The sequence below is a fragment of the Brachyistius frenatus genome, unplaced genomic scaffold, assembly GCF_029030835.1.
Source record: "Brachyistius frenatus isolate BFR_SWC_R1_liver_20210118 unplaced genomic scaffold, ASM2903083v1 Contig_63, whole genome shotgun sequence".
NCBI lineage: Eukaryota > Metazoa > Chordata > Actinopteri > Embiotocidae > Brachyistius > Brachyistius frenatus.
In genome coordinates this window covers 1,920,461-1,980,934 of record NW_027210662.1, presented here as the reverse complement: position 1 = coordinate 1,980,934, position 60,474 = coordinate 1,920,461, and the positions used below count along the sequence as shown (strand labels likewise).

The 60,474-nt window shown below is 40.5% G+C and overlaps 2 protein-coding genes across 5 annotated transcripts; one reads left to right on the top strand and one right to left on the bottom strand.

Moving 5' to 3' along the window:
- Positions 1–12,385: 12,385 nt before the first annotated feature.
- Positions 12,386–25,806, top strand: LOC138625556 (calphotin). 2 transcript variants are annotated; one of them, XM_069706555.1, is made up of 13 exons: positions 12,386–12,485; positions 12,580–12,635; positions 14,955–15,569; positions 20,293–20,340; positions 22,313–22,357; positions 22,563–22,934; positions 23,173–23,205; positions 23,366–23,416; positions 23,601–23,696; positions 24,110–24,217; positions 24,359–24,475; positions 24,684–24,784; positions 24,915–25,806. In XM_069706555.1, the coding sequence occupies exons 2-12, from the start codon at positions 12,591–12,593 to the stop codon at positions 24,744–24,746; spliced, it is 1,593 nt and encodes a 530-aa protein (XP_069562656.1). In that variant the 5' UTR covers positions 12,386–12,485; positions 12,580–12,590; the 3' UTR covers positions 24,747–24,784; positions 24,915–25,806. The 2 variants fall into 2 exon arrangements, with proteins under 2 accessions (XP_069562656.1, XP_069562655.1); XM_069706554.1 differs by lacking the exon at positions 12,386–12,485 and having other exon boundaries at positions 12,559–12,635.
- Positions 25,807–27,103: 1,297 nt separating this feature from the next.
- Positions 27,104–55,439, bottom strand: gak (cyclin G associated kinase). 3 transcript variants are annotated; one of them, XM_069706552.1, is made up of 30 exons: positions 55,059–55,439; positions 50,827–50,888; positions 50,219–50,278; positions 48,691–48,805; positions 48,150–48,292; positions 47,792–47,917; positions 46,850–46,939; positions 46,499–46,634; positions 45,601–45,713; positions 43,600–43,678; positions 41,322–41,439; positions 37,360–37,409; positions 36,887–37,035; positions 36,653–36,775; positions 35,570–35,703; positions 35,158–35,352; positions 34,926–35,043; positions 34,096–34,175; positions 33,703–33,896; positions 33,447–33,608; positions 33,176–33,342; positions 32,107–32,368; positions 31,828–32,022; positions 31,458–31,595; positions 31,268–31,366; positions 30,889–31,164; positions 30,474–30,622; positions 29,981–30,157; positions 27,946–29,670; positions 27,104–27,889 (listed from the first exon to the last, which is right to left on the bottom strand). In XM_069706552.1, the coding sequence occupies exons 1-29, from the start codon at positions 55,198–55,200 to the stop codon at positions 29,569–29,571; spliced, it is 3,954 nt and encodes a 1,317-aa protein (XP_069562653.1). In that variant the 5' UTR covers positions 55,201–55,439; the 3' UTR covers positions 27,104–27,889; positions 27,946–29,568. The 3 variants fall into 3 exon arrangements, with proteins under 3 accessions (XP_069562653.1, XP_069562652.1, XP_069562654.1); XM_069706551.1 differs by having other exon boundaries at positions 27,960–29,670; XM_069706553.1 differs by having other exon boundaries at positions 27,960–29,670; positions 31,280–31,366.
- Positions 55,440–60,474: the final 5,035 nt, after the last annotated feature.

The window sequence follows — 60,474 nt, the reverse complement described above, 5'->3', positions numbered from 1 at the left end:
AAGGGGAAAATCCTCTCCTCTTATACACATGCTATCACTTACAGAGAGCAGGGGGGGTGTCTGAACCGCATTGGAGTAAAACCCCAGAATATCTTTCTTCCTGTGCTCCTTGTTGAATTTGCCACAGTTCCTGATTCCTGACATTAAACTCTGTGAAAGAGTTGAGCAATGCAGGTCTCAACAACACAAATCGTGTTATTTAAAGGAGTGTTGTTGTTTTTTTTTTTGCAAGAAATACAACACAGATATCAGTCCAGGGCTGCACTTGGCAACTTCCACAGCAGAAACTAATAACCCATAAATGGGAAACTCTTGCTGTGGTTTGATGAAAACACACACTCCCTGCTCTGTTTTTGTTTTTGTTTCTCCAGGCCTTTTCTCCCTTGCACTTTCTCAAATGTATACAGATAGTTGTGTTTCTATCACTTCAGAGGACATTACACTGACTCCATTTTCTGGAGTCTTGACCTAACCCTGACTATAACTACTGCTTGCCTAACACTTACCTTAAACTTAATCTAAACTTTAATTTAAGTTTTCGCCCTAAAATTTACATTTTCCCATCATGACTTTTTCTATTTGTCTCCACAACGTGAGCAAAACACTAGCACCAGCACAGAGGCTTTTGCATGTGGTGGTGGTGAGGCTACAAGAATAGTCACAGGAATGTGGAAAGTGCAGGGTATTGTTTTATAGTGCAAATGAAACACTGGAGGGCAGTGCAAGTGTTTAAATAGATGCTCATGTCCAGTGTGTTTTTCATTATCTCACCTTTTACCAAGCCATCTTAAATTGAGCTTTTTTGCTTTTTCAGACAATCATTAAATCCATGGTCAACAACAAAAGACCAGTGTGTGGCTGTGTTCTGGAAAATGTTTTAGAATTTAGAAAATAAGATCAAGCTTCCCTAATGGAGGCAAAGTAGGTCGGACTGAAAAAAAAAAAAAAAAAAAAAAGATTTTTCATCATGCAGAATCAATATGTAATGACTTTACATGGCAATTTATGAAGAAGTCTTCATGTCCAAGTACTAACACCACACTGTGAAAACACTCCAATACAAATACACAAGATGCTTATGCAATTTTTTAAATTTCTTTTATTAATATTATCAGTGATGTGCTTATTACTAATTATTAAAACTACTTTTTGTGTAGTTTAGTTTAATCTACTGTAGTGCTTCATGTTCTATCACATCATGTGTGTATATTGTTTCTGTTCTGTAAGAACCACACATCTCCAAAAAATCAACAAGCTCAGAAAAAACAGGTGGACTTTAAATAGTTTATTTAGCTTAAGAAGTAGCAGACTTTTCTCCACCCATAACGGAACATATAAGCAATCCTTTTATCAGAAAAAGGGAAATTCAAAATAAATCGCGATTTAGTGGAGTAGTATGAAGTTACAAGTAGTACAAATAACTTAAATCTGTACTTAAGTACAGCACTTGACTGAATGTAGTTACATTTCACCACTGGAGGAATGTACTTAGGAGAACTTTCGAGGTTTCTGTGTGGCACCTTTCACCCCAGAAAGAATTCAGACCAACAACCTCTAAAATCAAAAACTGCTGTTGTTCGTGTTACTTAATGTCCTGTCTCACAATTCTCCATTCACCCTCCTCATATCAGCCTCTGTTACTTCACTTCTTCTACTCAGTCCTAATCTTTTCCTGTCTTCCTTTGACATTCTCTCTTTAGTTACACACATTATGCTTTTCTAAAATGCTCACCCTCTCAGTGCCCCTCCCTCCTGGCATCCATTATCCTCCTCCCCCTCTGTCTTCCCCTCTGTCCCCCTTTCGGACCCCCTTCTGAGTGCAGCAGCACCAAACCGCCTGTAATGATCTGACCTGTGAGTTTCTTCCCTCCAACACTATTTCACTCGGCTCACCAGACTTTGAACTAACTCGATGTAGGGCTTGGTAACATGCCCTGCCTTAATGGATCCTTTGGTTGATTTCTTAGTGGGAAATCTTCAGTCAAAGGGCAGCTGGGATGTAAAAACTGAACAATTCATACAAAGACAGCTCACTATTATCATTTCTGTGCTGTTTTGTTCTTGTCACAAGCATATGTGTGAGAGTGAGAAGCTGCAGGTGGTGGGGGTGGACACAGACAGACCCCAGTTTGTCTGACTGGGCGGTGTGCTGTCTGATACTGTGGTCAGTGGTACTGGAGCTCCTCAGGGAACTGTTCTGTCTCCCTTCCTGTTCACCTTATACACCACTGACTTCCAGAACAACTCGGAGTCCTGCCATCTGCAGAAGTTCTCTGATGACTCTGCAGTGGTGGGATGTATAAGGGATGGACGGGAGGAGGAGTACAGGGCAGTAGTGGAGGACTTTGTGGAGTGGGTGGGAAGGAATCACCTCCTCCTGAACGTGGCCAAGACCAGAGAGATGGTGGTCGACTTCAGGAGGAAGGCGACGGCTCCACAACCGCTGAGAGTTCTGAGAGAGGAGGTGGACATGGTGGAGGAGTACAAGTACCTGGGTGTCTCCATGACAACAGACTGAACTGGAAGACCAACATCAATGCTGTCTACAAGAAGGTGATGAGTCGACTCTTTTTCTTGAGGAAACTTCGATCCTTCAATGTGTGCAGCAAGATGTTGGAGATGTTCTACCAGTCTGTTGTGGCCAGTGCTTTGTACTTCGCTGGGGTCTGTTGGGGGAGCAGCATTGGAGCCGGTGACACCAACAGACTTAACAAACTGGTTAAGAAGGCCGGCTCCATCATCGGCTGCAAACTGGACAGCCTGGAAAAGGTGGTGGAGAGGAGGACGCTGAACAAACTATTATCCATATTGAATAATCCTGACCAGCCTCTCCACCACCTGCTGCAGGGACAGAGGAGCACTTTCTCCAATAGACTCCTCCAGCTCCGTGGTCACAAGGACAGATACAGGAGATCATTCCTGCCCACTGCAATAAGACTGTACAATAACTCACCTCTGGTCAAATCAATCTCACAACAGTAACAGTAGTTAGTTTTAATTGAATTTAATATTATTCTATTTTATTGTATATATTGTGCATTTTTATATTTAATATTTCACTGTTGTTTTATTGCTTTTCCTGTACCTTTAATGCATCTGTAGCGAAAAAAAATATCCCCTTGTGGGATTAATAAAGTATCTATCTATCTATCTATCTATCTATCTATCTATCTATCTATCTATCTATCTATCTATCTATCTATCTATCTATCTATCTATCTATCTATCTATCTATCTATCTATCTATCTATCTATCTATCTATCTATCTATCTATCTATCTATCTATCTATCTATCTATCTATCTATCTATCTATCTATCTATCTATGTATGTATGTATGTATGTATGTATGTATGTATGTATGTAAAGTTTATGAAGAACAATTTTGGTAAATATGAACACATGTATACGATATACATTTTTCTTCCTAACATTTAGTTATTTAATGTATACTGTACCTCAAGTATGCAGGGCACACTCTGACTTTCAATCCAGATTGTACATCTATGTGCTGCCCAATTTAGGAACTTTATTTTTCTCCCCTTCTTCAACAGAGACTGATTGTTGGATTAAAAATGTGAGATTCTGATTCTTTCATGCGTTGCATACACAGTTTAGACAACTCTCTAAAATGTGTGGGTAGAAACAGTTCATTCAAAGGCTGAAGTTTCTGTCCTGAAAACTGTATTTTTTGTAATGTGTCATTTGTGTCATATCTAAAGAGTATCTTTTTTTTTTCTTCTTTTTTTTCAAACTAATAATAATCTAAAATTTGGCTTTAAAACCGATTCTCTATTCACGAGTACTTTCTGAATTTTGATGCACTCCCATAGTAATGGATTATTCACCATTACATAACTCGGGAATACCTAGCTGTCCTAGCCATCCCTTTTTACACTTTCTTTTTCTTCCATTAAATATACATAAAAAAAACATGTTAATGGTAAGAATCTGGATTACACTTTAAGGCTTCATTCTGCTGGTTTGAGTAATGCTTGGTCTCTGTGATTTTGTGTTAATGATCCACATGTGGGCTGTTACGAGGTCACTCTCAACCGAACTACATAGAAACCTACTCATGTTTGCGAAGACAACATCATATGAGAAACGGACCAGTTAAACTCAAACACAGAGTTAAAAAAAAAAAATTTAAATAGTAAATCATTTAAGTTTTCTGTTTCTCAGTCTTCACTGTGTTTGCATACTGCTGGTCTGAAAGAGACATGTGGGATCCTGGAATAGATTCAGAGGAGAAAACCCCCTCAAGGCAGCACAGACTCAGAGCAGAGCAAATAATACAAGAAGGAATGGATGAGATGTGGATACGTCTGTGCATGTGAGAATGTCGGTCAGAGAAAAGAATGTGAGAGCAAGAAAGCTGCGAACAGTACGCGGAGCAAAAATGTCTGTGTGTGTGTTGAATGATGGCGGTGCAATGTTGATCCATCGGCCTCCTTCCTTCCATTCTCTTTAATTTACTTTCCCTTTTGCTGCTTTGTGATATGAATACACACTGGAGAGTCCCTGGCGTGACTCTGTCTTTGTCTGTGCTGCTATCTTTGTCTGGCCCGTGTTACCAGAGGGCTCTGATGCTTTATTAACGCACTCTACACAGTCTGTGAACGCTTGGTTTGTCAATCACAGGGAAAATCACTCACACACGCAAACGTTAAATATGTTGATCATGCTGAAACTCTTGTTTGTTTTTTGGATCTATTTCCTGAAAGCAAACATAACCATCGACTGTGCAGGTATTTTGACCTCACTTTTACCTGTCCTCTACAAAGTAGGTGTTTCATTGTTTTTGTGTCTTTTATCTGGCCACCAACAACAGAAGACTTTTTTTTTTCCTGTAAACCAGAGGGCACAGTTTAAGAAACAAAAGCCTGTGAAATTGATGTGCTGGCGGTCGTTTGGAGTTTTACAAGCTGGTTGAAATGATCAAAATTCCTAAGCAAGTATTGAACAAAACCATGCTGATTAAAGTTGTGTTACTAATCAATAAAGAGGCAGTGGATTTAGTGGTGAGGTTGGAAATTGTGACCACACTCACCCTCATCTTCTGAGCTCTTCAGAACCAGTTAGGTTTGTTCCTTCTGGGCTACCGTAAAAACATGGCGGCGCAACATGGAGCACTTAATAGAAGAAGACTGGCTTCCCATATAGATATGAAGGACTCTGGGTGCCTTTGAATGGTCCAATTTGCTTAGGAAGGTCCCTAAGTGAGTGATGTGACCCGGAAGTAAATAAGTGGCAGCCATATTAAGGGCCGTTCGAATTCTGAAAATGCTTAGGAAAGGAGCTCCAATACTTCCTTTCCTATCTCCTTTAACATAGGATACACCGGGACCATCCATAGGACCATCCTATGTAAAAGGATAGAAGATAACGCCGTCCCACAATTCTTTGTGGCCACAACATTTAATGCGACACATCACTTGTCCGTTCAGGAGTGCTGATATGAGCAGTTGTACATTTGACGCTTAAAATTTGATGCTCAGCTAATTAGAATTTATGTCGATAAATATGAGGACCGGAGGGTGAGCATGAGCAACCACCTGGAAAAAACAACATGTTACAGAGGATCACTTTGTGATCACAGGATGAAAATACTGAATGTCAGGATTTTCACACATTTCAGCACTGGTTGGTTCATAAAATGTACTGAGAGTTAAAAATGATCAGTTTTCTGCCTTTAGTTGTGGAAGGTTCACACAGATCGTCCTGAAATCACAGAACACCTTTCATGTATAGTTCAGCCTCTTTCATGTTGCTCTCTCACCACTTATTGTTCTAAAATTTCAAATTTTTACAAACAGAAATGTCCATAAGAACACAACTTTATTAAATTTAATTTGTTGTGTCCAGCTGTTTGTAGAAGTCTTTCCTCTGCGTTTATCAAACAGGCCGACCTACAACTTCAAAGCTGCAGCAGCGGGATCCATATCAGCGAGTTCAGACCCAGAGTTGTGCGCGTTTATGCATGAGGCACAACAGCGGTAATTTTATGAATGAATCTGCCTGACACAGAGAGCAGATGGATCTAACAGGAGGCTTAATGACAATATGAAGCAACTGTTTTCACGTCAGACAAATGAGTTGTCTCACAGACTCAGTTTATCAGCTGCAGGTCAATTATTGATCCACAGCGTCCGTCCTCACAGTGAGGCTGAGTATTAATGACAGCTGCCAGAATATTTTTATTTGACTGTTTGTAAAAGTCTGATCTGTTTACTGAAGTCTGACATATTTTCCTGTCATGTCAGTGATTTATTACAGAGAGATTCCTATTTCAGTCTCACAGCAGGATGTCTGCAGTGTATTATTGTGCACATAGATGCACTCCCATAACTAACTAAATTAAATATTTTTAATTAATCTTTTAATTAAAACTAACTCAATTGAATTCGTTTTTAATTAAATTAAAACTAACTAAATTAAAAAATGTCCCCTCGGGGATTAATAAAGTAACTACCTAACCTAACCTAACCTAACCTAACCTAACCTAACCTAACCTAACCTAACCTAACCTAACCTAACCTAACCTAATGTGACCAGTCTGATCAATAACGTAGATTAACCAGGAAAATGTGGAAATAAATAGCCCAGCCACAATAAAGACATGTTATTGTAGCCTACTTTGAGTTGCTGTACCAATTTCATATGAACAGATATGTCATTGTTTAGGGAGTCATAGATGAACTGGTCTAATAAAATGATTATGAGCTGCACACACAACAGATCTGCGCTGATTAAGTTTATTCATTTATTTGGAGCCTGTTATTGTGCTTTGTGCCTTTATGAGTGAAGATGTTCATGTTTATACAGCCTGCATGAAACAACACAGTGATACACATGGGACAAAGTGTCTAAGATGGTTTCTGTAATTAATTGTCTAGAAATTGTAGTTTCAGTGGCATGGTCACGTCATTAACATCTGCCGTCGCATAATTACGTAGCCTAGTGTAAGAGGAGTCGGATTCTCTGAACACTTCGGTTCTCCTTTCCTAAATCCTTGTGAATTCTCCTTCTCACCTTTCATTGACCTCATGGGGTTTTAGGAAAGGACTTAGGAGGTAAATGTTGGGACTATTTGAACACACCTGCATTCTAGGCTAACAAAAACAGGATTCTTAGTTCCAGGTGATTATACATGCCAATAAATCCTCCACAATGAACCTTTAATCAAACAGCACAACAAAGCATGCAATACACCCACCAGTCCGTCATAAAATACATGCCTGTGTCAAGTTATGCTTCGGCTTGGCGTAAAAAGTAGGTCCCTTTAGGTTTAGACACCAAAAACCACGTGATTAGGTTCAGGAAAAGATCATTGATTGGGTGAAATAGGACACGGTGTCAATTTGCTTGGTTAGAATTAGTAATTTTATGTAATAAATGTTATGTTCCATCCAACCATCTGTGACCTCCTCCCTACCTGGACTTTGTTGCTCTTCGTACTTTATCACATGACCTCGCTGGTCAAGCATGCTTCTCCTTTTCACAGCCAAGCGAGGCAAAACGTGACACTGGCACAGTATTCTCTAGTAGACTGACGAATGTACTACATGCTTTGGTGTGATACTAGGCTGTCATTGCAGCTACTGCTGATATCTGACCAACTCTAACCGACAACTGATTTTTTTTTTTTTTTTTTTAAATGAACAAACTGAGATAAAAAATATTTTACATTTAAGTGATGATTTTTTAAAAGGAAACCATGCTAGATGCAAAACTTTACATTACAGACTTTACACCAGAGAAAGAACTGCATTTGTTGTTTTGTTTTTTTGTTGTAGTTTTTTTAATGACCAATATTGTGTCTGGTTTGATCTGACATTTTCCCTCATATGAAAACAGTGTAGTACCTTCAGATTATTCAGTGTGTGTATATGATGTTGTACATACATCAGTTGTGTCAGTGTGTATGTGGGTGGGCTGCTGTTGGTGGGATTCAGGAATGTAAGGGTTCACAACAAAACAAGAGCTGTCCAGAGGGAGTGAGAGGGGTCAGAGGTCAAGGGATATCATTTTTACACCACAAGGAGCAGGGTCAGAGATTTCAAGGGCCCTCCTCATGAAGTCCCATTATTAAGTTTGCCAAGTGACAATCAGTTTTACAAAATGGTGAAATTTTGCTTCAAAAATCAACATCTTAAGAGATTTTAAATTTGTATGTAGCTGGCAAAGGAAAAACATTTAGATGGATGTCAGTATGTCTACATGTGTATCTTTATTAATGTGTCTGAAATGTGACCAACAATTCTCTGGAGGGAAATAGTGAAAGCCCCAAGCCTAAAAATAGGCCCTGTTTCTTTGTCTGTGTGTGTTTGCACTGATAGGACAGGGGCGGGGACCATGGAGCCAACCCCATGTTAGTTGACAGACAACATTCCAGTGTGTGCCTGATGTGTGTTTGTGTGTCAGTGACGACCCATTTCAGCACAGGTAAACACCATGAGTCTATTTTAAAGGTGGTGGTTCTCTCTGAAGTGTTTCAGCCCTCTGTGCAGCTGACAGTCTGCCTTACACTGTATCTTAAGGAGGGTCATCTTCCTCTTTTGCTGCAGTTGTAATGTTCCAGTTGTGTATGAAACAACTCTTTGAGGTCATCAGCTGGTTTTAATGATTTATGTCTAAGTGTATCTTCCACACTTGCAAGTCCAGGACCTGACTGTCCACCCTGTTAATTTGCAAGACTGTGTCAGGCATTGTTAAAATATTAGCACTAGGAACTAACTTTTATATGCACATCTATAGATATGCGGGTGTCCCTTTTTTTTTTTTTTTACAAACTGACCGCAAACCAATGGGCTGCAGGCCCAGATACTTGTTTTACAAGTACAAGATACTTGTTTTTTCTCCATTGAACAATGTTTAATTTGATTCAACAAACACAAACAGGTCAGTTTTATTTTTTCCTCAGGTGATAGTGCTTTACTTTGTATTTGTGATGTTCCTTTCCCATTCTTAAACTTTAAACCTAAAGCCTGCAGTGAGCCCCAGAGATGAGTACACTACTCTTCTGCTATGTTTGTTTGAATCACCTGCACTGAATGACCTGAAAAACTGTCTGAACCGACTCTGCTTTTTATGTTCTTTTTTTTTTTTTTTTTGTGGCACACATGTTAACACACTCTCAGGGTTTTAGACATATTGACAAAAGGATATATCAAGATTTGGTTTAACTCTTTAAATAGTCTGGCAAATTATTTAAGCTCTGGCTTGAAATATTTTGAAAGCATACTAAATAAACTATTAAAAATATCCTTGCTGTGAAAATGTGCTGAAATCGTCTTGAATTTGTTCAACCAGCTATGTCAAGATCCTTATTCACAACACATGCTAAATAGGGTAAAAATCTTTATCTTGTTCCTTCCACTCATTTCAATATCAAACCCCTGTTTCATTGATAAATGCGTTTAAATCAGTAGAAATAGATGCATTCAAGGGATCTCATATTGATGAGCCATAGACAGCTAAAAGGAACAAAACTGAAGACTTGATCTTTGGAGTCCTACATCTCTTTAGAACCAAAGTACAACACTTTTTACCTTCATCAAGTAATCCTGAGTAAACGTGTTGTCTTCTCTGCTGTCAGTTGATCTACTTGGAAAAAGGCAATATGAGATTATTACCAAATGGAAAACATACACTTGACATTTGGAAGGAACAGAAATTACAAATCAGGTCATCAAAAGGAGTTACAGTGTTACACTCCTGACACCTTAAACATCTACATCACCGTGAACTAGTTCCTGTTTTATGTTAGAAAATTACTTTTGGATGCAATTATTCCTCAGCAGCAGTTTCAACAAGAATGTGTGGAAATTCTGCACATGTCTGCAAAAGTCAAATGGTAAATCAAGTAGACGGAGATATTTAGAATATGTGGCATCTGACTCGGTCATACAATCTATTTTTCTGTAACTAAAACCTCCTCAAACACAGACACACATTTGACCAGACAAATAAATGTGCAATTTCTCACACAGAAAAACATATGTCTTACTTATAGATTAATGCCTACTGCATTATGAATGTTGCTGGATTATGCAGTGTATATATAATATCAAGATCCATTATCAAATCATTGAAACATCTTAACAAAAATATATTTCCATTAAACTTGATAGAAACCTCCATGACCCAAGAGTATGAATCCTGTTTTCATCAAGTGGCACCAACAGGCCAATATTTCCATTAGTCCAATATTTTACAACATTTATTGTGTTGGTTTTCTCTTACATTGACTGAAACTGAAAGATAGCACTTTAGCTTTACATTATATTATGTATGTAAAAAAAAAAAAAAGTATAAGAAATGAAAATCTGTTCCTGTACATTTCATCTTCATTCCTCTTTGGGTGAACATGTGCTTTTCCTGTTGCAATATTTCTTCGTTACTTCTGCTCAATGATCTCTCTGCCTCTGTTTCTTGTCCCTGTTCTTTGGATGTCATTGTAACTCTGTCAATCTCCCTTTCAGAATTCCTGAGGTGAAACCTTCCTCCTCCTCCTCCTCATCACCACCTCATCTGTCTGGTTTTCCAGGGAGCCTCAACTAAAGTTTCCATCAGTCATCTCCACTCACCCCAACTGGTCTATCAGATGACTGCCCACCTCTGAGCCTGGTTCCATTGAAGGTTTTCTTCCTGTTACAAGGAATGTTTTCCTTCTACAGCAGCTGGAAATGTTAAAAAGGTTAAATGCTGTTAAAAGGGAGTTTTTCTTTCTGCTGCTGGAGGTTTTCTTCCTGTTAAAAGGGAGTTTTTCTCCTTCCAGCTGTGGCTAATGTGGGAATTGATGAATTGATGGGTTCCTGTGTTAAGTGCCCTGAGATGTCTGTGTCGGGATTTGGCGCTACATACAAAATTTAGAACCCACTCACTCCGCTCCACCACCTCCAGCCACTCGGCGCAGAGAGCTCCTGTCCTATCGCCTACATCTATCTGGGGCATCACTCCATGAAGTGGTCTCTCGTACTCAGAATCTAATTGCCAAAAATGTATTACTTAAACTGTCATTACTTGAATAAATTGTTTTTAACTTCTACTTGTCCACAGATCTAACGTAAATGACTGATCAATTCCCATTAGCCTTTTAGCATGAAAAGTTTTCTTAACTGAAAATTTGTACAAAAATGGTCAAATAAAAAAAACACCATGTTGGTTGGCAGTGTTAAATTTACATAAACACATTTTTAACCAATCATTTGATGTAGAGATATGTCTGCTGAAAAAAAATATGAAATAGAAGAAAAACGTATTTAAAATCCAAGTTCAAAGCACAAGATTGACACCTGCTTTAAATTAGATCAAGACAGATCTGACTTTCTTTGTTGTCTTTTCTCACATCAGTTTAAACAGCTATAGACTTTTGTTTTCTTGTAATATACAACCACAATAAAAACATTAATCCTAAAAGCTGACTCAAAAAAGCTGTAGGCTGCTTCTTGAACAACATATCTAAATTCCCATTGAGCTCTTTGTGTTGACTGTAATGCACCCCGAGTTACACTTAATCATTCACCATTATTTCAAGTTTTCTGTCTGGCGACTTGGTTGGTGGTTACAGCGACTACACAACAGAAACAAATATGAGTAATTCATTTCCAGTAGCAGCTGTATGTGACTCAAATAGAAAGATCAACAGTTCAACATGGGCAGCAGGTGACATGCAGAAGCACTGCATCCATGTAATCCATAGGCACTCATAGACTGTTGAGTAAATGAAAACTGAACTCACGCTTTCCCTTCAGTGCATAACATATGTTACATATGGAAACATGTTTATGGAAATTCAGCCTTTCCTTTACACAACTGGGATAATAAACAGCAGAATTAATCATGTATTTCTTCTTTTCATTATGCATGCAGCTGTACCCTGGAGTTGTGGACAATGAGTGCTCACAAGTGAGGCAATGGAGGGGGGCGGTGGGTGGGCATACACACATGTACAAGCTTTTTCTTTATTCTCTGTGTGAAACAAATACAATGAAATCTTTTCTTTGGCTTCATGAATTTAATGACTTCATAAAAAAGTTGACAGATGTGCACACTGTTTTCTCTGCAAGAGTGGCATGTGCGTTGTCTTCATACAAACATACAGTGTCTCAAACATGCAGTTTTAAGTGTTACAAAATCTACTCCTCAAAAATATCAAAGAAGAAAAAAGTGGAGAAGAAAATGTAGAGAAGCACCAGCGCATATGCAGCGTGGTCGTCATGTGCGTCGAAAAGTGTTCCTAACAAATCCAGGAAAGGGGGTGTGGCACTCTGCAAAAACCCACGGACCTCTCTCTTTGCTTTGATGGAGTGGTTACATAACGTAACCCACCATCCAGTCAGTAGGTAGCCCAACTCCGATACCGCCATCTGACTGAGCTGTCGTGCACGTGCACGTGTGTTAGGTGGGGTGTCTCTCGCTCCCTTGCCTCTCCACGCCCCCGTCTTTCATCCCAGTGCTCCTATAGGTCCGATGCAAAGGTAACAGAAAGACCAGAGGCTTTATAAACATCCACTTCGTTCGCTCTGCCTCGCTGCTTTTTCATTTTCTCCGGTCTTTTCTTGTTTCCACCAGCACGCACCAAAATGCCCAGCAAGAGGAAGAAGAACAGGCGTCGCATGAGGAGGGTGGTAAGTGGTGGCAGGCGTACTTTTTTGCACTTGGTGTTTATTCTCATCATGATCATATCCAAAGTGCCAGTTAGTGCTCGTGATTCTTTTAACCCAGTGCTCTATTCACCCCCCTTTTCCCAAAAGAATAATCATAATTTTTTGTTCAATTAACCTCTACATAAAATACAAATACCGCTAATTATACTGATGCAAAATTGATGTTTGTATCTGTGATGAAACGTGAACTTAAATCAGCTGAGGGGTGTGAGAAAGATGTTTTTACTGGCACCTCGGTTTACGTTGATTTCACTTCAGTACTTATTTGACTGCACACACTTTGTCCTTGCTCAGTTGGGAGGAGTGTGCCACGCTCCGTGCGTAAAATCTCGCAAAGATAGAAAGCGGCACCAGAAATGCACCTAAACAGACAGTGTCAAAATTACACTGGCAAATTTTAGTATCACGACACTCCAGATGCTTCTTGCTCCCCTTAAAGGTGAACAAAAAAGACATAAAGAAATTCTTTACTTCCTCAGCGCGCCATGCGCGTTCTCGGCGCGCTCGGTCTACAATGGTTGGACGGCGATTCCATTTTTGCACATTTCCGTCATTTGTTGTGTTTAAAAGTGTAAAAGGCCACTTTCTAAAGTATATAAAATTTATTTTAGATTTGTGCCCAGAATTATAATACAAAGTACAGCACAATACGGCACATAATGCATCGTGTCTTCCCTCATAATACACTTCTACTGTCATAATTCAATATGCTGACGAAGCATGATAATTGACATGTCTGACTCCAGCCCCCTCCCCATTCCTCTTAGATAACGAGAAGAAATTTGTCTTTTGAACATTCAGTGCCCTACTGAGAAGGAGAGGGTGTGGCAGAGATGGGAGGGGGTGGGGGGGTGATGAGTGAGAAAGTAACACAGGAGCTCCAGTTCCCTAAAGGGCAAAGGTTACTCCATCCCCCAACGCTGCTCATTCTTTTCCAGTAACAATGATTCAAACGACTCTTTATTTTACATTTTCACTTTTAAAAACAGATCACTTGCTTCACCACTCGAAACTCAGCCCTCCAGCTCAGACAACACTTCTCGGTATGGGCTTCTTGTGGCATCCAGCCCACCACCCCCATCCTTAAGCCTCTGGCAGGCTGGCCAGTCTGTGGCTCTCAACACCACACAACTGTATTTGGTAATGCGTTGACTGGAGGAATGTCTTGCATTAGTTTTGCCAGATTGGAGTCTGCACAATTGCTCTCATTCTCTCAGCCGGTGACCGGCAGATAAAAATGGCCCCTGAGGTCATTTTCAGCTCCGTGTTATCGCCGGTCCCCTCTGAGATATCAGAGCCCAGGAAGGAACCGCTGGGCACTTGAAGACATCGAGCTCAGTGCTCCTCTTTGGCCACACACGCTTTTGTATGTGTGTGTTTCTCTACTTCCTACAGCCTGAAGAACACATTCAATAACTTTGATTCATCATGGGTTTACAGGCATAGATAAAGGAGGGGTTGTTTTGATGATGGCTAGCTGGACAGGCATTGACGTACGCACTTACACACACACGCTCTGTTGGCTTACAGCACCGGTCCAACGCTGCAAATGCCAAACTGCCTGTCGGCCTAACAAAAGCATTTTCGGGGAGTGATTGTAACCTGATTATAACCTGATTATGATGTGATTAGGCCCACTGTCTGGCCTGCGGGGCGCCCATCAGTGCTGCTGACTCGCATGGTTTCCATTCCCGCTTCACCAGACCTGTCACGACCGCTCTGATTCAAGTAATTAGCTCCCATTATCTAACTTGCTTTGCTGGGCCCACTCCCAGTTGCCCCCTCCCTGCAGCGGTCGGCTCTCCTAAAACCTCCATTAAAAGCCCGAGGGGGTTTTGTCAAGAGCTGAAAAACACGTTAGACCTGGCTGGGATGGCATGCCTGGTATTCCTGCGGACACAAGTGTGCTACAATGAACCACAGATGGGCAACAACATCAGTATCCAAACACAATAAGGGCCTCAGTGTTCAGACCACTAAAACTTTATTTGCGTACCTGCTTTTTGTATTTGAACTTCATCCTTTTAGCAGTTTATTTTATATTTTCAGCACCTCTTTGAAGCCACTGCAAACTAATTGTCACTTTGGTTTGTAAGCACCCACATAATATTCATGTGGAGAGATTAAGTTTCACACCTCTTTTAGCTAAATTACTAATTGTACCAATTAACATGCAAAAATAAATCAATGCATCAATAGAAACTTCACTATTTCCTCCCACTCTAATGACAAGACATGCATCATTAACCCAGATGTTTGTGGGTCTTTCCCTCCTTGCAGCAGGCCCAGAGGAGAGCGCTTGAAGAGCAACATGCAGCCAACCCGCCGGTCAAAGCCAGCCCCGGGATCGCAGTGAGTGCGCCCCCTACAGCAACCCCAAAGAAAGCGGCTAAAGCTCCAGCACCAGCACGAGCGCCAGCCAAGGTCCCACAGGCCGTTCCTGTCGCTGTCCCCATTGTGGAGACGCCCAAAGTAGAACCAAAACCAATTGTGAAAGAACCTGTCGCAGAGCCCATCCCAGTTGAGGTAAAGGCACCAGAACCTGAGCCTGTGATTTTGGAACAGACTCTAGCAGAGGTTGAAGTTGAAGTCCCAGCACCTGTCGCTGAGGAAGCACCAGTTGTTGAAACTCCACCAGTTGTTGAAACTCCACCCGTTGTTGAAACTCCACCAGTTGTTGAAACTCCACCCGTTGTTGAGACTCCACCAGTTGTTGAGATTCCACCCATTGTTGAAACTCCACCCGTTGTTGAAACTCCACCCGTTGTTGAGACTCCACCAGTTGTTGAAACTCCACCTGTTGTTGAGACTCCCTCAGTGGAGCCCCCTACGGCTGAAGCTGCTGTAGTACAGGAGGTCGAACCTATCATTCCCGAAACAGAACCAATAACTGAGGTAAGAAAACTTTTTTAATTACCGACTGTGCATGTTGAATGTTGCTGTGAAACGTGTTTGGTGTAAAATTGTCAGTTCAAAATTCTGATTCAGACTTGACCAAATCATTGGAGCCTTATTATAAAACTGTCATCAAGCTGGTTCCTTGTGAGCATTTAGAAAATTTTAAATAAACTTCACTGTGTTCCTTTTAGCATACAGTTTGCAGGAAAGAGACACTTTCTATTGGCTGTTTCTGTATATAGTTTGACAGTGGGAGTTTTTTTTTTTTTTTCAGCCTCCAGTTTCAATAGTATAACTCAAATGGTATTTGCTGTGGCTGGTTTCTTATGGGAGAAAGGAGGGGGGTTTGGTGGAGGTTGTGAAGCACAGAGAACAACATGTTCCTTTTAGCAAAGAGGTGGAGACATTGAAGCCATCAGTGTAGGACTGGGCACAGCTTTTTCATTATACATTATCATCTACATTGAAACGTGCTGTAGCTGTATATGTTTGAACTCTAATTCTGTATGAATAGGCTGATGGGATAAGACAGATGGGGAGTTTGTTTTTGAAAATATAGTAATCAGGATGTTTGACTGAATTGTTTTCATTTTATTATTGTGCTGTAAGAAAAGGTTGTCCACACTTAATATATTTAAATATGCAACTTTTTTCTATCATTTAAAGTTGGTTTTGAATCAGTGAGGTTTATGAATAGAGTTAAAAATCTTTCCTCTGTTTTACTTATGCAAAAACATGGCTTTTAGCAGTTTACTTTTTATAGTCGGAGTGCTTCATTTATACTGCACTTTTTACTTGTAAATAATATCAGTTTCCTAACTGTGTTTTACCTTTCAAATCCTTACATTTGAATTTGCATGTTGAAAAACGCTGCTCACATGTGCTCTGTGACATGCAGTCGTCATGCTCACGCTCCGGGAACAGAATGTTCTGTTTCAGCCAGTAAACTGCACATACATGTAAATCTGTGTGTTTGAAATCAGGGAGCATACACACTGCATTCATGGTCTTGTCTTCCAATAACTGAGCCATGAGCACATATGGTGCACATGCATGTGCTCACGTGTGTTTGTCTGTGTGCATATGCCCCAGAGGAGCACTCAGTGCTCTGCTGTGCTCCAGTATTCCTCGGGTCATCATGTCCGGTTCTCTTGTGTGTCACTTTGTGTTTGAGGTTCGGATTGTAACCTCTAACCTTCAAGACTTACGCTCTACCCACTGAGCTATACAGGACCCATAAAGAACTTTCTATAGGAGATGGGCTGCCCATCATTATGCAGTTTTATGCCGTGGCAGTATCCACCCCCCCCTCCATCCCTTCGCCTCTACCTCCCTCCTCCTCCTCCCTCTCCCCATCCCTCCCATCTACCACACCACCCCCTTCTCTTTTTCCTTATTTCTTTCCTTCCTTTTTTCTCTGTTCCTTCACTGCTTGCAGATGTGAAAGATTCAGCTCGGATGCACAGAAACTGAAGGTGCAGACAGTCACGCAATTTTGCAAAGTCTGAAAATTTGCCAGCGGTGACCGTGGCTCCATATACATACTGTAGAGTTTATATACTATTCATGGTGCAAGTACATTTTTACCTGCTTTTGTTTTCTAAACTTTTCTAAATTTAGAAAATCTTTGCATGCTCTTCTGTAGCGCTTTATCAAACTTAGCTCGCAGCCAATTTTTACACTTGCGGCCAAATCTGCAAGAAAGCAGTCTGCTGATAGATGGTAGAATCAGAGCAGGCATAAATGGGGCTCGTGTTCAGCTGGCTTTGGGGCCAACAAGAGGCCCCACCGCTTCTGGTTGTCACTACGGACACTCAGGTGAGTATAAACCCACCACCCAATCTACAAACCTGCTGAGTGAGGTTTTTTTGTTGTTGTTGTTGTTGTTGCCTGAAGTGATGGTGGGTGCAGCTCCCGGTGAGGCTGAACATTTTGTACCAGCTTGCCTCCCCCCTGTGCTCGTGCAGCCTTCCACTCCTCCCGTTTTGTCCCTTACCCCATTTTTCCCTTGTAAATCTGCGCTCCCTCGGCACCCTTACATCCCTCCCACCACTTCCTCCCTGTCTCTCATTTCTCCATCCGCCCCCCCCCCCCCCCTCTCTTCTGCCCCGACTCCTTCTGCTTTCTCTACCTCCCCCTCCTCTCTCTTCCTGCCCTCTGGCAACCCATGAGCCTTTATTAGCTTGTGCGCTCAGCACGTGCACTTGTTCATCTACTGAATATGTTGTCCTTCTATCATTGGTTCTTTGCTGGGGGTGCTGGGTGGAGACAGGGTTGGGAGAAGGTGGAATATTTAGTTCTATGTTGGGAGGTTAGGGGGGAGGGGGGTACATCTGCCTGTTGAAGTGTATATTTGTGTAGTTTAGCCTTTGGTATTTGAGCATTGAAGAGGAGCTTACACAGACAGCTGTCACAACCTTTTTAAAGTCCATGACAAACCTCTACTGAAGGCACGTCGCGGGGTTCATCTGCTTTCAGTTTGCTCACAAAGAAAATTACAGCAAATGACGTCTCCAAATGATTAATGAGCATATTTTATTTTTTTCATGATAGCCAAAATAAAAGCAAAGCAAATTGGAACATTTTGGGGATTTAGTTGGAAAAACTTAGCAGCTTGTGGCGAGCACGTGAGGACCCCCAACCCTCCTCTCCCAGTGTTCAGGCTTCCTCCACACACAGACACACACATTCACACATATGCAGCCCTCCCCTCATTTCCTGGCAAGTTTTGTAGGTTTGTTTTCTGAAACACTATGGAGCTTTATTTGGACGGAGAAAAGGCAAAACACCCCCTTCTCTGTTTTAATATTAGTCTGGAATCTATTTGACTGCTGCTATTTTATGTTGCATAAAGCTTTTCTTCTTTGTGATACATTTTGTAGCTAACTTGCAAAATTGGGATAGTCTTTGTAATGTGTTATGTGTGAGCATTAGGTTGGTGTAAACACAGAGTTTATTGTATTAAAAGTACACTGTGTGCTGTTCTTTGGGTTAAATTCCAAGTGTTAAAAGTAACTGCTCTGAGATCAGCTTTTAGTTTGTGTTGATTTTGTCTTCTTGTGGAACGGATGAAGCTGGATCTGTGCAGATCAGTTTGGTTCTGTTACTGGGACAAACTGCAGGGGGTGTATACTGTATACTGTATACTGTGTAGCCACACTTGTGTGTGTGTGTGTGTGTGTGTGTGTGTGTGTGTGTGTGTGTGTGTGTGTGTGTGTGTGTGTGTGTGTGTGTGTGTGTGTGTGTGTGTGTGTGTGTGTGTGTGTGTTTTGTACTGCCAAGCAAAGGAAAGGCTCACAGCCCACCTCTCTCCCGCTTTCCTTCCCTCCCCCTCTCTCTCCCCTATATACCATCTCTCCCGAGGCTATAGCTGGAGTATATATTTACCCTTCTGAACTATACGTGCGTGTTTGTCCGCTTGGCCTTTGTTCAGAAGTAAATTCCTCACCACTGAGCAGCACAGCACAGAGAAGGAGGTGGAGGTGAACCGTCTTTTAAATGTTCAAACTAAATAGATGGATTTTTAGGCCAATGAATGACTGACCCGTTCCTGACTGGTAGAAGCAGGCTTCACGCACCAGACTTGTCCTACATCGAAGAAAAACTGGCACAAGCTAAATAATTTACCGTCAGATTATGAAGATTTGTAATATTTATGAGCTGCTCCCTGTGATTGCCACTATGGCTCAACACACTTGACTGCACAGCGGGTGCTGCCAGTGGCTATTTAGGCTACTGCCAGCTGCCCAGTGAGCCAACAGTAAATCAGAAAGGAAATGTGGGTGACTTCTATCGTTATCTGAACATTAAACTACCTATAATAATGTGATCTTTTTCTCAAAGATGCCTCAGCAGGGTAAACACTTAAATTTCTCTCTCCAGTGTCAGCTTACGCCACCTTCAACGCTGATTACATAATTAAACGATGCAATTAAAGATGTGGGAGTTTTAAATTTGTGGGTTTCGTGGAGAGAGGACTGAATGGCAAATACAGATTTAATGATGTGAGTAAGTTTTGAGAATCTGAGTTGGATCACCCCAAGGGGGAGAGAGGAGGGCGGGACAGCTTCCCATTATGCAATTGGCTGTAACATTCCTGTAAGATGTACAACGTTCCTCCCCTTCTGCCCAGCCACAGCTACAGCTCACACACAAGGCATATAACATAAGCAGTGTGTGTGTGTGTGTGTGTGTGTGTGTGTGTGTGTGTGTGTGTGTGTATGTGTGTGTGCTGTCCGTGTTTGTGTGCACCGCAAGCCCAAATTTATGATCTGAAATCTTTTCTAATTTTGGCAAACACTCCCATATTTGGACACAGAAAACCTGCTCAGACTCAGACTGAGGTTTAACTGTTCAATGCCTCAGGGCCTTTGCAGCTACAGTTCTGCTGACAAACACTTATGTAGAAGATAATTTTGCTCTGGGCACATTTTTAGGACTGCTGTGTGTGTGTGTGTGTGTGTGTGTGTGTGTGTGTGTGAGAGAGAGAGAGAGTGTGTGCGTGTGTGTCCCTCCCAGAGCTTGACTTTTCTAAAGTCACAAAACAGAATAATAGCTGTGCAACGATGAGGCAATGCCTGATACACTGGTTAATGTGTCCCAGAGTGCCTTTTTTTTTTTAATAAGATGTACTTTTTCACCAACTCCACTCTGTTTTATTACATGAAATACCTCTTAATGATCATTTTGCTGACTTGTGAATTAACTCTTTCCTTCACAGGTCATACCCCCAGCTGAGGCTCCAGTGGCAGCTCCTGCTGAGACTCAGGTAAAACAAACAAACGTCTTTTGTTATACACACACAACCTCTTTAACTGAACATTACTGAGCATGATTTGCCAATATATCTTTGTGGTATGAGCCAGAGGCAGACTACACGGGTGTGATTGAACATGAGAGGAGCGTAACTCAACATGACACTTCACAAGTGAGACCAGCTTTGATTTTTGAGAAGAGTTTATTGCAGAGACAACTTAAAATACCTGGAAGAGGCAGCACAGAACCACATTATTTTCTGCCAGGAGGGATTAACAGTAGCCAAACATTTGTCATACAGTATTGTATCTTGCAGACATGCGGGTTAAACTACAGGTTTTTCTAGGAACATCTTTCAGCTAAAGAACAACGACTAAAAAAAAAATCAAACACCACAAAAAACAGTTGTCTTGCTCTTTTAAGACAAATAAAGCAAACAAATATAATGGGTCCTGCTAGTTAGTTGTCAAATTCGCTCTTTAAAAAAAGGATAGTAGGATGCATTCAGTGAGTACTAATTTAATACTTCATGGTAACACATTTATGTGTATGTAGTTGTGTTGTGGAAATGATGGCATTCCAAAAGATTGACAAAGTTTCCACACATGTTTTTATAAGTTCACAGCAGCAGTAACTGGAAAAGAGACAACCCTTTCAATAGAAACATGTTGAGAGTTCCTGTGACTTCAGCTTCACACCTTATGAATAACTGCCACGCTTTGCCTCAGGCCTCCTTCTCTTGTATAACGCACAAATCAGATCACAATCTGACAGCCGATCTGGCAGATCTTTTCGTGAGAAAACAAAAGAAGAGTCCAGATTTTTACTGATCTACAAAAAACTCGGTACGTAAATGATCTCACTGATGTTCATCACTCACCTAAAGAGAATCAACACAACCTAAACTTGCAGATAATCTTGGCTTTGATGTCGTATAACTACAACAAATGCCATGAAAGCAACAATTAGAATCCCAGCAAAAACAAAACTGAAAAACCATGGAATTAAAAGTCATCATTAAAAGAGCCAGAGGTCTCTAACCTTTTTTCCTCTGAAAGCTTCTTTGACAAAATGAAAGTGTCCGAGACCTTCTCATGTTTAGTCACATAGCTGAGCTTCACCAAAACCAGCTGAATAAGCTTCTTTTATGTGAACAATAACAAACTGATACTTTTCACACACATCTTGTATCACAACAGCTTAAATGCTTTTTTGTATGCATTTTTTTTATATTTTCAATTGGAGGGGGGGGGGTATCTCTGTATCTCTAATTACACAGCTGTGCACACAACTTATATGTGGCTAAACTGATTTGAAAATTGTCCGATGAAGTGTTCTAATATCAGATTTAACAAAGAAAATCCAGTGTTTCCCCTTTAATTGAGACCCTCTGCACCTCCTGAAAGAGACACATGTCTAAATCAGAACCTAGTGGACCCTGTGTGAAACGGGGGGGCTTTTAATTTGAAAAGTTGCGGCGTTTAACTTACCTGCAGTGTTACTTTGATCTTTCACCACTGAATGACAGACACTCTCTTTATAACTCTTGCCCTGCTGTTGTTCATCTGAAAATATTGTATTTATGTTATTTACCTAATTTATGAGCAGATTCTTTCCAGCTCAGTGCGAGACTCTGCTGCGTTTCTGTTCTCTGATCTCTGTGTGTTTCATGAAAGGTGGAGCTTAATCTCTGCTGTACTGACACGGTGCAGAACAGAGTCAGGTGAAAGACAGTGAGGGACGATTGTCCACTCATTAATCAATTGCATTGATAGTGTCGTTCTCTCAGACAGGTTAGAAAAATAAATAGATAAAAAAGGCTGAAATGGATCGCCAAATATATCTGGGCGGACCGTCCAAGTAAGTCTACGGGTTGGAGACTGTGCTTTAAGCTGTGCGTCCTTTTTATTCTTTATCTGTCTGTTATTGATCAATCCAGTCATTTTGTCATGCGTTATTTAAATGTTTGATTTGTCACTCTTCAGATTCAGACCTTTGACACCACAATCATAACGACAGAGACTGAACAGGTAGGACATGGCTTGATGTTGTAGTTATATCATTATTTTGTTTTGTTCATGCATGTTAATTACGTGCAATTGTGTCATGTAACATTGTATTTTCATCCAGGGAGAAAAACTTTACCACTCAGTATTCCCACGGGCAAAGTTTTTCTCCTTTAGTTGCGTGTTGCATGGCTCTTTAATGTGTGCCATGTTGATTTTGCATGTGCAGACGCTTGACGTCTGTGAGCCAGAGACTGAAGTGGAAGCTGAGGTCATAGCAGAGGAAGATACAGTGACTGAGGTGGAGGTGGCCGTCACAGAAGATGTCGTCGTACCAGAGCCCGTCACAGAAGCCGCTGAGGAAACAGTGGTCGAAGTGCTTTGTGGTGAAGACGTTTCTGCTGAAGCAGAACCTGCAGCAGTCGAGACGGTCGTTGAATCAGTGGTGGAGGTTATCACGGAGATACCTGAGCCCGAACAAGTGACTGAAGCAGCTGTCAATCCCGCAGCTCCAACCGAGGAGGAAGATGAGGGTGAAGTAGAAGTGTTGGCTGAAGAAGAAGCACCTGAAGTCCCTGCTGAGCCGTTTACAATCACAAAGGTGCCACCTGATAAAAATACTTTCCTCTTCTTTCTTTTTACGTTGTTCCATCTTTCCATTTTTGTTGTATGATGGTTTGTTGTTTGTGTTCAGAATATGCCTTAAACTGTTGTGGAGGTTGTTTTTTTTCATCAGAATGGAGCCTCAGTGGCTTCTGCCATGTTGTGTCATGTAGATTGTATTTTTCCCAAAAGACTAATATCATATTGTGTCCTGTTATTTGTTTTGTTTACATCAGGAGGCTCCTGTCCAATCTGTGGAAATCCCAGTGGTGAGTATTGTTTTGCTTTCCCCATTTTGATGTGGTTGAGAAAATGTTTACTACTTTTTACCTATTACTTTTGTTTTGGATTGTCTTGTAGCTTTTGTAAGATAATATTCTCTGCATATGTTGCAAAATCCTGACATGTTAGTACATGTTGTCTCACCAGGTGCCAGACACCATCCCTGAGCCTGAAGCCCCCATTACCGAAACCAAAGAGGTAAAAACTAAAGTTTCTCCATTCAGTTTCATCCTGATTGTTATGTGAACATTTTGATGACTGTGCTTTGATAATCAAATAGATCATCCTCAGGTCATAACTGTGTGGGTTATGCTGTTCTCTTACTTTAAATGCTCATTGTGTGGAAGGTTTCCCTCTCTCATCTTGTTCTCCTGCCTCCCAGGCCATCGCTGACACGCTGGTTGATGACTTTGTCGTCACAGAATCTGTCTCAGCAGTAGAGGTTGCCATCGCTGAGTCTGCTGCTGTTATCCAGCAGGTGAGGACTAAACAAACAGAAATGTATCACCAGACATTACAGGTTTAATATATTTAATAAGCAACATCTGTTTTTCTCACAAACATCAGGTGGAGTGCTATTTGTTTGAGTGCCGGAGCGAACTGTGATACATGGCTTGTTGTTGTTGTGGCTTGTTTCTGAGGTTGTGCAACCACTGTTCCTACGTTAGCAAGTTTGCATACAGTAGTCAATAATGTGAATTTCTATTTCTTTGACTTGATCAAATCAACAATATAATCATGCTAATTTTCAACAGTTCTGACTGTTAAATGAAATGAGCTGAATGATTTTATTTACTGTGATTCAGGCCATGTTTTTTTTTTTAAATCTCAATTTGTATGACCATTCTCAGTCAGTCTTTTCTAACGTACTCTTCCCTCTGCGGCCTTTAGGAAACTGTGGCCATGATCGACACCCTGAGCGCAGCAGCAACAGAATCCGTAGATGTGACTCCTGCTGAGCCTGAGCCTGTCGCTGCACCAGCAGAGACAATGGTCATTGTAAGCTGCTGTCCTCAAACTCATTTATACTGTAGCTTTGTATCGTATATATTAAACTAATGAAATTAGTCTTCATGTGTTACTTCGCCAAATCATGGGGCTTCCTTCTTGTAAAAAGCTCCTCTCTCCTCTCCTTCACAGGATACTGCTGCCGAGCTGACGTGTGTGGATATCCTGTCAGAAGAGCCCAAGTCAGAAATCTGTGACATGCCATGTCAGATGCAGCTCGCTGTCGAGTCTGTGCAGCTCAGCTCAGTGGTAAATGGAATTGAAGAAAAGAGGCTTTTCTTCAATTCTTCAAAACGAGCCTTTATCGCAGCAATACAAGGACAGAAATAAGAACAGATCAAATTGAATTTTAAACAACAAAAAGTATATAAAATAGAAATAAAAAGGTAAATCAAATAGAAACACTAATTCGCTGAATGTTATTCGTGTTTACCTGATTGTGTTGTTTGCTGTTCAGGAGATGTCAGTGGAGGCAGCGTTGAATGGACACATTGTTCCAGAGGTCTCCATTGAGGGCTAAAGCCAAGCCACACAGAACGGAAAATCTTTTTTTTCTTTGTAAGTTTTTGCTGACTCAGTCCTTTATTTATTTATTCAACTGTCTGATCTGGTTAACCTTTAACTTCTTTTAGTTTACTCTGCTTCCAACAGCCACTAACTGTGCGCCCGTCATCTTCGTCTCTTTCAGAGTCCCCTTTGGTCACTCAGAGGACTCAAAGCTTTACAGAGTCAACCAGCTGACCTTCTTCATTTTTTAAGGCTTACGACAAAACCGCCAGGAAATCGAAGGGACATCCACACTTTGAAGTGCCTTTCCTGCCCTGGTTTCTGTTTTAAACCATCAAACCAGATGTCAACATGCAAAAACTGCTACATTCAATGCAGCAGAGCAGACCGATGGACACAAACATATTCTGGCTAGTTTTAATCTGTATTTTTATCCCCCACAAAAGCACATTCAGTGAGTTTTTATAAGCAGTGGAAGCAGAAGTGCAAGAAACAAGATAAATATCAGTGTCTGAGGTTTTGTGGCATCTCTATAGAACATCTGCCTCCGCACTGTTACACCCTATGCATGTGAATATTGTAGCATCGATGAATGTGCCTATAGTTTGTACTGAGGCTTGTTCATAAAGGAGCGACAACTTTTTTTTCGTTGTTTTTGTTACTTGTTTCAGAATCACTGATTTTGCTCACCAGGGTCTTCCCACCATCAGAGAAACTTCCCCTTAGTCTCCATTTTCTGTCCCCTTCTCTGTCCTCCCGTTCTTTCTGCCTCGACTAAGTGCCAATGCTAATGTTAGTGCAATGCTAAAACACTACAGTACAGCTAGAGTTTTAGGCTTCATGGCCCGTGCGGCCTAGAGACGGGCAGAGTTTGAGGGGATGAGCTCCGAGGCCATTTTCTGTTGCTTTTTTTTTTTTTTCACTTTCTCCTTTTGTAATTCATTTTGTATAGACCATATGATGAGCTACAGTTTTGTGTTCAAAGCCTGCACTCTGGAAGGGAAGTACTGTGTGATCTGAGGATGACTGCTGGGCTGACTTGTCCTTTGAAATAAAGCTGTATCACATCACGATGGAGGAGTACTTGTTTTGCTTTCTGACACCTCATTATTTAACTCACATAAAACATACAAGTCGTAGTATCAGTCTGAAATGCATGTGTCAGGAGTGATTCAAAATAGAAACTTAAATCTTGGCTCCATTTTCCAGCTCAGTTCTCTGTTGGCAAGAACAATATGAAAAAGAGCTTTCAAAGATGTAACTTCTGCACAGGATTTTGTATTTTGTGGTTGTGTAACAATGTCAGTGCTGTTTTCTGGTCAATGGGAAATGATTCAGCCTGGTATCATGCCAAAGTGTGTAAAACCTGGCTGACTACCAAAGGATACGGTCAGAGTGACGTTTTGCTTCGCCAAGGCATGAAAAGTGCTCGCGTGTATGATCACGGTCCGAAGACAGCGGTCCTGTGATGGAGGTCATTTGACCAAGTCCGAGTAAGGGGTAGGAAAACGGGGTTGGATAGATCAAACACAGGACTTTCACCCAGAAGAGCAGGATGCAAGTCTGTGAGAAAGCGACTTGAATTTCTTGAAAATAAATAAATAAAGATTTCGTTAACCAGGACTAAGTAGAACCATGTGGTGGCTAAACCTAAAGGCATCTTACTTTTCACATAGGCGAAGCAAAACTTGAGTCATATTCTGCAGTGGACTGAAGGGTTTATTACAAATTTTGGGGTGTTCCTGGGTTGGATGATTTGTAAAAACTCATCTTTATCATTAAAGACTAGCAAAGAAATAAAGATGGTAAAACTTTAGCTATTTCCTTGGTGGTGATGTGGGTAAAAATAACATGAAGGTAAGTAACATAGAGGGTTTCACCATCTAACAGTCATCACAATTTAAAATAACATCTCAAAATCTGCCAGGTGTACTTTTATTTTGAAATGTCTAATCATTGAAGGGACATTGGTATAGAATTGGCCTTTTTTTTTTTTTTTTTTTTAAACTATTGCTATGGAGAAACCTCAGTTATTTCCTACACCACTTATACTCCATAGTTACACCTCCAAAACTGGAGGCTTGGTTTTCTTTTGAAAAATACTCGGTGCTTGATGTATTCTTAGTTATGGAAAAAAATAGTACAAAATGCGACAAGGAGATGAGAAGTTAAAACTGGAGTGAGAAGTATACAAATTGTATGCCTATGAATTTTCTACCACAACAAAATAGCAGGTTTCAAATGAGGCTTAAAAACAGAAAAGTTACATATTCATATGCTGACCTTTTTTCTTATTTACGGCACTAATTAAGGTTGTGAATGTGAAGCCACTGTTTGTCTCCAAAACAAAGACAACAGAACACCAACATATTTGCCTCGGATCAAAAGGATTTTTAATTGTTTTTGCATGGAAATCTACATTCATATTAGTATGATGTAATTTGGTACAGTAAACACTGCTGATGTGTGGTTTTTGCAATCCTCCTTCTTAATACAATTAACTAAATTTCAAGCATTAGTTTATTTTTATTTTTTACTTAGGTTTGCTGGCCCCTCGTGTTGGAATTTTTAACAAAATGTCAAAACAGAAGCAAGAACTTCAGTTCTGCCTCAAGAGGAAACAAAGAAACAAAAAAAAGGAAAAAAACTAAAAAGACAGACTGCAGAGACAAATGATAAACACATACCACATAACAACAGAGAGGATATATATATTTGTAAAAGCACATTCGTATTAATATTTGATGCTTTGGAATGAAAAACAGCAACAAAGAGGCTCACTGTGATCAACCAACAACTGTCCCAGTTGCACTCAGCACATTCCACTTATATATTATGTCAATTTTCAACTAAGGACAGTAATAAGCATGAATACCCAACCACCCACCCCCCCAAAAAAAATAAAAAAGAAAAGAAAAAAAAGAAAAAACAACAACATAATAATAAATAAGAAAACAGGTGATTCGATTGGTCCATGAGGTAAAATGTGAAATAAAAAAAAAGAAGGAAAAGAATAGTTGGAAATATTTTTGTTGAGACAAACATCCACAATAACAGAAGGATAATAAGAGCGACTGAAAGAATTAAATTAAGAAAAAAAAGATTGTGATTGCAGACATGAAAGCATGATGTCCATCAAGGTTTCATTATCTTCTTCTAGAAAGAAACACAGACACACACACACACACACACACACACACACACACACACACACACACACACACACACACACACACACACACACACACACACACACACACACACTCACACACGCAGCCATTCATGAAGCTCAATAACAAATCAGTTGCTCAGGCTGTAATCTTAACAAAGCCACTTGATGGGTGACACTATTCTTTTTCATATTTACACTGAAGTGATGATTAACAAAAAAAAAAAAGAAAAAAAGAGAGCTTAATACAAACAGAAGAAATCCCTCAAAATACACTACAACACTAAACCCAGAGCAACCAGACTAAATCACCATATTCTCTTTTTGGATCCTTCACTTTTTGATCTCTTATTACTGACAACAAATGAGGCGCTGGAGGTGGGAGGGGCTTAAAGAGAGGCGGTTAATTAACGACAGCAATGATGGAGACGCTTAAAAGCGACGAGCAAAGTCTGAGAGCTGGGGAGGCGTGTCGTCTGTCACCCAGCACAATCGAGCAGGTAGATACTTCTCTGTTTCTGCTACAAGAAAAAAGGAGCACTTCAATATTAAAAAAAAGAAAAAGAGCCGCTGCCCGCTTGGGACTACCCTGGTTTGAAATCAAACACACCTCCCCTCCTGGTGTTAAGAGGTTCGGTGTGGGAGAGCATGCAGACCGATACACAGTGTAGCCTGAGTGGGTGGAATTTAAAAGAGCACTTCAAAAACAACAACAACAACAGACTGCCCGCTTGAGACTTATACACAGGGCTCCAAAACTAGTTTAGGATGCATCAATCTGAGGAGTGTGTGCAGCGAGAAGTGTAATGGTAGAAGCAGCACTAGTAGTGTTCAGCAGGCATTAAGTCTTGACTTTCTGGGGAGGGAATGGCTCAAGAACAAACCCAGTGGTGGCCCCCCAACAGTTGCAGCAGTAGCACTTTGAAGTCTGAATGTTTCCCCTCCACTGCTTGCTGTGGCTGGTATGTTCCACGATTCAACAGAAGTGTTACTTTATTTTGAGGTGACTAAGTTTTAACTGTAATTATTTTGCAAACTTTCCTGTTGGCTGGCATGCTGGATAATTTACAGCCATGTTCAGTTTTTGTTTACCACGGAGGTAAATGCAGGTTTGCAAAAAAAAAAGTGCCAGGCACAAATGAAAAACGTACCAGCCACAGCCAGACTGTATCAGCATTTTATTAGTGTTGGGTCTTTCCTATCTGAATACCACTGTCGAGATAATCATCTTGATCATTTCTTTTTTTTAGTTTTTTATGTCTTCTCAAAGTGATTGTCACCTTTTCCTCCCTCCCGATGTTTGCAGCACCACTCAGGCAGTCGTACAGGTAGGCAGTGAGTTCAAGAACGATCACGATGTTTATTCATCCGGCTGTTTATGAACCAGTAAGGACATTTTCACCGCAGCCAGAAATGAGGCAAAAGGTCTTTGTTTTTTTTGTGTTTTTTTTCGTTGACTGTAGAAACAGAAGAAAGTAAAGAAGGAGGGAGGGAATGGTAGAGAGGACACCTCTCAGAGGCTCTGCGCCCCCTAAGGCCCAATGTGGGCTCAGTCCTGTCCAATCTGGCCCAGTCTAACCCTTGTTTGGTTTGGCCAAATCCAGCCCAGTCTGGTCTGGTCTGGTCTGGTCTGGTCTGGTCTAGCTTGGGATCCAGGCCAGGGTTTTTAGTATAGTGCTTTGGATCCCTGGTTCTCGAACTCTGACCAGGCGTCGTTCAGTTCCATGAAGATCATCTTCGCGTACTGTTCGTACGGCTGGCCGGTGGCCTGAAGAGAGCAGAGACTCGCAAATCAGTAAAGAATGAAGAACGGTAAAGATGAGAGTATATCATGCTGAAAAATAGCCTTCCTGAGGGTGGATCAAAATGTTTCAGCAATACGTTCCGGGAGTATTCCGAGTTACATCACTTGATCAACATAAGCACCTGTGATAAACCCGCCTTTGTGACCACTGGAGATTTTCAGAAGCAACTGTCTCTGAACTTTTTTGATCCACCCTTGTATTATAAAGTCTTCAGTCTTGGAAAAGGTTGTTTGTTTCAACTCCTGCTTTGTCTAACAGCATGTGATACTTTACCTTATCTGGATGGACAATCAGCACAGCCTTCCTGTAGTACTTCTTCACCTGGTCAGGTGTCACCAGGTCGGCCATGCCCACAGGCTTCCAGCGGGTCTCACCCTCCCACAACACCGTGTTTAGAGTTGACAGCAGCGCTCGGATGTTTCGCTCCTTCCCCTCAATCCAGTCCAAAATCTGCAGCAAGACAAAAAACAAACTACTTTAAGCCTGGAAGAATGCATAAACACCATCAGCTCTGAAGTAGAGACATACTGGTCTGTATAAGCGGCCCTTTTGGCAAGTAGTAACTGAATGGATTGATCAGGTCAATTAGGTAATAATCCCATTTTGTTCTAGCAAAATCATCTGGTGCATATTGTCAAGGACAAATGGGATTTCCTTATAAGCTAAAAGTTTTATCGACACTTCTTCACCTTTATTGATCCTAAAGAGCTGTGTTTTTGTTTTCAGGAACACACATTGTATGCTTTTAGAGTGTCTAACAGTTTACCTGTAATTTAAGAGGATCCATTTCTTTTGTGATCTCCTGTCTCCTCATTTCAGCGATGGTCCTTGGCCCCTTCCTGTCAAGCTTGGAGGCAAAACCCTGAGTGGAAAGCAGGTCCTCAAAATCGTCCTCCTTCACCTTTGGCTTGGGGCCTGCGTTACAACAGAACAGAAATATTAAGACCTGACATGGAAATTGTGAGTGTATAAAAAGGATACAAGCGGACTCAGTCATACAAAGTAAGGTTTTTATGGAGATGACTGGGGAAGCACAAAATCCTTTGATTCCCTGATACACTCTTAAAAACTGAAGAAACAGAGAATGAATACAAAACTGTAAGTAAGTATTACATCTTCAACTTCTACTTATCAGTCACATATAATACATATAGTGTAAACTCAAACACTCTGTCTCTTACCAAACCCAGGCCCACGGACTCCTCTCTCTTCCCTCCCTCCGATCACACTGGAGAAGTTGAGATTGTAGTTGGGTTTAGTGTGCTGCGTGCTTGCAGGCTGAGACACTGAGGTTGCTTTGGGTACAGATCCCGATCCCGATATCCACGGTTTGTTCTGGGCTGAGGTGGGTCTTCCGGACTGCCAGGGCTGGGCTTGAGGTTTAGCAGAGGAGGAGGTGGAGGAAGATGGACCCTTTGTGCTGAAGGAGGGTCCGGAAAAATTACTGCTGGAGGAACCTGTGAAAAAACAAGTTTATGATTGAAGTTTTTCCTACTTTCCCTATTTTGCTCAGCTCAGTGTGAACTAAGAAGCATCGCTACATGCCACTGGACATCTTACCTGGCCTCTTACCTGGTAAATTGGAGGCCAGGTTTCCGAGGTCGGCGAAAGGGTCAAAGGTCTGAGACTTGGCCTTCGACATGGATGACACACCAGAACCTGCAGACGCAGTAATAATATTGGAGTTACTTTTTTATTAACAACTTTTAAGACGACCCACAAACCTCTACCGTAATGTTCCTCCACCTACCTGTGGTGGTGTAGTTGGGTTTGCTGGCGGTGCTGCTCATGCCAGCGGTGGTGCCGGCTGCCCAGCTGTCCCACCCACCCAGCAGGTCTGGCTGGCTGGCTGACGATGTCATCTTCGGGACATCTTTCACGAGCTTATCTGTTCAGACACAAACACGCCGAGTAATATTTTCCATGTTCGCATGAGACAGCAGCAAACGTCACCAGAGGGAAAAAGGTGACAGTCGTATTAGTGCTGAGATACTTTGGGGTGGTTTGTTGCTGCTGAGTCGGAGTGAAGGGTGTGTACTCAATCATCATATCCCCTCACAGAAGACAGTGAGATGTGATGAAGCAGCAGAGGAGCATTGGACTGTGGCTGATGGACTTACTGAGGTTGAAGAGGCTGGTGTTGGAAGCAGGGATAGGGTTACTGTGAGTCGAACTAAATCCGCTGGTGGCCGAACTATCAGAGCTCAACAAGTCCCCGAACAGGTCCGGCCCCGAGGCCTGTCGAGACGAGCCAACACTGGAGCCAACGCCGGAGCCGGACCCCATCCCAAACGGATCAAACAGGTCACCCACGGCTGCAACACAGGCCAGGTGATGTGGAAAAGTGTGCATAAATAACTGGAACTATAAAGGAATAACTATAAAGCTTTGGGCCTTACGTTTTGAGTCTGGCGTAGCCCCGCTGGTCGACCCACTGAAGAACAAATCTTCCTGCACTGCTCCTGTCTGACCAGCAGGAGGTGCAAACAGGTCATCGAGGAGATTGCTGTTGCTGGAGGCAGCTTTCAGTCCTCCCTGGTCTCCTTGAGGAGGAGCACAGGAGGCGCTGGAGTACATGGAGGGAGGCTGGGGGTCGGAGTTCAACCCCAAGAGGTCAGCTGTGTCACCCACAAGAGATTCCTGAGGCGCAGTAGGTGACGTCTGAGGGAAGGGGGGACACCAAGAAAAGACAGAAATGAATGGAGGCAGTACAATTTTGGCTCTACTGCATGGCATTGATGGGGTGCATGATTAACAGGGTTCCCACTGACTAAAAAGTGGAATTTCCATGATCTCTAATGAATGGAATAACAGTCCATTTATGTGCTAATCAGACAAAATTCAGCCACATTACTTTATTCTCAGCAATTTGCGAGCTATATTTACTAGTTCACAAGTGTTTTCAGTACAAAACTTGCTGCTTGAACAACAAACTAAGCAAATTATTTCTTCTTAAATGGGAAAAGAAATTAATGAATTTTCCTCTGGCTGCCCCCAACTAAACATTGTCCTGCACTGGACTGCAGCGGAGTAGTGATTGAGCCGTGAAGGGCTCCTTCTCCCATATTTTAACAGATCAACAGTATTTTTTTCCGTCTGGTTTTATAGCCAAACCTCTTGAAATTTACATTTTCCTGTCATGTTTTCCTTCGTTAGAAGCCTCAGGAAAAAACGTATCTTCACTAAACTGATTGTTGACGAGCTAGATAGGAGATAAAAACCAATTCAGGAAAAAAAAAAGCTAAATAACTTTATATAGAAAAATACTTCATGAAAAATATTACATTTTGACATGCTACAAACAAAATTCTTGACTTGGCTGAAAAAAAAAAAAAATCAAATCCCCTAAGTTTCTATGTGTAGATCAGACTTTTTATAATTCCATGATATTTCAGTAACTGTATGTCCAATGGGAACCCTGAATAAAGGAAGTCATATTGTATTGATGACATATTATGATATAATCACCTGGAAGTCGGCATCAAACAATGACTCGCTGTGGTCACGTGACAGCACATCGCTGCCGGGGGCAGAATAAGAGTAGGACTCTCCTTCTGACTGATCACTCAGGTCGTCCTGGTCATTCATGGATCCTCCTCCTTGGCTGTCGGAGGCATCCTGATGGCTACGCACATCTGCAAATACAAGAAGTCAGTCATTTGAAGTAACTTTTTGTATCAGTCAGAGAGGAGGGACAGTAAACCAAGAGACTGTTTCCCGTAGAACACGAGTACAGTACCTTCCCAGTCTAGTGTCTGGAAGAAGTTGCTGGCGTTGGTATCGTTGCTCATGGGCAATTCTGGTTCTGTTGCACTGGAGCCCTCTGGGGTCTGAGCCGGCTGGGGCGAATCGGAGTCATAAAACGCAGAGGAACCTGGCTGACGTGGCAGCTCGGGCTTACCTGCACAGATTCAGGTTTAACCTTTAGTTCATATGGATAAGTCAATAAGAGAAACTAAACAGACGCTTCCGAACAGCAAAACACAGCCACCTACCAAATTTGCTGAGGATCTCCTGCTGTTCATCACGAGAGGAGAAAAGGATTTTTGGGTTGAGGCCCTTGGTTTGTAAGCCCTCCCATGGGGGGGTCTTGGCGCTAGGTTGGTCCCTGGGTTCCACCTCGATGTCCAAGTTCACCTGGAACAAGTCTGGGTACTTCTCCTGGATGTCACACGCATCCAAATCATACCTGAAAGGAGAACAGGTCAGAAGTCATAAAAAAAAAGGCAAATTACAAGCATTATGACGTAAATGAACAGTACTTCTTATTACTAATGTCATTATAAAAGTTCAGGAATCATTTTCAGACCAGAGTCAGCTGTCAATCAACACTATCAAGCCATAAGATAATAAAGACAGTATTTGATGGCCTGAGGCAGTAGACATACTTGGCAAACTTGACAGTGGTCGCGTTTCTCGGCACAAAGCCTGTATGAAACTGGATCTGAAACATTTTCATGGATGCCATCTGAAACAGAAGTGAATGAGATTTAAAATGTGCATTTGTTTACATTCATCACCACTTTCCCTTTGATTTATTCACAAACTATTCTTTGAGGAATCTAGGACAGATGTGTCCAAATTCTTTTATATGGAGGGCCAAAATGTGAAATTACATTTCATTAAAATGTAATATATTTTGCAGAAATTAACAGTCTAAAACAAAAATAAAAATTCAAAGTAATTAATAGACTATTATTTAATAAGCATAATAGTAATTCTATAATTTTGCAGAACTTATGGGGAAAAAAAAAAGTCATTTTGCTGATCTCTCATCTTGAGTCATACTGAGACACACTAAGAGCACATGAACATCAACAGGAAAGAGCGACAATACCAGAATTCTTTGTATATAAGACGAAGGCCAATGTAATTTAATAGGGAGGCTAAACAGTGCAATGCTGTACATTGCTGGTAGCTCATATGAACTTTTTAGCTGCACAACATTATAATGGTTCGTATTTTTACAGCACTTAAGAATAGGAATAAGCACAAGCTTCTCGAATGATGTGGTGGGCCAACACAAAGACAGTTTGGGCCAAACAGCTCTGATCGAGCAGAGACTTCTAAAATCCTGAGTGACATTGAATGCAACAGCAAAGTAACAGAAATGTAGACACTTGCGCGTGTGTGTGTGTGTGTGTGTGTGTGTGTGTGTGTGTGTGTGTGTGTGTGTGTGTGTGTGTGTGTGTGTGTGTGTGTGTGTGTGTGTGTGTACCTTTGCCTGTAGACGTCCTCCCAGCGTAGATCTTGCATGATAGATCACCACCAGTACATCTCCTTGAACTGTGACATTGAGGGGAATTTCTGCTTTCCCGTCTTCCATCTTAAAATCCCTGGAAGGAGAGAAGAAGTGCGAGAGGATGACTGAATAGAAGAGTAATGTTTTACTTTAGATATTTAAATGAAGAGAAACTTGACAGGCTGTCCAAGTGTGCTACAAAACTCACTTCATCTTGTCGTACTCCTGTGATGTGGTGAGGACCCTCTCGTCTCCAACGTAGACCTCGCAGAACGGCCGGCAGCCGTTACGCTGCTTGTTGAACAGCGGCACCGGAGTCATGATGATGGAGTGGATAATCACAGGCTTGCTATGAGGGATGATGGGCTCCTCTGCCATCATGTCACACATGTACTCTATGTACCTGACAAAGCAAGAGTGACATCATAAGACACTACACTCTATATTTAATGATGTAGCAGGTTAAAACTTGAAACCTGAGACCAACAATAAATGTGTTTCTACTGATGATGTTTTCCATGATTTTAGGGTCAAGTCCAAATACGACAAAACTCCAACCAAGATGACTAACCCACAAACCCGACCCCCTCTCTCCTCATCATGTGTGTATGTGTTTATACCTCTTGTGCGAGGGTGCTATGCCCGGTGGGCAGCGTTTCATTGAGAACATGTAGACAGCAGCCTCAGCTGTGGTGAAAAGGCGACAAAAACACAGGAAGGAGCAAACTGCCACTGCTGATGCTGCTCTGCCATCCTACAAAGAAAAAAGATGCAGGTAAAAAAATTAAATAACTGAAGGTGACATACCCCTCTAATTTTCCTCTGTATCGTCCTGTGGACCCTATTTTACCATCATTTTGGGGACAACAATTTCTTTTAATTGGTCCAGTGTTGAGCGAGAGCACTTCAGCTGGCAGCAGCTACATAGACTACAATGTAATACTTTGAGGCAATCACCCAATCAATGTATTTCTACAATTTTTTTTTTTATTTTGATCACTAACAGTATCAGATTCATAATTTATTGTCTGACAACACTATGGAAAGGATCGCTAACCAGAAACAGAAGTCTCGGTCTGCAATTTTGCAAGAGGTGAGTTGTAGCAGGAAGTTGATCTTGGAAATATGAGTGAAAATTGGGGAGGGTACTTCTGTTGAGTTGGAGCACAGAAAGCAAAGCTTATTGTTATTTATATGTTTTAAATAAAAGGTTTGCCAACAACAGTGAATGCAACACTTTGCACAGCTTTCATAGACTACCATTGTTGGATAAGGACACGCTGAAGTTGGGATTAGTCGTGCTACAAACAAGTGGGTCTACAGTGACTTTTTTGACCAGGATGACTGAGTGGAGAGAGCTGCTGCAGCTAGAGTGGAGGTAATGGTTTCAGCCAAAGTTATTTTGTTCAGAGAAAGCTGAGAGAGACTTCTCCTCAAGCAAGACCTCTGTTTCAAGTTAGGGATCCTTTCAGACAATTATATCCGAGACTGTCAGTGGACGTACTAACGCTGGAGCCTGTTTCTCAGTTTCTGGCTAAAGCCCTCTAGCTCAATACTGGACCAATTCTATTGTAATCATGAGTCACTTGGACCCAAAATGATGGGAAAATGGTGTCCAGGTTGAAAAATATCCCGGTAAGTGAGTCTTGACTTCTTTCCCTTTTTCCCTAATGTGAGTGTGCAAAAAGAACTAACTGACTTACCAGACAGTGGACTATACAGATGTTTCTCTGGTCCTGTTTGAGCCACAGATGCATGTTCTTACAAACACTGTAGAGACTGCGGAGGTTGGGGGCCCGGCGCACCTGCCAGTTACACTCCGAGACCTACACACACACACAAAGATTCACACCTGAATACAACTTACTTTAACACTCAAGGAACAACATCACCTACTTGAACCAAACCAGTAATACAACCACAAATACACTTCATACCCTGTTGTGGAATCGAGAAGGCCTGTACGATCGTTTGGAGAGGTTGTACACAGCATAGTGGCCAGCATGACGAGAATCCAGGAACAGACGGACATCCTCAATGTTGTTCTTTATCGCCGACTCCACCCCTTCTGCTGGGAAAGACATGACTATATACACACACACACACACACACACACACACACACACACACACACACACACACACACACACACACACACACACACACACACACACACACACACACACACACACACACACACACACACACACACACACACACAAATATTACTATTACACAGCTCTTTCTCATTTTCAACATTTTTAATGTTGAACAGTAACTAAGATTTGATGTTACGTCACTTTCATTTAAGCCATGTCTGCATGACGTGATTGATGATGTCATGTTCATCATGTAATACAAAATGATAAAGTTAATAATACAATGGTTTTATGGAGGGCACTGTGCCTACCTGCTATTCTTGAAGTGATGTATGAAATATCCAGGTCCCCTTTGGCGTAGCTGTGAAAGAAATTAGCAGCGCAGTTACAAAATGATTAGATACACAACATAGCAGGGAGGACGGACACAAATCAGTGATTACTGCAAGAAATAAAAGGGGCAATCTAACAGTTTGACTGACGTCTGGGAGACTGCACAAACGATGTCACAACATAAGCTGGCTGAAACAGAGAAATAGCTTTATGTTTCAGTATATGAACGTAACTGGTTTTGGAACTAAAATATTGAAGGATGATAGATTCCTGGATTGGTATCAATGCCAGGGCTACCACAATAGACACTTTCACCTAGTTTAGACAAAGGCTGTCCTACAAATCATGCAAATTAGATTAAGATGAGTTCATCTTTCCACTCAGTGTTTAATGTAGCACAACACTCGTTACTGTTGATAGCTCAGTGGCGTTAAGAATTGTGGGTAGTTAACTGATGTAGAAATTAGGCTTCATAGGATATTACAGCAAATATAATCACACCGGAACAATGACCACAACAAAAACAAAGCAGCATGATTCCTACTATAAACTAAAAATTAGTACAAACTACAGGCCAAGCAAAGGAGTTGAGATAACTACGTATGCTGATGACAGCGTACACACACATTATGTGTACGGTATTAGGACACAGGTGATGCTGGTTAAGACACATGTAGCTAAAATGGTTCATTAGTGATCAGTGGAGCAGTGTTACACCTTTTAACTACCATTCATTCATTCACTCATTTAATCATTCATTCATATTGAGCAGTGATTCCCAACCAAGGATTATTCTACCCATGTGGCCACTTGTAAAGTTTCTTTGGGGTATGTGGAAAAATAGAAATTAAAGTTAAAAAAAATTATGAACATGTTGAGAGTCTGTTTAAAGTCTGCATCAAAACTAGGCAGTAAGTGAGCAAAGAAATTACAAAATCTAAAAGTGATAAATAAGAAGAAAAAGAAATAGCTATAAATATGGATAAACATGTCAAAGAGTTACCTATAACAGTTGTATGTGAAAGTTTGGGCCCCCTCAAACTTATATTGTTGCTTTATAATTGAGTATAAATTTAAAAAAAAAGTAAACAACAACTCTAGCAGCAGATATTACAGTCTATTGGCCCTTTTTGAGGAACCAGCGCTGCAGAGTGAAACATTGCAACACCACTACTGTCAGATTTACCTCCCTGCTGCTCCTTTGCAGTCAAAAGGGGGATTCTGCTGTAACTTTTTTGTCCGGCACATTTGCAGTTTTCTCAGGCAGTTTGGTTTGTCTTAAAGATCTTGTCCTGACTTCTATAGTTTCTCTAAACTACCATTTCTTCAAGACATTTCGGAAAGGGAGAATTTCATGTAGGAAGTGTTTTGATCTTCTAGCCTTCCCTTGCAATGTTCGGCATCGATTATTATTCTCAGACCTTTAGTCAGTTGCTTCGAAGAGCCGAGGGCTGACTTTTTCCACAAAAATTGAAAGGTTGTTGGCTAAATGGTTTAAGAAGATTAAGCTTGAATTAATGGTTAAATAATAAAAGAAAAAGGAAATTAAAACTTCAGAAAGTAACCGACTGGAGTGGTAAATAGTCAAAAGTAATGGAAAGGGTGAAATAAATCAAGGTATCAAGGACCTATCTGACAGGTCGGAGGGATATATCTTACAAAAAAGTTGGGAACCACTGATTAAGGCTATTGATGAGGCTGTTTGCTTTAGGTAGCTGAAAGTTCTAAAATACGTTTATCCTTATAAATTACATAACATTAAATTATATAAAAACTACCATGATTGCTAAAAAAAATTATTTCAACATTTTAACAAGCCAATTCCATTTTGACCAACTTTGAAGATCTGATGTTAGAACTTGAACTCCTTACTGGTGTTATAGGTGGGGCTATAATATACCTTTCAATCAAAAGCAATGGTTGCTTCACCACCAGTTCTACCGTTAATGTTTGACTAAAGTTCTTTAAAAGCTGTTGGCCCAATAACTTCCTGCACCAAGCAATCATAGTACGTTTCACTTGCTTTGTCATTTCCTGATATAATTTTTCCAATCATTTCACCCATAAATAATATTCATCCAACCATTCACATCCCGCTGCGCACTCATCCAACTGAATTACTGAATGTGTGATGTTAGGATCAGCAAGCTGTGATGACGGACACAGCACAGCAAAAAGTGCATTTTGTTTTTCCTCTAAATCAAACACACACACTACAGAACACACAAGAGGACTGCTTGAGTGGACGCATTTCACCGACCCATATTTACCTTGGGTTGCTAGGTGATGGACACATAGTGGGACCATGAGGGATTGGGACAGAGAAAAGAAACAACAAAAAATAAACGAAAAGGACCAAACAAATGGAGCAAACTGATGATTGAATAACTAAATGAAACATCAAACTTGAACAGTTGCGAATAGTGTGCCTAATAAAGGAACACTTTGCTTATTGTCAACCTGCCGAGAAGATCAATAATCATTGCCGATGTCTGTGGCTGCTGCAGCTGAATTTAGCAGACCAGATTACTCCAATAGTCCACTGATTTTATTATTACTTACTACTAGAACAGAACAAAACAAAACAAAAACCGAGAGATGATCTGAATTAGGGTTCACTTTGCCATCTGAGGGAAGAACATTTCAGGCAACCCAGAGACAAAATGTTCCTTATAAAAGGTAAAGTCTGGGACCAGGGGAGGAGGAGGGAGGATGAATGGTTACATAGATAGTTTTCAGGAGTACAACAATACCTTTACTTTAGGTTGATGTAACTGGGATGAAACATTGATAAAAGGGCTGTGTTTAGAAAAGGGTGCATGCCTGAATTGCAATTCCCAGACAGGACTACAAGTGCATACTTTCAGCACAGTAAATTAAAATGATTTAATAAGCAATACCAAAGCAAACATGATGGTAGAACTGTCTAACCTAATATGAAGTGTATTTAAAGTTACAGTTGCCAATGCAAAATGTAAAAAGTTCCATTGAATGTTCAGTCAACTCCACAGGTTAGCAAACATATTAATGAATGTATAAATTCCATGTTATGCCAAGTGCAAAAAACAGGTGATATAAGTCAGGGTGTATGAAAAAAGCTGTCCCTCCAGGGTTTCACAGATTTTTTTTTTGTGACTGCTTCAATCAAAATTTCCGTTCTGAAAAATTGCAATGCAATTAACTGAATTTTTGCTTTGTTTTGCCTGGTGACTTAAAAAGAGTCATATATAATCACTTCCTATGATATTAAGCACACTGCATGTCAGCTAGCTGGACATATTTTAGTTCTCATCTTTCTTTTATTTTCTGAACGTAAAAAAACAAGGGGATCAAAGTTAGAAAAAAATTCATGAGTCATAAAAGTCACATGGCTGTATAAAACAGGCTTTGACTGCAATATGGAATACTTAAAAACATTTAAAGCGATCCTTTTTTTGCAGATGTAACTTGTTTTTTTAAAACATCATTAATTCAATACATGTATGCACAAAAATAAAATGCAATCTCAACAACTGGAAGGCAGCATAAAGCTTGTGCTGTATGATTTTACTGCCGAAGGGAAAGTGTGACGATTGATATCCTAATTCCAATGTTAAGACCCTATTTCCCCATCAACCCTGTCACTTTCAGTTTTGCAGTTTTATCCGCTAAGTGATAAGAGGATAAGAGGAGAGGCTGAAGAACCTTGCTGACTGTAAATGAGTAGTTACTTTTGTTTGGTAAGACTTACTTGGTGCCATAAACCCTTTGCAAAAATGTTCAAAATTGCAAGCCCCCGGCTGAATTTCATTAAAATTGTGATCACAAGATCAGAATTACCTGGAGGGACTGAGAAAGCACAATCAGTGCTTGCTGATCTTTCACGACAACAAAGATGAACTGAATAGTATCTTATATGAAAAAAAAAAACACAACAGTGATCGAGCTTGGAACATCTTACCTGGCTACCGACTGGATGACCTTAGAGGAAGTGTCCTTTATGTTGGTCAGGAAGCGCTCTGTTCCTCCCCGTAGGATATCCAAAAGGCCACTGCCTGTCTGATCAGGATCATACATGCCTGTAGGCAGCGTGAGGAAATAGAGAAGATGATAAATATAATAAATCTGCAGACACTGTTAAAGCTCAAGCACTGACATTTGGTTTAGCTGAAATCAGGCTCACTGTTTACCACAAAATGACAACAAATATATTCATGCTATCTTTGCAAGAAACTGCTAAATTTGTAATATTTGTGTTTTCAAATAAAATGTAAAAAACCCCACATAATTAGGCAATCATAACTAAAACAACAAAGTGCATTCAGAAGAAAAATCTATATTCTATAACTTGATATGGGTGTAAAGTATCAGAAATTCATTCTTAGCTGTATTGTGCATAAAAAAACAAACATACACAAACAAACACTGAATGACATGAAGTGGTTTATCAGAAAGGGTTTAAAGGGATTGTTTGTTTGACTTCAAATTCATGTATTTAATCATATCTATTGCTTTTAACTGTGGTGGAGCTGCCTCACATTGAGAAACATCAACATTCAGTTGGAGCTGCTCCTCAAAGGAAAGAGCAAACATGTCCTGCCTTTCGACAGATGGTTGACTGGCAGCGCAGAAATCCTCTTACTGGACAGGAGAGACAGCTTTTGTGTGTGTGTGTTTGGTATTTTGTGTGTATAAATGGGTAAATGATAAGTCAGTTATGCTCATTTTGAGAGAATGTCGACATAATCTAAATAAATATCGTTTCCTCAGCAGGAACCTTCAGCTCGTTCTCTTACTCATTTGAAGAAGTTCATTTCAAAACAAAAATAAATTTGCTAAATCTGCCTTCGATATACTGTTGGGTGGGAAATCACAATCAACCTGACACATTCAATCTTAAACACGGAGCAGACCAGTTATTATGGCATGTGACAGACACTTTGTGTATTATATATCACACACGCTACAATTGAGCCTCTGGGCTTCAGGTTCAGGCTCAAGGTCAGTCAAGGTTAGTGTGTGAAAATGGAAGCAGAGAGCGTGTTGACTCAGACGCTGGGTGTGACTAAGATATCACATCATGCTGAGGAATGTCCACCACATTATTCATGATTCACAATGTAAAGACCATCAGGATTATGTCCGACACATTTGAGGATCTGGATCCTCTGATGTACAGGTCATGACCCTGCTTACTCTGAGGAGGAGGAGACTTTTATTTACTGGGTGGTAAAGAGCTGGTGCGTGCGTGTGTGCGTGTATAAACATGTTTTACTGGCTGATTACAAATATAGGAGTTATAAATAAATAAAGAGCAGTTTGGTGAAATCGTCACACGGTTTATAAGAAAGATATAAAATGGACTTTTTTTTTTTTTTACTAACAACATGCTGTTATTTTGTCAGTTTGTTGGACTGCAGCAAAAGAAATATATAAACATAATAGGTGGAGCCCGATCAATATATCGACCGGCTGTTTTGATCACAGGTCTGTGTTTATGCTAGCTGTTATTAAAACTTTTTACATAACACACAATGTAGAAAAATATGCTCGGGCTAAATCACAAAATGTTCTATTTTTTTTTTCATTATCATTTAATTTTATAGTTATTTATAATAAATAAATTCCCAGTGAAGTTTACTGTTTCACTGCACTGAGGCCAAATATGTAATCAGCTAATATCAACCTATCTCACATATCGCTATCGATGTATATGTTGGCTGATATGCGCTAAGAGAAACATTTATTACAGAACATAATGTAGAAAATGATGATTGGGATCAATTACAAATTGTTCTTTTTGTCTTTTTAGATATTTGTAATTATTAGATTCCCATTGAAGTTCATTTATGTCAGTGTCAATGTCAAATATCCTGTCTCCACAACATATGTTTGTCACAAGTGTTTGATAACCACATTTGAGAAATCAAAATGTGTTTATATATACTGTGTATACAGTATGTAAAAAGAATATCAGCCAATATATTGACATCAGAATGTTTTTACTCCCTGATATCGGTATCAGCCCCAAAAGCCAGTATTAATCAGGCTCTAACGCTCGGGGTCTCATATGGAGTTCTAGGTTGTCCTTCAGCAAATCAATCAATTGTTGAATTCAAAAGTTTTAGCTATAAGTGAACTAAATAACTGAAGTGAACACTACAAAAACATACAAAACCCAGACGAACCCTGTCCCACACCTACAGAGACACACCACTACCATCCAAACCAACTTTTACCTGCATTGTTGTGGACGTTGTGGATCTGCATGGGCGGCTGCGCTCCGTTGTTGCCAAAACCTCCGTTCTGCTCCAGCAGCTGCAGACATTCATAGCCGTCATACACTGGACGCCAACAGTAGTATGTACTCAACATTGCAGCAGGAGGGTCAACGAAATAAAGTGGGAAAAAAATACTAAGACGATTGGCAACCAGGACTGAAAGATTTGCCTGAGACGTTTAAAATGCAGTTATAGAAAAAGAAGTAGTAACAGAAAAGAGGTTAATAGAGAAAAATCATCAGAAGACCCAAGATCTTTCTCAGGAATGCAAAAACCCATATAAAATCTAAAAAAAAATAATCCAAAATTCAATCAGTCTAAACAATAAAAACAGCTTGATAAAAAAATTAATTAAAAAAAAGTGTCCAGTGTTCAGCAACACATCAGCAGCAGCTCAGAAAAAAAAAAAAAAAAAATCCCACAGTATATACAAAATAGAAAAATAAAAAATAGTTTGTTGAATGTGGTTGATAAAAGAATCAGAGGATGAGCAGGTCTGGACCTGTGTCACAACAAACAGACAGCCTCTGCCTCTCTTTACCTCCTCTGACACGTCTACCGCATTTCCCTCTCAGTATCTCACTTCTATCTCTGCTCACTTCCTCCACAAGTTTGCTACTCTCCCTCCTCTCTGCCTCTCCATATGTCTGCATCCGAGAGAGGAGCAGGAGGAGGAGAAGCAGGAGGATTCTAATCTCCTTATGTCTAGTAGGGAAACCCCTTCTTAATCCTAATCAGATCAGCAATTGCCAAATCTGCCTTTACTCTGCACACACTTACCGGCCGTCCCAGGATTCAGATTCAGTGAGACATTTTGAGAATTATGGAAGAGACTCAAGTTACTTGTTTTGTCCCTGAGCAAAAAACTAAGATCTTTAACTTTATTGTCGGGGAAATCTAGGTCGGGACACTGACCCATTACATTGACCCTATGTATAAAACAATCGGGCTCAAATTGCAGACCAGAAAGTTGTTGGAAGTCAGAGGAAACCGCGGTGAAATCAGCTTAATATAAATCACAACTATGACTGAGGATTTAGTGATAAGTAGCAGGATTTGAGGATTTGTTGTGAGACATTGTAAGAGGCCGTGGCTGCTAAGTCAAATGATTTTCTATCCAAAAACCTGGTCTAAAATCGGAAATCAGATTGTTCTCAAACGACTACTGTGGGTGGAAAAACAAAACTGTTATCCACTTAAAACGCTGCTTTACTGCTGAAGTGCTGCTATCACTTTGTTTGTTTGTTTTGAATTTCAGGTCCCCTCTGTGTCTCTCACTCTCTTTGGGCCCTTTGCATCGTGCCAGCTCGGGAAGAGAGGAGCCATGGGAAAGAGAATACAGACTCCATTGTGCCCACCATTGTGCGCGCGCGTGTGTGTGTGTGTGTGTGTGTGTGCGCGCACGTTTACGTGTGGTCGGCCGTCAATAACCTCTTTACATGAGGATGTGCACCAGTCGATCAAGTTCTTAACTCCAAAATACACCTCGTGGAAGCTGCCACCCACTTAAAACTGATACCCAAAACTGCTCAACGCAGCATCTGATGAACTCAACATGACGATTCAAGAGCTACTTTATACACAATAAGAGATTAAACTCAGCAGGCACACACTCCTGAACAAAAAGGAAACGCTAATTAATTTAATCAACTACTAATCTGCTACTTCTTTATTTTAAGAGGTACTTTATAATCTACGGTTCTGTCATTATCCCCACATCCGTGTTAGAAAAAAACCAACAACTTTAGCTCCATTTGATTGGTGATTGCTTCTCAAAATCTAATCAGAAGGCCAAAATTAAAATAGTGCTTTCAACGCAACAGTTCAAATCTGGCAGCAGACGATAGCATAACTGCTCCATAGTACAGAAGATCTGGAGACATTTTACTTCAGTATAACTTTTTATATCAAGTGCAGTTATATTTTCTATCACAGCAGCCGTGCACACGCTTCACTTACCTCTGTAATGGGAGACTTGGGGTTGACGTTGCGTGCTGCTGCGATCTCCTGGAGCTGGTTGACCAGCTCTGTAATAGACAGACGCTCCTCTGGGTTCACCTTCAACATGGAACCTGAAGGAAGGAGGAAGAAGAGGAGGAGAAAGAGGAGGAGAAAGAGGAGGAGAGGGGTGCGTTGAAGGAAAGAAGAACCCTTTAAAGTGAGCACTCAAAAATCAAAAGGCAATGATGAAAATGATAGTGAGGCTCATGGAGAATTTTAAATGCACTGTGATGTTTGTGATCAGTACAATGCCACCAGCAGTTATGTCACTGATTTGTCATTAATCACATAAACAGAAATCAAGGTGACCAATACTTTTTAACAGTTTCATGTCACTCTTTACACTCTTGTCCACCAGGTGGAGCTGTTTAATTTAATTTGCTTATTTAACTTGTCATGACATTTTTATGTAGATGCTATGCTATGTTTTGGTAGAGGCAGATGGCTGCCCACCTCTGAGCCTGGTTTTGCCTGAGGTTTCTTCCTGTTAAAAGGGAGTTTTATTCTACCGTTATCAGAGGTTTTTCTCCCTTAAAAGGGAGTCGTTTTCCCTCCTAGCTTACGTGAGGAATTGTTAGGTTCCTCTGTGTAATGTTGTAAACTTCTGTTGTGAGGACTTTACTCTATTAAGTGCCCTGAAATTAACTTTGTTGTGATTTGGCGTTATATAAATAAAACTGAATTGAAATGAATGTTTAGAGGCTGCATGCAAAACATCTGGCGGGCTGGTAAAGTTGATTAGGCTCGTGGTGACAACTGTGAGTTGTGGTGAAGTGCAGCAGCAGATAAAGACATTGATGAATAAATGGACTGACATGAAAAAAACAACACGATGTTGACAGGCAGGCATACGCACGTATGAGGTCATGATACACAGTGTACTTGACGTCGTTCTGAGGGATGGAGTATTTCCCGTTGACAATCTGCAGCTTGGCCCCCTCCTCAAACGGATGCTGCTTAAAACACAACAGGTAGAGGATGCACCCCAGGGCCTGCACAAGAGAGCGGCCATCATGAAGACAATAATCGAGGCACCATTATTTATGAAAACAGGAAAAAAAAAAGTGCACACAACAGATCAAATATGATCGCAACAAAGGTGCTTCATCAGTGGACAAACTAGTCTCCAAATGAAGAACGAAGGGTTAACTAAGGTCTAAAATATGACCCTACACAAATAGTAGAGTGAAAATATCAAGACTCTGACCCAGAGGTCTTGTTTCTCATTGATAGGAAAGTTGGAGTAGAGATCGATCATCTCTGGCGTCCGGTACGCTGGAGTGGTGTTCCGTGTGATCTGCAGAGAAACAGAAAAAACAAAGTGAACATCAAGTGAATGAGATGTTTTTAAACCACTAACTTCTGATCAAATTTAGAAAATTCTTTGAGCACCTTGGGAAAAACCTCTTTCTCCTGATTGTTTCACATGGATAGGACACAATATTATGTGATCCCACACGGAGAGCTAAGCGTGCTACGAGAAAACACTTTCAAATGTTTTTCACTTTATATCCATCATAAAAAGCTCTTCCTCTGGCATCTATTTTGTGCCACTAGCCTGAAAACATGCGCCTGGTTGAACATGCGGGTTATTAGATTTAGAAAGCAGGATCTCTGGTGTCCTGCAGACTGAGGTCATCGTTGGCAGAGCTCCTGTGCGTGAGCATATCTGTGTGGTTATAGTATAAATATAATGAACCTGATTGATCAACGCTTCCTGGACCTCTGGCTGTTAATACAATCAAAGGTTTCTGGTTTCTGTCCAACATCAGGATGTCATAATTACCCCTGATCCATTGTGACTTCTGAATGGTTCTATTTTAGAGCCCGACCGATACCGGATTTTTGGGAACCATGCCCATACCGATATTAGGGAGCAAAACAAATTCTGATATCAATATATTGTCTGATTTTCTTTAAACTTTATATAGAGTTTATATAAACAGTTTGTGTTGCAGCGCAAATGGGATTATCAAACATTTTGCCACTTGTAACAAATTTATGAAATGGAGGAAGGATATTTTAGTCTTTGTCCACACTGTCATCAGTGAACTTCAATGGAATTTAAATTTTAATATTCAATATATTATATAAGGAGGCCCTGTTGAGATGAACTGATGATTGAGTGTGCTTGTGTGTCAGGGTGTACCTCGTCTTCCACCATGGACCTCTTCTGTGCAGACCAGCTGTAGTCGGGGTAATGCGACACTGTGGTGGCGCTGCCAAAGTCACACAGCTTGATAGTGCCCTGGTTACTAATCAAGAGGTTCTCAATCTGCAACACATCCAGTAAGCAGCAAGTTAGCGTGTCATTTAATGACCAACTACTAATCGTAATATCCCCTAGCTCAGAGCAGTGTGAATTTGTCCTTTACATTTACATTTGACACAAAATGTGGTCACAGTCCAATTAAATCTTTCATTCTACTGTATATTATGAATTTTTCATCATTCACTTGTCTTTTTGACGCATTAGTCACTCGTCCAACTCCCAGCGACAGACCAACCTTGAGATCTCTGTGTATGATTGGAGGTTTCTGTTTGTGCATGTGCTGCACAGCGCGGCACGCCTGGTAGGAGATTTTCAGCACGGTGTCACATGACAGCGGAGCCCTCTGCTCTACCCGCTTTATGAAGTCCACCAGCTGACCTGAGGCACAAGAGACACAAACACATGAATAAAAGGATGCACTCAGATTGAAGGGAAAGTCCTGCATCGTGCAAAACAATTAAATTAAAACACATCTTACAAATGTCTGAATATTAGTAATACATCATTTTTAATGGCCAGTGAGGGTTTAATTGCATGTAAAGCATGTAAATGCTGAATGAAAACCAAGTCTGTGTTGTAACTGAACAAAAAGGAAGTAGAAAGGCCGCAGACAGGAAACTTTCATCACAAATGTCTGTCAGTTAAAGTTACCGAGAAACGGTCCTCGCTTACTGCACTTAGGTTTGATGAATGAGTAAGCAGTGATTCAACAGTGACAAAGTGACAAAGTCGAATCATTAAGAGAAGTGTGTCTGTGTGGGTGGAGATGTTTTTACCTTTACACAGCTCGGTGAGGATCAGGAACTCGGCCTGTCCAGTGTCAGACTCCTCCTTACTGATGGAGGCAGCCGAGCAGAACTGAACCATATTTGGATGACCCGATAGCTTTTTCTGTGGAGTTAGCAGGTCAAGGAACCAACAAAAGAAACACTACTTTGGTGTCAAGCCCGGCCTCTGATTTGTTATCTCCTAAATCACCGTCATAATCATTCTGGCCTGTCTGGTGACAGATGTTGGCAGGTTTTGCTTGCGGCTTGCTCGTCCAGTTTGTCTAATCTGCTTTAGAGGACATTTTGTGTTTTAAAAAAACAACAACTAATCAAACAGTCAATTTGTGTAATACTTGGCATTGCGGCCAGTTTGAGTTTGGACGGGGGATCAATCTCCAAGAAGTTAAATGAATCTACTGTGCCAAGCGAGTCCTCATGGAGCACATCTATTCTATAACTGTAGCTGGCTCGTCGTGCAGTAAAAGCAGTAAGAGAAGAAATTGGATGGAAAACGATGGATGATGCTGATGACTGCAGTCATAAAAAGAAGTGTCTTTGTATTTCTGCCTAATTAGCATTTAATGTGTCATATGTGATACAAAATAAATTAAAAGAAAATCGAACCAGGAGAATGAGTGGGTGGGAGGGGTGAATGTGATTGCAGCTGGAGTGCTACAAAACTGTATGGAGTTGAATTAGCGTACATTTGTATTTACATTTACACGGATCCTTATTAAAATCAGTCTTGTAGAGCCAAAAGTATTTCCTTTTCAGGCAGCCATGATGGATCAGAGCCTGTCCTGTGCTGGTCGTGAGGTGCAGCTGTATCAGCCGGAGACCTGCTTCTCTGGCCGTGATAACTAGCATCATCGTCAGAGCCAGTAATGTTAGCATTGTTAGCGCTGTCGTCAGATTTATACTGGGTGTGTTTTAAAAAAAATATATATATATTTTGGCCTGAATTTCAGATGTTTGGGGTCTATCACTGTCCACTAACCAATGACTCTTATTGGCTTGTACTGCACTTTTATTACACTTACAAAAACATAACTTTATTCCCATTTCACCTGTCTTTCCTCTGCTGTGCTTCACTCTGTGTGAGGGGCTGAGCCTTGTCCTTCGTGAAACACACAGAGGAGAGGAGGGAAGCTAGTGCGACCATTAATAGAGACTTACATTGAACTTTAATCCAGCGGCAGCAAATGAAATAATAATGTGAATAAAATACTGACCTGTGTCTCTAAAATGCACTACGCAGTATGAAACATTCAGAATTATTTTGTTTTTGTCCTGCTCATCAGTCCTTCTCAAACAAGAAACACAGCAGAGTGCCTTAGAGAGGATTTACAAATGACAAGCTTTGACACTGTGAGTTGTCTATAAAATAAACTACAAGTAATGACAGCATACATTCCACAACCTGGTGAAGTCATGGGTTAGAATCGAACTTGTCTGTATCACATGCCACTATCTGTCATGTATGACAACAGAAGAAACAGACAAATGTCTTTTCAACATAAATAATAAAGGATACCATGAAGCAGACTTCCTGTATGATCTCCTTGTTCTTCTCCTCCTCATTGGACAGCAGCCTCTGAGACAAAAACATGCACATAGACCAGGAGTTTGTTTCTGTTCTGTGATCAGGTGACTCTTTTTAATCAGACACACTTAACGAGACCAAACTAACACATCCAATCAATCAATATTTTATTTGTTTTGAACATGGGAAACTGAATAACATGATGAAATTATCATTATATTGTGACTCCTCGTGCTGGTTACGGTAACTAACAAATTCACTGGCCACTTTGACTGCAAGCTAACATGTCATACTGCACACTGTATAAAACGGAGAAAGTGTTGTACTGCGAAGGGTCATTCTATATGTCAAATGCAGCAACGTACTGCATACTGAGTTTTACATCCTGACTAGTATTTACTCATAATATTTAGTGTTTACTTGATATCACAAGTACGTGTGGTACCATGCAGAATCAGTGCTAATGTGCCTGATTCAGTGTTTCAACTACAGACACTGACATGCCTACTGACAAATGAGCAAATGAACCAATCAATGTGTAATATTGAGTTGTACAGCAAAAATGTAACAGTGGCCCAGTGGGTGCACTTTTATCTTACCTTGAGCGCATAGTCTTTTCCACTGCTCATGTCCTGGGCTTCATACACAAAGGCAAATCCACCTAAGAAAGTAAACAGGATGTAATTTGCATTGTTTAGTGGTCGCTGTAACTGCTTGCGTAGGACACACACTCTTAAAATGAATCCTGTGAGTGAAAGATCAAAGTTACGCCACTGGTCGGCCGAATTCCTCAACGTCCGTTTCAAATTAGAAGCCCTCAGTCCAGCCATATACAAGGTTTTGTCTGAGTCTTGCGTTGTTGTGTCTCAGGGGGCCACTTAACTAATGTCAACTCATAGCTTTTGAGGTGTTTAATGGGCAGATGTAAATTTTAGCTATAGAAAATAACCTGGGTTACACTCTCCTCTAAACTGCGTGAGTCCCTGCATACACATCTGTCACACCCCTACATGTGAAATCTCAACCTGTGGGAAACACTGGTAACTTACGCACCGCAGTAACAATCTTGGCTGAAAGCTGCTCGATGGCGGAGGAGTTAGTTTCAAAAAGGGGGAGCAACTTCAGTGGTGTGAGGGTGGTTTGGTTACAAAAGATCGGACGTACAACAAACCACAGGAACGTGTTCGTTTTTGCTGAATATTTGAGGGCAAACTTTACGTTTATGTCATTAATAGTAAAATCTATGTCAGTATTTTGTCATATGATTTAGAGTATCATTACTGCAGAAATACCCTGGAATAATGTTGGAACACCACTAGCAGCACACCATACATCATCCCGTCTCCCTCCATAAGATACTGAGTTGATTTAGCTTCATAACCTCATAACCACAGAGAGCACTACAAACTTCAGTCATCCCCTCCTCCACATACCCACGAACATCCAAGTCCAGAAACACGCACAAACCACAGTCTTACCTGTTGGCCACAGAGCTGCCACAAGCTTACTTCTCAAACCTTTAGGCCCCCGCTAAGTCCTCCTGAACATCCACCATTTCACTGATAGTGTGGCTGAAAGCTGAACTGATCATTATGTGTTCAGTGGTGCTGCATTGAGAACAAAGAGAATCTCTTTTGCCTGGTATGATGCAGCTGGATAGACTCATCTGAATCAGGAAGTACAGTTTTATAGAATGGAGACATCCACACTGCCGAATTAATACTTCACTTTGAATTAATATAATATAGACTTTATTGAGCCCATGCACGGATTGTTAAGTGCCACAATTTCTGGGGTTTAAAAAAAAAAAAAAAAATCAGATCAAAACAAAAGGCTAGTAGAAAGATGTTAAACTAAGGGCAGATATGGCCTGAGATCTACTGTATATCCACCATGACACACTTACAATTACTCTTACACAACAGGACAGCACATTTCCTGTCTTACTTTGGCTTAATTTGTAATTTCAAGACCTAAAAGTCACTGCGGCTGGTGGACAAGAAGAAACCTTGGTCTCCTTACACTAGTAAGTGTGCTCAGCAAACCACAGTCCAAACACTGAGAGGGCAAGGTTACCATAGTAACGAGTAAATCAACTACCAGCCCCGCTTTCCTCTGCAAAAATACTGAAGGAACAAGATTCTAATCTTTAACGCTATATTTACATAGGGAACCTTGCCCTAGTTTGTGAGCTGCCTTTCTGTCTTTCTCTCCAGTCCTGAATTATTGACCTTGTTTGGGATTCAAACCAGCAACCTCATGAATGCAACACTGACAATTTACTACACACACTTAGGCACAACAGACAGTTGTCCATTACAGGATTTGCATGTAATATCAGTGCTTTTGAGATTGCATATACCGCCCAGTGGGGATCACATGTCTTCCTCTGTTTTGTGCCAGGAAAGAAAGAGGATGAAACCTGAAAAGCTCCACTTCCTTTGTTCCAATTTCCAAACCATTCCCAGAAAAATACTAGAACAAAACGAGTGGTAAAAATGCATCTTTAACACGCCCCAGATTATCTAATCTCACCAGGGTACAATCTTTGTACTGGCGTTAAATGATTATAGGGTTACTAGTGCAAAAGACAGGAAAATTAGTCCTCGCCCCAAAAAATAAAACCACCTGATTACAGCAAGTCATTGTATTCTCTCACCAAAGACACCTTTCAAATAGCAAGATGGGAGTTTGAAAAGAGAGGAGTTTTAGTGTAAAATGATCTCCACTTTTACCACCTGCTTTCATTGTAAAAAGCTTGTGCATCTCCTTTAAGCTCTCTATGACGGCTGAGGAAGTGCAATCAAAACACTGTGATTACAGTGTCGAGTGGAATTAGAGCTAAAAACAATGAGTTGATAACATATCTGTGGGAAGTTATGGGACAACAATTTTAATAATCAGTTAACTGTCTGTCATTTGTCAAAGAACAAAAACGTAAATCATTAACTGGTGGCAGAATTTCAGTTGAGCTACTCTGATTACTATTTAAATGGAATAATGTGACACAGTTGGCATGTTTCAGTATTTTCTGCCATTTTAAATCAACCCATGAATTTATTATGAAACGAAGCATTTTCTGTAACGTTAAAAGTGATCATATTTTAACCCACTGAAATGGTATTTACAGCATATGCATCACAGTTTCCAAAGAAACTTGACAAAACAATCAGTCAAAAATAGTTGGCAATTTCCACATAAGGTGGACAGAGACGTGTCAAACTGAAAGTCACACATTGCAATGCTAGTTAGTTGTAAGGAGGACTAATTTAAAATGAGTGCAACAAATAGGCAACTCTGAGGTGATAAAAGTCGCAAATATAAATTTGATGCAATTATTTATTTTACCTTTTGATGTTTTTTTGTTGTTATTTTGCTGGTTTGTTTTGTGGTAATTTCAGGATGATGAATTACTTAAAGACTGAAGCAAGTTACTGAACCATTAAAACCTCACAAATAGATGAACTCAAATTTCATTTATTGATCTGACTCGGATAAAAACTCTGTTGACATTGGACCAAAAAGCACTTGGTAATGTGCAAAAACCAAAGATTTAACCACTGCCTTTTGTTAAATATATTTATGTTTACATTAACCACAATCTGTGGTTAAACCTGATGTAAGCTGTATTTTTAAACAGACTATGCCCAAAATGAATGATTGCTCAACCAGCAACTAAGGTATACTCGTAGAGCAAGATTGGGTTGCCACTTTGCAATGCGGACAAGAATCCCTGTTTGCTGCCACGGAGAAGCAACCTGATCAGTAGATTCACACATCTCATGTAATCAAAGTCGTTGCAGACAAATAAAGATGATGCAGAACTATGTGGGACCAAATGGCAAAACTCCTTTCTCATGCAAACGTTTCACTATCACATTCATCTTGCGGAGTTTATTTGTTTCTATTATACCACGGGGGTTTAAAACAATAAAAAAAAAAAAAAAAAAAAAAGGGTGTAACAGGAGGGGAAGCAGTCCGGGCACTCAACCAATCTCTCCCTTGATGTCACGTGAAATAATCCAGCAAAGCTCTGCAAATACTCTGATTTGGCTGTTTGTATAAGAGTTTTTTTTTTTTTAAGTACCTACACTGTTAAGTTACAGCTACTATAACAACATGGTCATCGCTGATATATTTGTTGTGCCTTAATGCCACCTGTAATTATGAAACTTCCCCTTGTGGTCAAACATGTCTTTTGCTGCCTTTACTGCAAACAATGCAGCAAATCCAGCAAACTATGGGCTGGTTAAAGTCAAATATAACTCACTGCCACATAACGCAGTAAAAAACAACAACAACAACAACAACAACACAGGAGGAGACAACATAGGAGGCAGTTCAAAATCAATGTGGCACTGAACACTCAAAACTAGTCCTCGGTCATGTGGACAAAATCAAATATCACAATATTTTGGATCAATTATCTCGATATCGATGCTGCGACGATACTTCAGAAATGACTATCGAGGCTTTCCAAAATGTGCACACAACGAGATTCATGATCAATAACCATCAGTAACGTGGACACGATGACAAAGTGAGTGAAGTCGGTGCAGACTGTGCAACCAGGAAAAGACAACACGGCGCTTCGCGATTTGACGATATCTAGTCTTATATCACAACATCGATATAATATCAACATATCTCCCAGCCCGAGTCGAAACCCAGCCATCAACTCGTGTTTACCGGGTGACTCGCAGCTCACCGCCCGTCGACCACCGGCGGAGGTATGTCAGTAATGCTAAGCCTGCTAGCCGGGTCAGCTAACTAGCGTACCTTAGCCGCGCGCGACGTAGTAAACATTTCCCCGAGCGTTACGTCATCTCACCTTCCGCGATCACCCTCTTGATCCTCAGTTTCATGTCGCCGAGCTCAACGATTTGTCCGACGAAGTCATTCTGGTCCCGGCCGGCCCCTCCGGACGTGCCGGGCCCGGCTAGGAAATCCAGTGCCGACTGGAACAGGGACATCTTCTATCCAGCACCCCTGATTCAGGCTCGCAGAGGCCGGCGGCTCCGGCGGCTCCGGCGGGGGCGACGAGCTCTATCGATCCCTGCAGGGGAAAAAAAAAAACCCCTCTACGACGGTTCACGCTGCTATACAGACTTATAACCAGGTGATGTTATTCTTTCACTGGAAGCAAACATCCTCTTCCTGCTGCTGGACTGACGAGGCCACCATCATCACAGTGCCGACTTCCGTGAAGGGGGATGACGTCAAGACACGATTCAGTCATGTGACGTCGGGAAAAAAACCTGAGCAAACACAACAGACCTGCTTGTCATTTAGAAATGTGGGCACGTCGCAAGTAAGAGTAACAGCGATATATTACAATTATTATGGTTGAATAGAAAATTTTTTTTAAAAAGACACTTTTTCGGATGAAAAGTGTTTGAAAAAAATATATCAGGCGATTATAATGAAGATCGGATAAATAAAAATAGGAGGCTACTGTCTGTGAAAAATAGAGGGAAAGCTGTCAAGTGTGCTCTGACAAGGAATTAAGGCATGGCTGAATATGGATTTAGGCTCAAGTTTAGTAAACCTTCTCAGAAAGTGTCCTCTTTTGTTGTGGGCACACCGAGGCCTTTGTTAAGACCTTTTTTTTTTTTTAACGTAATAAATATGTACTTTCTCTTCCCACATAATGTGGATTCCCATCCAAAATATCATGTGTTAGTCTGCCATCTATCGGACATATAGGTCAGGTTGATCCGTTTGATTCAGGGTCTTCACTCCTACAACACAACCAAGAGGCTCTCAGGACAGCAGTTGAACATACTTCATGCAGAAGGTATCACCGTGTTAGTATTACTGACTCATAAAGTTCAGGATATTTAAATCTTTACTTCAGTCAGTAGCAATGGCCTACAACAAGTGTAAAAGTATTGCATTCAAAATCCTACTGAAGGAGTCATAGGCCTCCAAAAGTATCAGCATCAAATTTTATTTAAAGTACCAAAAGGAATGTATTTAAAGTGCCATATAGACCTACACCTGCAAGCAAGATGAAAGAAATTAAAGAAGTTACATTTTACATTTCACTGGGACTCAAGTGGAGCATGCTAACTATGTGAGGGGTATTTAAACACACAACTAGTATATTTGTTTATATAGAAAACCACCCAGCACTTAATAAGTAGGCTAAAATAAATTAAAGGAAGCAAGACAAGCATGCAGTTCATAAAGACGGAGAAGAGTCAACAGATGCTATTGTACATAGACGTTTAACTCAAACTCAGTTATTATTAAGCTTAAGCGTTTATGCAACTTTTTTTTCCCACCCAATCCACAATGCTGACCAATAATATTGAACAAAATATTCACTTTTCTTTTGTTACTGGCTTTTAATTTTTTTATTGCAGTTATTCTGACACGTTCAGGTGTAATCCAGGCAGATCATATCCACTCTGGTTTGGGTCCCAGCCTCAGCTCTGGGATGTTCTCTGGACTGATCGAAAAAACATCTAGGCTACATTACAGTTAGCGTCAGAGAATGAAAAGTATTTACATCGATTAGTCAGTGTACATTAGCCCACCTGTGTAGTGAGTGGTAGGTGAAAAACATTACTGTTGTGTGTTAGTCGATCAAGATAGACAGACAGACAGATAGATAGATCGATAGATAGATAGATAGATAGATAGATAGATAGATAGATAGATAGATAGATAGATAGATAGATAGATAGATAGATAGATAGATAGATAGATAGATAGATAGATAGATAGATAGATAGATAGATAGATAGATAGATAGATAGATACTCAAACCATCACAACTTAATGCCTAAACTTTGACCCTAGCACCAACCTAAAAAGGATTTTAACCTGAACTATTAAACCAAGCCAAAGTTGGTGGACTGAATGGCCTCACACTAAACAGACTCAATATAGATTTAGTGTAGGTCGATCTGAAATCTTTAAGTCAGTCTGAAGAAATATACTGAGGAATATTTTTACGAACAGAAATCTATGTCCTTCATTTGACATACTCTATGTTGCAGCGTCCTATAAACCAGAGGTCTTCAACAGAGTGTCCGCGACCCCTAGGGGGCCCGCGGAGGTACTGCAGGGGGTTGTGAAATTGTTAGGTTGATTAGACAATTTTTCTTTTTTTTTTCTTTTTTTTCCCCACAATTTTTTTCCCCACAAATTTAAATGTCTTTAAATACACATTAACATGAATCCAACTTATTGTAGCGAATGAATAAATGGAGGCAGAAGATGTTATCTTTCAGTCTGAAATGCACACATTCAGCAACACACAGGAGCTCTCTCAAGCTGGACATCGGTTCACTCGCAGCGTGAGACTAGCCTGGACCTTTCCCTCCAAGCCTCCTGCACTCCTCCAGTTTAATATAAAACACAATTTTATACAATATATATATTAGGGGGTCCCTGCTCCATCTCTCTATCAGTTTGGGGGTCCTTGGCCTGAAAAATGTTGAAAACCCCTGCTATAAACCATCCTGCAAAATCCCTTTTTTCTTTGTAGACTTGGCTGAATCAGCAGTTTGTCTTTTTGTGCTGTTGGATTGTCGGATTGACGTAACACACGTGTCGGTTGCACATTTTGCAGGATCCAAAGAGCAGTCGTTGGGAAAGAACTCCAAACAAAATCACAGAATATGACTTTTGGCTGGACCACAGGAGACATGAGCTGATGTGGTGAAACAGATAAAAGATACCCTCGCAGTGGAGTGATGCCAGGGTTCATTTCAGGTTCAACTTCAATGTGAAGAGGAAAGTTTGTCACAGTGGCACTGGAGCATAGTTATAACATGAAAGAAAATGTATCTAAAGACAGGTACTGGCAGTCTTTAGGTCACCTGACAAAGTCATATTATTATACAAACAAGGAGAGAATCGAATTCTCAACCATTACTAATCCGTGGTGGATTTTGCTCTTTAAAAGAAGCCGTTCAAGAATTTAAATAAAAAATAAATCCATTCAGATCAAATCAGTTTTAATAACATGGCCAAAAATCAAGAGCTTCCTCAGAGGAAATAAAACAAATTGCTGAAAGTTAAGATGTTATTATTTTTCTTTTAGGACTGATGATTATCCTGTATTTTCTTTGTGTTGGCATATATTGGTTTACAGCTTCTATGTATATTTAGAACCAAATATAATAAAAAGCAAATCACCTGAAAATTTGAAGCAAAAGCACTCGTATTACCACAGACTGCTGATAACAGCACAGTCAAAATATGTGGTTATGGGGGTGGTACCATGTGATACCTTGGGACATCAGCAGACAGCGTGGTTACTCAGTGTTCCTCAAATTATTTCAGAGAATATATTGGTCCCAAATTTGTTTGGATTTCAAGGTTTAGGCTGAAGATGTGAGTCCTACATTTTTGCCAACTGGACTCTGGCTCTGCAGATGACATTTAACCAGACATGTTTCAACATTTTGTTTGCCCAATGTGTCTCCCTCTTTCTTTCTGCCTTTCTCCAGTGTAAAAAGTCAAAAGAAAGAATAGCATCACAAAGGAGTGCTGGCTTGTTGTTACATTTGTGAGAATAATGTGGTCACGTGATGGTGTGGTTTATTTTCCAAAGGGAAATTGGAGGTTTTGACTCCATTATAAATCGTTGTGAAAATACCATGAATAGGGTTAATAGCCGAATTAAGGGCAAGCAGTTCTGCAAACTACACAAGACATGTCAGGAAATAAATTCAAACGTCCACCAAAGTTGGGATGACACCACCAAGGCAGTAAGAAGGGTCGTTGTCCCTCTCACTGATTGGGCACACCCCTAAAGCGCTCCTATGTTCTTTGCTCTCTGATTGGCCAAATGCTCCATTGCCGCACCAGCAGCCAGCACCCCATTGAGCAAAGGAGACGCCAGTCCAGAGGCGGACGATACGCCTCCGACATAGACCGATCTGTCGGCTGATGTGGAATGAGTGCTGAGGACCAATCAAAAGCCTTCCCTTTGACAGGGCCGTTTCCCGCGTGCACGTGAGACTCGACCGTTGCATGTATTGCGCGTTCACGTGTGGGGGATGTTCAAGATTTCTACGGGATGCAGCTAGTCTTTATGAGCGGGATCAAGAATGATAAAAACCCGGTCAATTAAGGTTAAAGAGTAAAGCTGTATCTGTTGGTAAGTAGATAATCTCGTATTATGAATAAATTGATTAAAGACACATAGCGAGAAACTACTAGATACTTGCACACTTATATTTTCTATAAAAGTCATTATTGTAATCATCTCAGCACAGTTGTTTTAATCTTGTTCCATGTGCTGGGTATCTCACATTGAAATGGAACAGTGGAAATGTAAAAATATGAAAAATATATAAAATATTAAAAATGTCTTAGCTTAGAAAAAGGAGCACTGACGCAATATAGAGATCCTTTAAAGTCATTCAAAATGTTCCTGATGCAAAAGTATAAATGTATTACCAGCACAATATACGAATGATCAAATGTATAATCTAACTGAATTACCCTGTGAAATTGATGTTATTATACTACAAATCACAATGCATTGACATGTAGTCACCACTTTGTTAGTAGCCAGCGTACACAGCTATTATCAGTTTAGTTTATGACATTGCACCATATTTTACAAGACCATTCTAGCTTTTTCATATTCTGTAAAATCACAGGTAGAGCTGTAGATTTTAATCAGATAAGTTAATGAATCCATAGTGGGACAAAAACAAGAGACACAGATCGGACAGGTCACTGGAGACAACATATGAGAGTCATACTACCTTAAAATTCCATGGGACATGTATGTGAAGAGGATATCAGCATCACAGATTAAATATATTGACTTTTTAATTTAAAGAAAACATATTTGTAATGTATTTAAAAAATGTAGGTACCTCTTCTACCAAACAAAACATTGGAATATAGAAATCAAACAAATTGTAGTATTTTAACAGGATGCAAGGTTCTTCACAATAAGGCTCCCAATAAATAGCTGTGATATATATTAACTTGAATCTGTTTACACTTTTGTCAACATATCTGTAATTTCTATTTGTATGTTGGTCGTATCATATTTTTAAAAAGAATCGGTGGACCCTAGCAAAATATTATATGTTGGTGATGCGCAAGCTTTTTCACATCATTTATCTCATTTAAAAACTTCATTTGATGGCCGAATAGCTACATATAATATATACATATAAATAGTACATGAATCCCATATGGTCTACTTAAGTGATTCAAATTAGGTATTGACGAATTCATATTATAATGGATTAGCAATAAAGTACATG

Coding starts and splice junctions, on each gene's coding strand:
- LOC138625556 (XM_069706555.1), top strand. CDS start 12,591: ATGCCCAGCAAGAGGAAGAAGAACAGGCGTCGCATGAGGAGGGTG. Junction 12,636..14,954: donor GGCGTCGCATGAGGAGGGTG/GTAAGTGGTGGC, acceptor CCCTCCTTGCAG/CAGGCCCAGAGGAGAGCGCT. Junction 15,570..20,292: donor AAACAGAACCAATAACTGAG/GTAAGAAAACTT, acceptor TTTCCTTCACAG/GTCATACCCCCAGCTGAGGC.
- gak (XM_069706552.1), bottom strand. CDS start 55,200: ATGTCCCTGTTCCAGTCGGCACTGGATTTCCTAGCCGGGCCCGGCACG. Junction 43,679..45,600: donor CCAAGTCTCCCATTACAGAG/GTAAGTGAAGCG, acceptor GAATGTCTGCAG/CTGCTGGAGCAGAACGGAGG. Junction 30,623..30,888: donor AGTCCGTGGGCCTGGGTTTG/GTAAGAGACAGA, acceptor GTTGTAACGCAG/GCCCCAAGCCAAAGGTGAAG.